Source organism: Malus domestica, chromosome 08 (genome assembly GCF_042453785.1).
Source record: "Malus domestica chromosome 08, GDT2T_hap1".
Taxonomy (NCBI): Eukaryota; Viridiplantae; Streptophyta; class Magnoliopsida; order Rosales; family Rosaceae; genus Malus; species Malus domestica.
The window spans coordinates 26,725,501-26,797,080 of NC_091668.1; the positions used below are offsets into that span (position 1 = coordinate 26,725,501).

Consider the following 71,580-nt stretch of genomic DNA (forward strand, 5'->3'; position numbering starts at 1 on the left):
ATGAATAAAACATTAACTTAATACTTAGTTTAAATAATTTGATTCTAGTGAATAAATAATTTTATGTTTCAGCTTAAGTTTAATAGTCATTTCAGTTTGTACTGTAGACATTTAAAATATTTTCTAAACCATAGATGATATATTTTAACCTAAAACGTTTTTGAGTAAAAATGATATCTACTCCATGGTCCAAAATTTCCCTTTCTTCATGCAAAAATCCTTTTGGAGTTCATGCTTGCACAGCAACGCTCATTTGGGTGGGCCAGCTTTACCACTTAAATTGTCTAACGAGTTCACCATTTCAGTCCCTATACTGTGTAAAAATAATCACAAATGGAAAAATTTGAATGGAAGTATCACGGATGACGAGGTACTACAGTACCACCTAATAATTTCTCCTATAAGTGTGTACATACACCAAATATCCGGTGAGTCCCTATACTTTAGGGACTCACTTTCCGACCCATTGGAGAGTCATTTTGTTCCTATATTTGTTTTATACTCATTTTATACGGTGATTGTCTCTATTTAGGAACTTCATTGGAGATGCTCTAAGGCTTCACGATTCTTCCTTGAGAATTTTAAACCCAAATCTTTTAGGTAAAGCGCATGTTATGTAGCACAAAAACAAGCATAACTGTTCTTCTAAAGTCCTCATTTTGAGGACCGGTGGGTTCCTTTTTCATATGAGCCATGAAATTAATCTTATAATAGATTAAGTTATCAATTTAAATAATTCACATCACACTGAAATACAATAATTCTGTAAATTGATTAAATTAAAAAGAAAATTCTCACATGAAACCTTCGTCTTCTTCCCCTACCGTTCTCTCCTTCACATTCCCTTTCTCTCTCCATCTCTTCTTCCCCTACCGTTCTCTCCTTCACATTCCCTTTCTCTCTCTCTCTCTCTCTCTCTCTCTCTCTCTCTCTCTCTCTCTCTCTCTCTCTCTCTCTCCTTTTGAGTTTTTTGTTTTTCCTTTTTGCGTATGAAAAAGGGATAGAGACTTGTTTTCAATTTTTCACCGTCATTGGAAATTTCATATAAAAGAAGGTGCATGCATTCAACAAGAAGGTGTCCCAATTTTCGAAACCATACTAATCTCATTTTTTTCGTGTTTTGTAACTAACTGGGTTTGAATATTATTGATAAAACATTGGATGAAATTGGGTGTATAAAGTTATTAGGGTTTTATGCAATTGGATTTACTAGGTTTAGATATTCGATGAGGAGATTAGGTTTTGTAGATGGAAATGATTTGATATGATGTGAAACCTTCTTCTCTCTCTCTTTTTTTTTTTTTTTGTGTGTGTGTAACAGAGATTATTTAAGTTGATAGTTTAATCTACCGTAATATTAATATGAAAGTTCATATGAAAAAAGGACCTCACAGTTCCTCAAAATAAAGACCTTAGAAGAGTAGCTCTGCAAAAACAAATACACTTGTTGACACATTTTTTTAATGTACGTGAGTATCACATATAATGATAGAGTCCATCTCTTAAAGAGTGCCAACAAGTGTGTCAATTTTTGGTATTAAAATAGAATTAATGTTAGTTAAAATGTGTGTGTACAGCCATTCAGTACTACGGTTTTGTGATATTCATCTTCACTTCGAAGTGAGAGGTCTTAGGTTCGAATTTCATGGATGACGAATTCGATACCAAATTAGGTTGCCCATTGTATGGCTTAGCCGAACTCCACCTCCCCTTAGTGTAAAAATATCTATGTACTAAAAAAAAATGTTTGTGTAAAGTGCAGAGCATATAATCAATTAGAACATTTGGAATATAAGAGTTTCTCTGGAGACTTGCATGTGTTCTTTGTTTTTCTTGACGACTCTTTCATACTTTGAAGAACATATAAAGTATTTACTAAGCCAATGAATCACATCCATATGGATCAACATCGAAGGTGATTAAAAACAATATTAATTAATATCCATCTGTTAATAAGATCATTCCAGATAGTATTGACCATAAAATCTCTCCTTAAACTGGTGGGTGTTGGCTTAACATGCTTATATATCTTTCCCTAAATATAAGTTGGTGTATGCTAATCATGCATAATAAGACTAGTTATTTCCCAAAATGAACTGCTTCTAGTTTTCTAAATTAAATTAACAATTGCACAACAAAATGTATGGCAGTGATGAAATATTGTGTGGTCCTGGTTCTGGACATGCATATTAGAATACTCATTCATACCGACCAATATCATATTATATAAATTTGACAACAATCTAATGAGAATTTTAACGAAAAGCTCCTGGTATATATAATTTTTCAAAATTAAATGGTCTTCTCTCCGTGAACAATACTCCCAAATTGAGCGGTTGTCTGCTGGGTGGTCACATGACACTGAAATCTAATTTCATTTCTTACAAAGATTGAGAATGCATTTCATGTTATTATAGCTGTAAGTGTAAACCATATTATTTCAAAGTTGTACATACATACATACATATACACATAGACTTCCGCTCTCTTGAAACATATATATATATATATATATATATATATATATATATATATATATATATATATATTTCTTAAAAGAAAATGCAGCATGTACTGTATATTATCTAAATATAATATATACAGCAACAGAAGGAAACTTTATGCATTAATTATACATAAAGGTTTATAAAGTCTTTCAATATATAGTTCTTATAATTTTCTAATTTCAGCAACCGGTAAGATCTACCAAATTTGGAATAGAGACTAAGCTACTATAATCAATAATTATAGCAGTCCATCACGTTTTGACAAATATACCAGCTGGTTGGCTTGCTGCACTTTACTTGAGGACTGCACTCATCTTCATTCCTTCGGCCGCAGGTTTGTTGTCCCCAAATTTCATATCTCTTTTGTGTCTCTTCTCTAATTGTACAACACGTGGCTCTCAACCTAACAGGGTTTAACACTGTTAACTTTTAGTATTTTGTGTTAAAAATATTAAAAAAAAAAACCCAAAAACATGAAGCCAGTGGATGGCCAAAGCTCTACAGCCACCAAATTGTCATCATCCATGACCAATCCACCTAACCGAATCGCCATCAATCTCCACCGATCAGCCTCGACAGCCACCGAATGGTCATCACCCATGACCAACCCAGTGCGATTGCAAGCAACGAATTAATTAGATTTCAATTATCGACTCCGACTTAGTTTCATTTCTAAAACGTTTGAAATCTGCATTGCAGCTCTGCACATAATTTTGTGAATTGAGGTTGTGTTTATAGCATTGGCTAGAAGATTGGATTATAATATTAATAAGAGATAAGAAGGAGGAAAGCAGAGAGAAATGGAGAGAAAGAAGAGGATTTTTTTTTTCCAACGACTACCAGATGAGGTATTGTCGGTCGTGTTGATCTGGGTTGATATAGGTGTGCCCAAAGGATTTTTGGAACTCTATTTTAATAATGCAAAATAGTATAAGTTAACAGGACACGTGTCAAGCAATTAGAAATGAGACACATACGAGACACGAAGTTAGGAGATAGCAGACTTGTAGCCCATGCCTTCTTACAACAAGCCACACAGCTAAGGTTAGGTTTATGGCTCCTTGAGGGACATGTCATGGTACTCAATATAGTTTTGTGGCTGGTTTTTTTTTATTTTTTTATATGGAGTTATCATTGAATAAAACTTCAAAAATAAACAACACGAATGATTGAACTACAAATTGAAATGAGACCCCATAATGCATCAATCTTTTGAGTTTTGTATTTTCAACAGAACAAGGTTAACTTAGCTCTATCTACATTAAGAAATAACAACTGGAGACATGAATCCAAAAGAAATATTAGAAAACAAAATATTTGGAAACATGCATTCATTCATTCATTACCAGTCATATTCTCATTGATTTTGTCTCATATATGTATTTCAAGCATCTAAGAGCTAGTATTTAGCAGACTGTCATCAGTCAAACTATAAGGTGGAGCCTGCTAGAAAATAAAACAAGAAAAATCCTTATCAAGATTATAGGTTGATTAAGGATCCACTTTGATGCTTTGATTAAGAATAGAAATATGACATAATTAATATATGTAATTCTAGAAATATGACTCCTAAGAGCAAGTCCACCCCTAAGAACTTTGTGCCAGCACCCAACCCATTTATCCACTCCAGTGAACAGTAATAGACTCCAATGAACAGTAATAGGCCAATGCATCTCCACCCCTAAAAAAATGCGCTGGTACCCAGTGAAAAAATACGCTGGCACAAACGATCTCCACCCCTACAAAATGCGCTGGCACCCAGCCCATTTAAAATATTTTTAAATTTTTTCTAAAAGAATAAAAAAATAAAATAGTTTTAATTTCGGATAGGATTTTTAACCAATCTTGTCACGCCACGTGTCATTATTCGAACGTACTATTTTATGAATAGATTTCCGCTAAGATTTTCAACCAATCCCGATGTGCCACGTGTCACTTCTGTTTTACAATAATTTAGCCAAGATTTCGATAAGATTTTCAACGAATCACGTCATGTCGCGTGTCATTATCCGAACGTACTATTTTGTGGATAGATTTCCGATAATATTTTCGACCAATCCCGACACGGCACGTGTCACTTCCGATTTACAATAATTTAGCCAAGATTTCGATAAGATTTTCAATCAATCACGTAATGCCACGTGGCATTGTCCAAAACCTCATCCTTTCTTTTTTTGTCCATATAAACCCTACATCCCTACATCCATCCTCACACCAAGCTCAATCCTTCTTTTTAGCTTAGAATCCTTGTTCATTGTTTTCAAATCTTGAGTTCTTATTACAATGTCTTCTTCAAAGAGAGTGTATAAATAGTTGCAGGAGCAACAGAAAAGGTTGTTGGCACAACAGGCATAATTGGCCAATCTCGAGGAAGGTGGAGGTGGAGATGAGTCTTTCTTCATGGAGGAGGATGATGATGATCACCATAGAAGGCAGAAGGCCTCACATTCCCACCGTGTCATGGAAGCCGTGGGTCAGATAGCCAAACCAAGACGTGCTGCAAATCTCGATAGAAAAAGGGAAAGACGAGGTAAAGATCTATTGGAAGATTATTTTATTCCCAACAGCATATTCCCTGATCATGTTTTTAGACATCGTTTTAGAATGCAATGAAATTTGTTCGACAAAATCATGAGTGCTATTTGCAACCATGATCCATACTTTGTGCAAAAAGAGGATGCTTTTCATGTTCTAGGTCTTATTCCCCAGCAAAAAATTACGGTATCCTTGCGAATGCTTGCATATGGAGCATCTGCAGATCAAGTGGATGAGATCGCGAGGATGGGAAAAACAACTGTTCTGGAGTCCCTGATGCGGTTTTGCTTTACAATTAAAGCCCTCTACACAAATGAGTACCGCCGGACACCCATGCTAAAGGACATGCAAAGGCTTCTGAGGAAGGGTGAGATGCGAGGTTTCCCTGGCATGATTGGAAGCCTCGACTGCATGCACTAGACTTGGAAAACTATCGAAGTGCATGGCAAGGAGCTTATGGCGACAGAAAAGGAGCTAAAAACATCATTTTGGAAGCGGTGGCTTCATTTGATACATGGATTTGGCATGCTTTTTTTGGTGTTCCAGGAGCTCAGAATGACCTAAATGTCCTTGTCCAATCCCCAGTGTTCGACGAATTGCTGCAAGGAAAATCATCGAGATGCACATATTGGGTTAATGGTACCCAATACGAGGGATTACACTACCTTGCAGATGGCATTTACCCAAGGTGGTCAACATTTGTCAAAACAATGCCACATCCATAGACTGAAAAGGAAAAACACTTCGTAAAATGTAAAGAAGGGTGTAGGAAGGATGTCGAGCGTTGTTTTGAAATCCTGCAAGCTCGTTGGGCAATTGTCAGGGCTGCAACTAGAATGTTTGATGTCGAGGTTGTTCGATCCATCATGATGACGTGTATTATTCTCCATAACATGATTGTTGAAGATGAGTATGATTATGATGTCGTCGATGAATATGAGCCGGATCCAATGAACAACTCAAGAACACGTATTTACTGTGCTCATGACCGGACCGAAGATCCCGTGCAACATGAGCCGTTGGAACACGACGGACGTTACAATGAATTGATTGTTCAGCGGTACACTGATGTGCAAGAGCCATACTGGCACGTAACCCGCCAGAATGACTTGATTGAGCACCAGTGGGGATTGCATAAAGGCGAAGATAATTAAAATGAGCCTTGTGGTTGAAGAATAAATTGTATTTTTTTTTTAAGTTTATGTAATTATATGTAGTGTGTTTTGTTTTTAAGTTTATTTGGTGAGTTTATGTAATCTTATTTGGTGAGTTTATGTAATCTTATTTCATGTGTTTAAATAAAGTAAAAAAATAAATAATTAATTACATTAAAATTGCATAATAAATTAAATAAAAATAAATAAAGTTTTAAAAATAAATAAGAAATTAAATAAAGTTAAAAAAAAGAAGAAAAAACATAAAAATTACATAAGAAATTAAATAAAGTTAAAAAAAAACATAAAAATTACATAAGAAATTAAATAAAATTCTAAAAAAATAAGAAATTACTTAAAAATTATACACAAAGTCTCTGGAGTTAGGATATGTGGTGCTAGGATCTTGGTTGCCATGATTTGTGTAGCTAGAACCCCTTTGACTTGTTTCTGTATCTCTTGCACGCCTCCTTCGCATGACATCTCTTTTTTCAGATGTCTAAAAATATTTTGAATTCGGAGACAGTCCTACTAAAGACTTGCTCATAGTGTCACGATCTGCTTAAGCCATCCTTTCTTCTCTAAGCATTTCATTTTCTCGATGAAGTGTTTGTCTAACCAACTCGTTCTCTCGATTAACTATTTTTCTTTATCTTTCAGCCGCCGTATCACGAGCCTCAGTAGCTGCTATTATTGCTGCCATAGCAGCAACTTTTTCCTCATCTCTAGCCTTTTCCCGTGCCATGTTTAGTTCACCTTGGCGAGCAAGTTCCTCCATATATTTAGTGTAGTCATTTTTGGAAGAACTACCTTTTTTCTTTGATGCCATTTTACCTTGAGGCATGAGGGACTGACGAGTCGGTTGGGTCTCGGGCACTTGTTCAGGCGTCCCTTCCGTGTCTTGAAATGTGTCGGCTTCTTGTTCGGCCGTGTTTGGTTCTGGCAAATTATGTAGACCTATGATGTGCATAACAACTTCTGGACCAGTTGCCACAATTTTGTATATAGGGCAATCTTTGACAATTTCCCAACATTCCCATTTGTTGAATGATTTGTTCTGGTTCTTTGAATTGTAGAATGCTTGAGCTTGTAGTGTCTATAAAAATGTGGGATAAGATAGTGTTAAAAAATGCGGGTGTAACACAAATAAATAAATTCAAATATTGATGCGGGTGGAATGCATATAAATTACATAAAAATAACAAAAGAAATTAAATAAAAATTACATAAGAAATTAAATAAATTAAAATTTTGATGCGGGTGGAATGCATATAAAAATTACATAAGAAATAACATAAAAATTACATACAAAATTAAATAAATTAAAATATTGATGTGGGTGGAATGCATATAAATAAATAAAAATATTGTCACCTGATCCGCTAAACTTGTCCCACTATGGAGGTTATCGGAAGCATGAGAGATGGCGTTTTTCCAATAAGTAAAGGATGCGTTGAATTTTTTCCAACGACATTGAAGACCTTGACTAGTTCTGGCGTCTTTTCCATGTATATCACAAAACGCTTTCGTAATTTTACTCCACATTTCTCGCTTATCCATCTCATTACCCGTAATTGGGTCATGAGTAGTGTGAACCCAACATGCACACAACGTAATATCTTCAATGAGCTTCCACGAAGACATTTTTTTCTCTTAAAGTGTAGAAAATATTGAAATGTAGATAGTATATAAAGTGTACAAAATATTGAAATGTGGTGTAAAGGTGGAAGATGAGGGTTAGGTATTTATAGAAAAGAAAAATAACATTTTTTACAAATTTTATGTATTTTTTAATAATTTTTCTGTATTTTTTAATAAATTTTAATTTTTGTATTAATCTAGACCATTGGATTTGAAAAATATTCAAATCCAAGAGCCAAGAAGCTGCCACGTGGCCAACAGTCATAATTCTGACCGTTGGGCCTTTTTTTTAAAAAAAAATTTTGGTGAAAAAAACGTGGATCGTTGATCTATGATCGGACGGTCTATTTTAAAAGTAAAATTTAATTTTGTTTTACCGTTGGAAATCTAATGGTCTAGAAAAACTAGCCGTTGAAAAACTACTCGAGGTGAGTTTTGAGTGCGCCTGCGACTCGGGTCCCGCCTCTGAAAGGTTGTCGGGGACTCGCGCCACGGCCCTGTGAAATGCACGTGCTAGGCAAACAGCCCGGCTTCTTGGTCAGTCTATTTTCGGCTGGCCTAAAGACCAGCTTGGGCTGGGTGCCATTCAAGTTGAAGGGCTGGAGTAAACTAACAGGGTGTTGGCCTTGTTTTTAGACAGGGTGCTGGGCTATTCCACCTCCGGTGGAACTACTCTAACTAATAAAACAAGAAAAATACTCATTCATACCGACCAATATCATATTATATAAATTCGACAACAATCTAATTCTACCTATATAATTTTTCAAAATTAAATGGTCTTCTCTCCATGAACAATACTCCCAAATTGAGCGGTTGTCTGCTGGGTGGTCGTATGGCATTGAAATCTAATTTCATTTCTTGCAAAGATTGAGAGTGCATTTTATGTTATTATAGCTTTAAGTGTAAACCCTATTATTTCAAAGTTGTACATACATATATATACACACACACACACACACACACCACAGACTTCCTCTCTCTTGAAACATATATTTATATATATTTCTTAAAAGAAAATGTAGCATGTGTTGTAGGCCTATTTTGACTGAACTGTATAAAGGACAAAGAGGGAGAGGGGCTGGCAGCAATAGAGAGAGAATAGAGATATGTAATTCTAAGGTGTGTGTTGTATCACCCCCTTATGCCTTTATTATAGTAGTAGGATAGGTAGAATCCTTGCCCTAATAGGATTACATCTCTAATGGGAATTAAACTACTAAAGGGAATATACTCCTAGATACACTAAGATTTACACAATCACATTCATAATCCGATAGGACTGCAACACTCCTCATTGAGTGTGTAAATACTAAAAAAAAACGTTGCATCAGATCTTCAGCAGATAAGGTAGAACAATTGATGAAGTCGGCGGCACAACGGGTGAATGCGAGTCTCAAATCTAAGAAAGTAAGTATGCATTCGTAGTAAAACTCACAAAACCTCGCTATGGTAAAACCCAAGGCATGGGGAAAACCCATAGACTAAGGAGAAAAGTGAGAAGTATGCATAATGTCTTAAACAAACGTCAAACAAGACAAAAGTAGTGAACTCAACGGAGTATGATTATCCTAGGATGGATGCCTCGCCAAAACCTCGTTAGGTAGCAAAAACCTAGTGGGAAAAATGCTCCTAATCGTAGGAAAAAGAGTACATTAAGATCAAGTATGCTTCAGGATACTCCCCCTAAATTAGACATAACTTCCAAATAAGAGAACTACAAGCTATTCAACTCAAATAATTTACACATACCGATTCCTTGGATAAGCTTATGAAAAGTAGACTTGGGCAATGACTTGGTGAAGAGATCGGCCAAGTTGTCTTGGGAACGGATTTGCTTGACTTCAATGTTCTGATGCTGTTGTTGTTGGTGAGAAAAAAGAACTTCGACGATATATGCTTGGTGTTGCCTCCCTTGATGTATTCATTCTTTAACTACTCGATACATGCTGCATTGTCTTCAAAGATCATCATAGGAAGGTCAATGACGGTATGCTTAGAATATGTTCCATAATTGCTCTCAACCAATAACACTCTCACAAGGCTTCATGTAGGGCGAGCATCTCAACATGGTTCGAAGATGTCGCAACTAGTGTTTGCTTGGTAGACCTCCAAGATATAGCGGTGTCTCCATTAGTAAAGACATAACCCGTTTGAGAACGTGCCATATGTAGGTCAGACAGATAACCAGTATCTGTGTAACCAACGAGGTAAGAATCAACCCGATGACCGAGGGGGCGGCGGCTCCTTTGGAGGATTCATGGGTGTAGAACAAGTCCAAATCAGTCGTACCCTTAAGGTAGCGAAAAATATCTTTAACACCATTCCAGTGTCTGATTGTAAGCACGTTGCTGTATCTAGCTAAAAGATTAACAACGAATGAGATGTCGGGTCTAGTGCATTGAGCCAAGTACAATAAAGCACCAATTGCACTTAGGTATGGAACTTCAGGCTCCAAAATCTCTTCATCATCCTTCTTCGGACGGAAGGGATCTCGTTTAGCATCTAAAGTCCAAACGACCATAGGAGTACTCGAAGGTTTTGCTTTATCCTTATTAAAATGCCGCAACACCTTCTGAGTATAGTTCTATTGATGTACTAGGATTTCGTTCGAACAATGCTTAATCTCTAGGCCGAGACAATATCGATTTTTCACGAGATCTTTCATCTCAAATTTCGACGACATAAACTGCAACGATCGTAAATCCAGAATGTAACTTCTTAATGAACACGCATGTGCATAGTTCGTTGTTCACATAACCCTGACTTGTCAAATATTCACTCAAACAGTTATACCATACCCGTCAGAATTGCTTCAATTTGTAAAGTGATCTCCTCAATCTAAGCAAGAGAGTGTTCCGTGGTCTATAACTATTTGAACCAGTCAATGAAAGTCATTCTGGAACTTTCATGTACATTTCCGTATCTAGATCCTTATAAAGATACGCGGTTACCACGTCCATAAGCTGCATATTCAATTTTTCAAAAACTACCAAACTGATAAGGTAGCGGAACGTTATGATGTCCATTATGGGGGAATACGTCTCCTCGTAATCAATCCCAGGACATTGAGAGAAGCCTTGCGCTACAAGGCGTGCTTTGTATCACACTATTTCTTTCTTCTCATTACGCCTCCTTACAAAAACCCACTTGTAGCCAACGGGCTTTGCATGTGGTGGAGTAGGAGTTATAGGCCCAAACACATTTCGTTTTGCGACCGAATTGAGTTTGACCTGGATTGCTTATTTCTAGTTTAACCAATCTGTTCTACGTCGACATTCATCAACTAAGCGTGGTTTAATGTCATCGCTAAGCATGATGTCGGAAGCAATAATATACGTGAATGCATCATCGATAATCATCTTATTTTGATTCTAAAGCTCATCCAATACTGCGTAATGGATCGAACTCTCACGATTCTATGGATGTCGATATGTGTCATCCAAAATATCACCGTAATCTAGAATAACCTCTTGCGTTGGAACAGATGAGTAAGCAATGGTCGGATTTAGGCTAAGGTCACTAGTTTGTGCCGTTTTTCTCTTCCAAGGTTGTGAATCCTTTGAACCAAGAGGCCTGTCTCTTAGCGTAAGAATAGGTGATTGGCTAGCCACCAATGTACCTTGTCGTGTGAGAGGTGTATAACTGCCCCACTCTTGGGACGGTCTGGCCTTCAACGGCGATGTAGCGGTAGGCCTCAGGCAGACTAACATAGATGCGTGCAATATTGCATGGTCATAGGCAGATACAGACAAATTGGTTCGCATAACCAAAGTATAAGCTATCGTTTGAATGCGCTTTATGAAACTTCTGCCAGGCCATTTTAGGTGTGAACATAAAGTACATAATGTTCAACTTCAAATTTCTATGGCGTAAACTCTCCAACATTATCCAGTCGAATCGACTTGATCAGATAATCAGGTTGGTGAGCCCTAAGCATAATAATTTGTGCTAGGAGTTTCGCAAATACAGCATTGCATGTGGATAATAAGCAGACATATGACCATCGTGTCCATGCGTCAACCAACACCATAAAGTATCTAAATGGTATGTGCATTGGTTGGATTGGTCTACAAATATCCCCTTGAATCCTCTGAAGAAATTTAAGGGGTCGTGAATAATCTTTTTAATTGAGGGTTGAATGTTCAACTTCCCCAAGGAACATGCTTTGCATAACGGATGGTCGGGATAAGATTTCAAGTGATGCCTATGAGATAGTTGGAGGATACAATGCATCATATCGCATCCGAGGTCTCCCATTTGATCATGCCAAAGCATGAGAGTGTCCTGGAAACCAGCCATAGGGCTGGCCACATGATATGTCTCGATGGCTTGAATGGTTGTTATGTACAACCCACTTGGGAGACGTTCCAGCTTTTTGTGAATATGCTTCCGGCCATATTCGTAAGAAGTGATACAAAGATATTCAGAACCATTTTCTTTAGTGGTTTCAACATGATATTGACTATCTCGAATATTTCTAAAACTCAGCAACGTTCTTCTGAAACGTGGAGAATATAATGTCTTTTTAATGGTTAATTCAGTACCATTAGACAATATTATACATGCCTTTCTGTATCCTTCTATTAGGTTGGATGGGTCTGAGAGGGTTGTTAGAGGTGCATTCTTAGGTATGAAGTTAGTGAAATAGTGTTTCTCACGCAATATGGTCTGCGTAGTTGCACTATCAGCCAGACAACTAACTTCCCCACTAGTCATACGTATAAATAAATTAATTGAATCGGTAACATGCTTAATTCGAGAAATAATGTCCATAAAATAATTATCCAAAGTTCAAAACAAATCAAACCAAACAAATAATTCCAAATACTTAGAAAAATTGTCCGAAAATTAAGCCATAAACCTAGAAATTAAGGGGAAGAGGGTTCGGCCACTAAGAGTAAAACACCATAAAACATGTCTAAAATGTATTCTTCCATAAGAGTGGATACCTCCTGAAAATCTGAAACTTCATGATGTGGTAGCATCTTCAGGATGTTTCACAAGCACAAAATTAGACTCACGACATGAATGATACTTGGCAATGGCCTTGGGGGTGGCTCGGCATACGTGTGACCAATGATCTCTTGATCCACAATGGCAGTGGAATACGATTGAACAGTAGTTTTTCCCTTGTTTTTAAAGCTTGGGGCCTTCGGGGCAATAGGTTGGTGCTGCTAGGTCAAATTTCCTCATTTGGCGCCTCAATTCTATGGACCTTGCCGCCCATTTCCACGGCCACAATGGGGTTTCCGTCAGTTGTGGCTGCTAGAATTTGTCACATGCGCTTCAGGCAATGCGTTCGAGCCAGTAGGTCGAACTTAATGATTCTTCATAAAAAACTGGTTTTGTTTTTCAATGAAAATGAAAACATATATCAAATCTGAAAATTTGGTGAACTTATGTGCCCTATATTGTTGCTGCATGACAATATTGGTGGCATTGAAGGTCGAATAGGTCTTCTCCAAGAGATCATGTTCGGTTAAGTCCTTTTTACAAAACTTAAGCAGTGATTGAATTCTACAAACTTCAGAGTTGTATTCATTCATAGACTTAAAGTCTTGGAAGCGTAAATGTTGCCAGTTGTGTCTTGCTTCAAGCAACTAAATGTCTTTCTGGTGATCAAAACGATCTGCCAGAGTGAGCCAAATGGTACAGTAGTCCTTCTCTGTGAGGTACTCGGTTTGCAGTGCATCATGGATGTGTCTTCGGATGAAGATCATGGCAGTAGCTTTCTGAGCTTTGTCGACGGGTTTGGCATCATTAGGTGCCTTGATGGTGGCTCTAATACCCTTTGCAGTAAGATAAAGCTTCACTTCTTGAACCCATTTTAGGTAGTTTCTTCTAGAAACTTCCAAAGCAATGAAATCGTGCTTGTTCAAGTTTGACATGTCCCTAAACAGAGGGTACAACAAAACGTGGTTAGTCATATGGAAAGCCATAGACAAATATCGTAGAACATTTGGGTTCTATAGACTTGTATTGGGTTAATTTATGCATGAAAGCTACAGGTTTCATGTGGTAAGTTTTGAATGAAAACTTCGGGTTTCAAAGGCACTAAATTCAAAACTATAGGTTCGATTTAGTTATGAACGTTTAGTTCATATATAGAGGTACCTGCAAGAACACAAAATACAATATACAATAAAGTGTAGTGGATTTGTGGATTGCTTCAGGAACCCAAACGTGAGTGCTTCGAAACTACGAAAGATAGTCAACAGTTCAAATAAACGAAATAATTTATTGAATCATTAATTGCTAAAAAGTGAGCTTCAAACCAATAATTTTGGATTAATTGTCAGATTAGTGGACTGCTGGTCACTTTAATTAATTCAATAGATTGAGACCATTCGGGGTCGATCGTAAAAGCAAAAATAATTTTAACATTCAGGTTAAAATTATTTTAAAATGCCAAAAATTAGCATTAGGTTCGAAAAACCATAACCCAATCACGGTGGGCATGGGTGCAGTGAGTAGGGCAAAGCCTTAAAAGCATATTGGGCTCGGGTGGCTACAAAAGCAGCCTAATGCATGGCTTCAGGCCACGGGCCGAGAGGTGGAAGGCCCAACGGCAAGGCTGTTGGTGTTTTGGGCCGAGACAGGTGCACAGGGTAAGCCCAAAGGCTTGCAGGTGGTGCGAGGAAACCCTAGCCGGAGCTGGGTTTCAATTTTGGGCCACAGAGACAAGTCCAGCCATCTGGGCTGGCTTAAGAGTCGCAGGTCGTGGCAAAAATAAAGCCCAGCAAGCTTCTGGTATTCTGGCATGGGCCTGGGCTTCAGGCCCTATTAGACACAAGCATAGCATGGCTTCAGGCATGCAGGTGTGGACTTGGGTTGGACCGGGGGCTTCAGGCCCATGTAGTAGTCACCCTAAGCTGAAGCCTGGTTGGGTTCGAGAGGGGCAGCAAGCCCAGAAGAGCTGCGTGCATGGTCCAGGGCGTTGAAACAACGTCGTCCCAAGGTCTGTCACCACGCGGTTAGGCTTCAGGCTAGTGCGGTGGTCCTGATAATGGTGCCATGGTGGTGCGGCAGAAATCCCAGATTTTGTTTTTAGTTTTTACAAATTCTAGGGTTAAAAACCCTAATTGCTTCTAAATTAATTTCGATACTTTGGCTCACAATTCCACATAGCATAAATGCGTAATGCATGAACATGTATATATATTGACAAAATATATGATAATATATAATTGAAAGGAAAATATAAATATAGGGGGTTCATGCATCATGGGAAATGATTTCATGCTTCAAGGTTTTTTTCAAATATCTTAATTTATTTTAAAAGAACCTGATTGGCAGAAAACAATTGAAAGCCTTTGAATTTGGTAGAATATAGCCTCCTCCTACGATCCTTCAGTTCCTTAGCTTTTGGCAAGAGCGTGCTAATAACATGTTGTATGTCTATTTGATTGAATTGTATAAAGGACAGGGAGGGAGAAGGGCCGGCGGCAACAGAGAGAGAAGATAGGATATGTAATTCTGAGGTGTACGTTGTATCAACCCTTTATGCCTTTATTTATAGTAGTAGGATAGGTAGAATCCTTACCCTAATAGGATTACATATCTAATAGGAATTAAACTACTAAAGGGAATATACAAGATACACCAGGATTTATACAATCACATTTCTAATCCGATAGAACTGCAACAACATGTACTATACAACAACAATAACAACAAAGCCTTTTCCCACTAAGTGGGGTCGGCTATATGAATCCTAGAACACCATTGCGCTCGGTTTTGTGTCATGTCATCCGTTAGATCCAAGTACTCTAAGTCTTTTCTTAGAATCTCTTCCAAATTTTTCCTAGGTCTTCCTCTACCCCTTCGGCCCTGAACCTCTGTCCCGTAGTCACATCTTCGAACTGGAGCGTCAGTCGGCCTTCTTTGCACATGTCCAAATCACCGGAGCCAATTTTCTCTCATCTTTCCTACAATTTCGGCTACTCCTACTTTACCTCGGATATCCTCATTCCCAATCTTATCCTTTCTCGTGTGCCCACACATCCCACGAAGCATCCTCATCTCCGCTACACCCATTTTGTGTACGTGTTGATGCTTCACCGCCCAACATTCTGTGCCATACAACATCGCTGGCCTTATTGTCGTCCTATAAAATTTTCCCTTGAGCTTCAGTGGCCTACGACGGTCACACAACACGCCGGATGCGCTCTTACACTTCATCCATCCAGCTCGTATTCTATGGTTGAGATTTCCATCTAATTCTCCGTTCTCTTGCAAGATAGATCCTAGGTAGCGAAAACGGTCGCTTTTTATGATCTTCGCTAGATTGCTCCGGTCATTAGTGTGGATAAGTATATAAATGGATAGAGATAGGAAAGCAAACACAAGATGTACGTGGTTCACCCAGATTGGCTACGTCCACGGAATAGAAGAGTTCTCATTAATTGTGAAGGGTTTACACAAGTACATAGGTTCAAGCTCTCCTTTAGTGAGTACAAGTGAATGATTTAGTACAAATGACATTAGGAAATATTGTGGGAGAATGATCTCGTAATCACGAAACTTCTAAGTATCGGAGTGTGGTGTCGTCTTGACTTGCCTTATCTGTCTCATAGGTAGATGTGGCATCTTCTCTGGAAGTACTTTTCCTCCATCCAGGGGTGATATCTTTAACTGGTGGAGATGCACAAGGTAATGTATCAATTTCACTTGAAGCTTACTTGTAGTTTCAGGCTTGGTCAAGCGCGATACAAACCATGTAGTAGGAGTCCCCCAAGTCGCCGAGCTAGGGGGTCTGCTGAAAGAGGTGACAGACAAGGTAAGCAATCAGAGCTCCGACTGGTTGTTCACCTTCTCCCCATCTTGCAACAGCATGAAGGATAAAGAGAAGAAAAATGAGAAGAGATGATATGAGATACTTTTGCTTTTGAAGAAGTAACTTTCCACAGGCTTATTCTTGAACTGAGCTGGAGGGTTTTCTAGTTTCCTCCAGAATATAAGGCCGACTGAAGAATTTGAGGGTCAAAACAAGTCCATCAAATCTAGAGTACGTTCCACCCTGCTGATATGGGATACTTTTGCTTTTGGCAGAGTACTGGATGTATCGGCACGTGTGCTGTTACGCTTGTCTCCACATGCTTCCTTGTATCCTTCGCACTTGCCCTATCTGTTCCTCAAGCAGATGCGGAATCTTCCCTGGAAACATAAGATGTTGAAGATGAGTACTCGAGAGCAATGCCAGGTAAGTAATCAGGTAAGGGGTTCCAGGCAGTCAGTTCCTGGCTGGAAGCTTGATTCCAAGTGCTGACTGATTGCTCTCTTTCTCCTTGTCTTGCAGGTAATAACAAGGCCAAAGGAAAAGACAGGGAAAAAGCATGATATGGGATACTCTTGCTTTTAACCCTGATGATATGAGATATTCTTGCTCTAGTATAGCTTGTTTGCAGAGGTATTATCGGGGGGAAAGAAAGTTGAATATTTCGAAAGGCTTCGTTGGGAATGCCCTCTCATATATGATGAAGGGTTGAGCATTTTTGCAGGTCTGCCTGTCCGTTGGGGATGGAGGTCGACATATATAGGCGTCTCCCTAACAACAAGTAGTAATGCTATTCCTTTACCCTGCTTGGTCATAGCACGGTAGTGGGAGCTGTCAGTTTCACATGTTTTAACTCTGTTAGAGCACTTTGAAAAAGTGGTCTGTGGTATCTGGCTCTCGAGATTCGGAGAACGATGCCTCTTCGATTTTTGAGAAAGCAATCATGCTGGGGGTCTGGCTCTCGAGATTCGGAGAGCAGTGTCTCTTCGATTTTTGAGGAAGTAATCATGTTGGGAGTCTGGCTCTCGAGATTCGGAGGGCGGTGCCTCTTCGATTTTGGAGCAAGCAATCTTGTTGGGAGTGTTGTCTCGAATTTGAGTAAAGGTTGGGCATGTTTGCTAGTCTACCTTGCCACGAAGCACAAAGGTTGACACACAGGGACTTTCCAATTATCCAGCAATGGTACTGTTCCTTTACCCTCTCTTCGATTTTGAGAAAGTAGTCATGTTGGGAGTCTGGCTCTCGAGATTCGGAGGACGGTGCCTCTTCGATTTTGGAGCAAGCAATCTTGTTGGGAGTGTTTTCTCGAATGTGAGTAAAGGTTGGGCATGTTTGCTAGTCTACCTTGCCACGAAGCACAGAGGTTGACACACAGGGACTTTCCAATTATCCAGCAGTGGTACTGTTCCTTTACCCTTGTGGGTAATAATATGGTAGCTAGACCTTCAAAATTTATGTGTCTAAACTTTGTTAGTGCTGTTTCTTTGCTATTCTTTTACCTTTCTTGGTCAGAGCGATGTAGTGGGAGCTGCAAGCTTCACGTGCTCAACTTTGGCAGAGAACTTTGGCAAAGTTATATGTGGTACCCATGAGCTATTGTTGCGTGTGGGAAGTGGGTAATTGAACAGTAAGATTCATGTGCTTTCTACTTCACCAGAAATCTTCGACAGAATGCCCATAATTTCTGCAAAGCTGAGTGTGCGTGTGACAGGTGCTGACAAGGCTAGAAAAGTAGGTGCCTCTTCGATTTCTGAGATCGGCCCTCGTGGTCTCTGAGCAGCCCAGCTTTTGAGAAAGCGAGCGCCTCTTCGATTGATTCGGAAAACGATGCCTCATCGATTTTTGAGAAAGCAATCATGCTGGGGGTCTGGCTCTCGAAGATTCGGGGAGCAGTGTCTCTTCGATTTTTGAGAAAGTAATCATGTTGGGAGTCTGGCTCTCGAGATTCGGAAGGCGGTGCCTCTTCGATTTTGGAGCAAGCAATCTTGTTGGGAGTGTTTTCTCGAATGTGAGTAAAGGTTGGGCATGTTTGCTAGTCTACCTTGCCACGAAGCACAGAGGTTGACACACAGGGACTTTCCAATTATCCAGCAATGGTACTGTTCCTTTACCCTCTCTTCGATTTTTAATAAAGTAGTCATGTTAGGAGTCTGGCTCTCGAGATTCGGAGGACGGTGCCTCTTCGATTTTGGAGCAAGCAATCTTATTGGGAGTGTTTTCTCGAATGTGAGTAAAGATTGGGCATGTTTGCTAGTCTACCTTGCCACGAAGCACAGAGGTTGACACACAGGGACTTTCCAATTATCCAGCAGTGGTACTGTTCCTTTACCCTTGTGGGTAATAATATGGTAGCTAGACCTTCAAAATTTATGGGTCTAAACTTTGTTAGTGCTGTTTCTTTGCTATTCTTTTACCCTTCTTGGTCAGAGCGATGTAGTGGGAGCTGCAAGCTTCACGTGCTCAACTTTGGCAGAGAACTTTGGCAAAGTTATCTGTGGTGCCCATGAGCTATTGTTGCGTGTGGGAAGTGGGTGATTGAACAGTAAGATTCATGTGTTTTCTACTTCCCCAGAAGTCTTCGACAGAATGCCCATAATTTCCGCAAAGCTGAGTGTGCGTGTGACAGGTGCTGACAAGGCTGGAAAAGTAGGTGCCTCTTCGATTTCTGAGATCGGCCCTCGTGGTCTCTGGGGAGCCCAGCTTTTGAGAAAGCGAGCGCCTCTTCGATTTCTGAGATCGGCCTTCGTGGTCTTTGAGCAGCCCAACTTTTGAGAAAGCAAAAGCCTCTTCGATTTCTGAGATCAACCCTCGTGATCTCTAAGCAGCTCAGCTTTTGAGAAAGCAAACGCCTCTTCGATTTCTGAGCAGGCGCCTCTTCGATTTCTGAAGCTCCGTCGAGTGCAGATTTTTATAGGGGTTGGCATTAAGTTCTAAAGCACACTTGAATCTCCACCAGTAGAAGCTTCATTCTTGCACTTCTAAGATCTTGATTTGTTCGACCTCTTCTCTCTTCAACACCTTTGAAAATGTCTGGCCCTTCCGACCGTCGTTTTGACTTGAACCTTGTTGAAGAGGCAGCCCCGCCTTCTCCAGACAACATATGGCGCCCATCCTTCGTCTCCCCTACTGGTCCTCTTACCGTTGGGGATTCCGTGATGAAGAATGATATGACCGCTGCGGTGGTGGCCAGGAACCTTCTCACTCCCAAAGATAACAGACTACTTTCCAAACGGTCTGATGAGTTAGCTGTTAAGGATTCGCTGGCTCTCAGTGTTCAGTGTGCAGGTTCTGTGTCTAATATGGCCCAACGCCTATTTGCTCGAACCCGCCAAGTTGAATCATTGGCGGCTGAAGTGATGAGTCTCAAACAGGAGATTAGAGGGCTCAAGCATGAGAATAAACAGTTGCACCGGCTCGCACATGACTATGCTACAAACATGAAGAGGAAGCTTGACCAGATGAAGGAAACTGATGGTCAGGTTTTACTTGATCATCAGAGATTTGTGGGTTTGTTCCAAAGGCATTTATTGCCTTCGTCTTCTGGGGCTGTACCGCGTAATGAAGCTTCAAATGATCAACCTCTGATGCCTCCTCCTTCTAGGGTTCTGTCCAGTACTGAGGCTCCAAATGATCCCCCTCCGGTGCCTTCTCTTTCTGGGGCTCTACCGACTGCTGAGACTTCTCCTAAGCAACCTTTGTGAAGGCTCCCTCTTGTGTGTTTATTTTGACTCATGTATATGTACATATTTGTAGCTTATCGGGGATATCAATAAATAAGCTTTCCTTCATTTCAACGTATTGTGTTAAATACACCAAAGCCTTCTTCGCTAAGTTCTTTGAATTTTCTTTTATTGAAGCTTGTATGTTGAAGCTTTCTGAGTGGAGCATGTAGGTTGGGGTAGTGTTCCCTTAATTTCCCGAGTGAGGAAAACTTCTCGGTTGGAGACTTGGAAAATCCAAGTCACTGAGTGGGATCGGCTATATGAATCTTAGAACGCCATTGTGCTCGATCCTGTGTCATGTCCTTCGTTAGATCCAAGTACTCTAAGTCTTTTCTTAGAGTCTCTTCCAAAGTTTTCCTAGGTCTTCCTCTACCCCTTCGGCCCTGAACCTCTGTCCCATAGTCGCATCTTCTAATCGGAGCGTCAGTAGGCCTTCTTTGCACATGTCCAAACCACCGTAACCGATTTTCTCTCATCTTTCCTTCAATTTCGACTACTCCTACTTTACCCCGGATATCCTCATTCCTAATCTTATCCTTTCTCATGTGCCCACACATCCAACGAAGCATCCTCATCTCTGCTACACCCATTTTGTGTACGTGTTGATGTTTCACCGCCCAACATTCTGTGCCATACAGCATCGCCGGCTTTATTGCCGTCCTATAAAAATTTCCCTTGAGCTTCAGTGGCATACGGCGGTCACACAACACGCCGGATGCACTCTTCCACTTCATCCATCCAGCTTGTATTCTATGGTTGAGATCTCCATCTAATTCTCCGTTCTTTTGCAAGATAGATCCTAGGTAACGAAAACGGTCGCTCTTTGGTATTTCTTGATCTCCGATCCTCACCCCTAACTCGTTTTGGCCTCCATTTGCACTGAACTTGCACTCCATATATTCTGTCTTTGATCGGCTTAGGCGAAGACCTTTAGATTCCAACACTTCTCTCTAAAGGTTAAGCTTTGCATTTACCCCTTCCTGAGTTTCATCTATCAACACTATATCGTCTGCGAAAAGTATACACCAAGGAATATCATCTTGAATATGTCCTGTTAACTCATCCATTACCAACGCAAAAAGGTAAGGACTTAAGGATGAGCCTTGATGTAATCCTACAGTTATGGGAAAGCTTTCGGTTTGTCCTTCATGAGTTCTTACGGCAGTCTTTGCTCCTTCATACATATCCTTTATAGCTTGGATATATGCTACTCGTACTCCTTTCTTCTCTAAAATCCTCCAAAGAATGTCTCTTGGGACCCTATCATACGCTTTTTCCAAATCTATAAAGACCATGTGTAAATCTTTTTTCCCATCTCTATATCTTTCCATCAATCTTCGTAAGAGATAGATTGCCTCCATGGTTGAGCGCCCTGGCATGAACTCGAATTGGTTGTCCGAAACCCGTGTCTCTTGCCTCAATCTATGCTCAATGACTCTCTCCCAGAGCTTTATTGTATGACTCATTAGCTTAATACCCCTTGGAATAGAGACTAAGCTACTATAATCAATAATTATAGCAGTCCATCACGTTTTGACGAATATACCAGCTGGTTGGCTTGCTGCACTTCACTTGAGGACTGCACTCATCTTCCTTCCTTCTTACAACAAGCCACACAGCTAAGGTTAGGTTTATGGCTCCTTGAGGGACATGTCATGTTATTGAATAAAGTTGTGTGGCTGGTTTTTTTTTTTTTTTTTTTTTCATGGAGTTATCATTGAATAAAGACTTGAAAAATAAACAGCACGAATGATTGAACTACAATTTGATATGAGACCCCACAATGCATCAATCTCTCGAGTTTTGTATTTTCAACCGAACAAGGTTAACTGAGCTCTATCTGCATTAAGAAATAACAACCGGAGACATGAATCCAAAAGAAATATTAGAAAACAAAATATTTGAAAACAGGCATTCATGCGTTCATTTCCAGTCATATTCTTATTGAACCATAATTTTGTCTCTTACATGTATTTCAAGCATCTAAGAACTAGTATTCAGCAAACTGTCATCAGTCAAACTATAAGGTGGGGCCTGCTAGAAAATAAAACAAGAAAAATCCTTAATCAAGATTATAGGTTGATTAAGGATCCACTTTGATACTTTGATTAAGAACAAAAATATGACATAATTAAATATATGTAATTCTAGAAATATGACTCCTAACTAATAATTATAGGTACAATATATCTAGGGTTTGATAGAACTCATATGTAATTCTAAAATAAGCACAATTATAAAATTACACTCCTAAAGTTACGGAGAGGATCCGGATTTAATTAATTCTATTCTAACACCCCTTTAACAAACTAGACGAGCCTGATGGGACAAGTTTGGAACAAAGAACACAATGACAGGGTTGATGAAGAGCCTTGGCAGGTAGGTTAGTAGGCTGATTAGTAGAACAAATATAACAAACACGATGACTGTCAAGTGCCCCCTTTCACGAAAAAGTGATAATCAAGTTCAATATGACACGTGTGAGCATGATGAACCGGATTGGAAGCGAGGTAAGTGACACTAAGATTATCACAGTGTAGGAGACCAGGAAATGATGAACAAACACCAAGCTCTTGTAGGAGGAAACAAAGTCAAGTACATAGTTTCAGCACAAGCATCAGCAAAAGCGCGGTATTCTGATTCGGTAGAACGAGACATAATCAGCTGTTTTTGGAGCATCAAAATATGAGATTAGAGCCAAGATTAAAAAAAGTAGCCAATGGTGGAGCGTGGTGGCGCGACGAGTATCCAAATAACCTGTCCAATCATGCAGATAAGGTAGCGGAAGCAAGCAGAGTCAATGTCAGGCAAAATCCTTAGTACCTTTGACATCAGAGAATCCGTTTGGTAGCACTCATAGTCGTATGATTAGTGGGAGGTTAGCTCATAAATTAGGCATCATTAATATTGACAACAACAAAATTATAAAGGTGAGTGAGAGTGAGATACTATAAGAGTCGAACAACAAGAGTCGAACAACTCGCGATACTGAGTAGGAGAAGCCAAAAGAGAGCCATCGGAAGCAGTGAGGGAAATTTTAACGTGCAAGCTCATTGACTTAATAATTTACCCCAATAGTTACAATATATAGGTTTGAAAGTAAAAAAACCCATATGTGGACAGTGGAAGCATCCTGAAATAAATACAATTATAAAGAGAATTGTTATTGGCATTCCAAATTTCTTATTCTACACTCCAAACTTTCTATATTTAGAAAGAAAAATATACTTATGAGGAGTTTAGAATGAGATTTTTGAAGTGTCAATAACACTTCCTTAATAAAATTACCATTCTATAATTATGAAGACGATTTCGGTTAAGTAATTCTATTCTAATTTAACTTGTGGAGACATAAATTAACCACATCTAATAAAAGGACACATGAAAAATATACTCAATATGATGGTTTAGTCTAGATGTCGTGAGTAGATCACAAAATTACCCAAAGGGAATAAGACGTAGTCTACCCTTAAGGTAATGGGCATTCATGCCACTAACGGACCATGAGCTCTCCTGACTGCCTAATGGGCTATTCTAGGCTGCCCATAATACATCCTGCCATTAGGCCATACCCAGCCCAACGGTCTGCAAGGCACCGACTCTTCAGAGTCTCCCCTTGGGTGTCTAGTGCATTCGCGCTCTCACCAACAAGGACTTCAGAACTGATATCTGGCAGGACTACAGAGATTGGCATGCATCATTAAGGACTACCTAGAATGCTATGCGGCCTCCCTTTCCAATTGCCTGCTAGGGTTTTTCCCTTTAAATAGCTAGGTCAAACAAAGAAAACTATAATCACCACTTCCTACTCAAAACTCTCTCAAGTTATCCTTTCTCTCTACTACTTTTCTAACTTAGTCATCGAAGGCCCTTTGGCAGACATCATCTCCCTTTTTGAGGGTGTACGTCAATTAGGCTAACGATGTTTATTCTTTTGGGTAGAACTTCATCAAATCAATCTTGTATAAAATCTGCATCTACGTAATGTTGTCATTTCACTAAACACGTGAAGAAAAATTGCCACGCATTGAATTATAAGACGATTAATGTGTTTAACATTGCTAGAAAATCATTCTGCCTACGATAGGAATATACGTAATTAAATTATTAGCTGTCTAAGAATAATATAGAAGTGTTAACCCAATTACTTGGGAATTTTTAATCATAGTAGACTTAGCTGAATCAATATGTTTATAAATGCTTTAACTTTGTAGAGGAATAATGCAATTGAATTATTTGATAAACACTGAACTCTTAATTTTAACAAGGGGGAGGGGGAAGGGTGTGAATCCATGATGCAGTAATCACCAAAACAATTCACTACTTGCAAGAGTCAGTTGGTTTCAAACATATAGTTTGTTGTGTTGGTAAACGAAAACACATAATCAATGGAGATCGTCAAATTAACAATTCACCTGTTGTCCACTTCGTTCCATCTTAGAATCAGAAAATATAAGGTAATAGTTATTGCACAAATTAAGTAGTAAGACATGTCACTCAAAGGCACTTTTACTCACCACCATAACTATGTTTTATGTTCATAATACACCTAATCATCTGTCATGTATCATTTTCACATAACTATACTTCACATTGAATGTTATTCTTTCATTTTAAAAAAAAATTAACCAAGTTTAATTGAAAAAACACGTGATAAATGATTAGATATATAATGAGCATATATCATAGTTTATGGTGGTGGGCAAAAATGCTTCCCTAAATAAATTAGTACAAGTGCGCCAAAATGCCTTAGATTTGAGTATGGGCTAGGCACTCTACCAAAACCGTTTCGGGCTCAAATTTTTCAGAAGTCCAGTATTCCACATGCAGAACATTGGACCTTGAATTTAAAATAAAGCCACCCTTAGCATGATAAGTTTTTGGTTTTTCCAAACATTAAAATTGTTTTCTTTGAGAAATACAAAAATCCCCTTCTCCTTCCTATATATATTCCTCCCCCAACAACTCACACTCCTAATATATGGCTTGTTTTGAAGTGCTTTAAAATTACTAAAAGTATTTTTGATAAAAATAATTTTTAAACCAACTCTTACTGAAAATCTAAGTGGATCTTAGAAAAGCACTTAGGGTGCGGTTGTTTGGCTTCCTTAACTCTTACTGGATTAGACTGGTTTTTAGTCTAGTGTTTATTACATATTGGGACTATGTTTAATAAGACTAAAGGGGACCTGTGTGGACTAACAAGCTTGCTAGAAGTTCTTAGCGAGAGCCCCCGAAATGGAGGGGACTAGCTAAGACCGTCTTACTTCTCTGCTTTCTTCCGTCTCTTCATCCTCCAACAAGACCCATATAACTGCACCACCTCCGATCGTCGTGGGCACAGATAGCCGCCAATGGTCTCCGTTCAAACCCAAATCACGAGATCTTTTTGAACCCAGTGGTGGGTGAGGACACAATCGTTGAAACCCAAATCACGGAATCCTTGTGAACCCAATGGTGGGTGAGGAAAACAACGGTGATGAAGGAATATTGGAGGCCAAGAATGTTGGCGTCCATGACAGCATGAAGACGGCAAAGGTCTTGGATTGGGACAATAGTGGCTTAGGGTCACATGACGATGAAGATGAGTTAAACAGCTTGAGACGCCAAATTGTGGAATTTAAAATTGTCAGGAGTTGATTTTGATCTGATCTGTAATTGTGGGGAGATGGTTTTGATCTGATATGCAATTGTAGGAAGTTGATTTTGATTTGATCTCAAAGTGTGGTATTGGTTTTCGAAGAAAAGGAAGAGTTTTCAGGAAAAAAAAAGGAAAAAAATATGAGAGAATTAAGAAAAAAAATATTAATAGATATGGATATTAGTCTAACTTAGTCTATTTTAAGACAGTCTAGTTTAACCTTTAAAGCTAGTCTAGTTCAAGATAATAATGTGCAACAAACGCACCTTTAATGAAGTTCTTGCAAGAAGCACATGTCTAATGCTTATTCGAAAAGCGCTTAAAGTGTCTTTAGAACCCAAAATCAATTTGACCAAAGCGCTTTGATTCAATTTGAAAGCACTTCCAAATGAGCTCATAAACATCTGTGTTGCGTTTGGTTCACAATTTTAGGAATATATATGAATTAATTGTGCATTTTGAACGACTAATGCTAGAAATACCAAATATAAATTTTATATCTAAATCTTATTATTAATTAATTCAAATAAAGTTATTACATAATATTCAACATTACGAAATTGACTTTTATGTCACAACTCTAACATTCCCGTGAAAATTTGTTTGGATTTATAGTAGATCTTTTCCTCTGGCGACTGATGTAATGCTCTTGCAATCAAAAGGAGAGGATGACGCACATTCTCTTTGGATATTTGAATGTATTCATGGCTATAGTGTAGGAGTCCCTTGTATTTTTTCACCCGTGTAAACTGCTGATACTACTGATTGCATATATGAAGAATCTCTTCTTGATGGATGACCGAATGCCACAATCGTATCTCGAATCAATAAACAACAGAGAATTGGATATATAAAATGATAAAAGATAAGCGAGAAATGCTTCCCTAAATAAATTAGTACAAGTGTGCCAAAATGCCTTAGATTTGAGTATGGGCTAGGCACTCTACCAAAACCGTATCGGGCTCAAAATTTTCAGAAGTCCAGTATTCCACATGCAGAGCATTGGACCTCGAATTTAAAATAAAGCCACCTATAGCATGATAATTTTTTGGTTTTTCCAAACATTAAAATTGTTTTCTTTGAGAAATACAAAAATCCCCTTCTCCTTCCTATATATATTCCTCCCCCAAAAGCTCACACTACTAATATAAGGCTGGTTTTGAAGTGCTTTAAAATTACTAAAAGTATTTTTGGTAAAAATAATTTTTAAACCAACTCTTACTAAAAATCTAAGTGGATCTTAGAAAAGCACTTAGGGTGCAGTTGTTTGGCTTCCTTAACTCTTACTGGATTAGACTGATTTTTAGTCTAGTGCTTGTTACATATTGGGGCTATGTTTAATAAGACTAAAGGGGACTTGTGTGGACTAACAAGCTTGCTAGAAGTTCTTAGCGAGAGCCCCCGAAATGGAGGGGACTAGCTAAGACCGTCTTCCTTCTTTGCTTTCTTCCGTCTCTTCATCCTCCAACAAGACCCATATAACTGCACCACCTCTGATCGTCGTGGGCACAGATCGCCGCCGATGGTTTCTGTACAAACCCAAATCACGGGATCTTTGTGAACCCAGTGGTGGGTGAGGACACGGTCGTTGAAACCCAAATCATGGAATCCTTGTGAACCCAATGGTGGGTGAGGAAAACAATGGTGATGAAGGAATATTGGAGGCCAAGAACGTTGGTGCCCATGACGGCAAAGGTCTTGGATTGGAACAATAGCGGCTTGGGGTCATGCGACGATGAAGATGGGTTAAGCAGCTTGAGACGCCAAAATTGTGGAATTGGTTTTTATTTAATCTCAAATTGTGGAATTTAAAATTGTCAGAAGTTGATTTTGATCTGATCTGTAATTGTGGGGAGTTGGTTTTGATTTGATATGCAATTGTAGGAAGTTGATTTTGATTTGATCTCAAAGTGTGGTATTGGTTTTCGAAGAAGAGGAAGAGTTTTTAGGAAAAAAAAAAAAGAAAAAAATATGAGAGAATTAAGAAAAAAATATTAATAGATATGGATATTAAAATTTATTAATTATTTTGTTTCTTAATCTGACACTGCACCAAACGTTTGACTAAGTTAGTCTAACTTAGTTTATTCTAAGGCAGTCCAGCTTAACCTTTAATGCTAGTCTAGTTCAAGATAGTACGGTGCAACAAACGCATCTTTAATGAATTTCCTGCAAGAAGTACATGTCTAATACTTATTCGAAAAAAGCTTAAAGTGTTTTTAGAACCCAAAATTAATTTGACCAAAGCGCTTTGATTCAATTTGAAAGCACTTCCAAATGAGCTTATAAACATCTGTGTTGCGTTTGGTTCACAATTTTAGGAATATATATGAATTAGTTGTACATTTTGAAAGAATAATGCTAGGAATACCAAATATAAATTTTATATCTAAATCTTATTATTAATTAATTCAAATAAAGTTATTAAATAATATTCAACATTAGGAAATTGACTTTTATGTCACAACTCTAACATTCCCGTGAAAATTTGTTTGGATTTATATTAGATCTTTTCCTCTGGCGACTGATGCAATGCTCTTGTAATCAAAAGGAGAGGATGACGCACATTCTCTTTGGCCATTTGAATGTATTCATGGCTATAGTGTAGGAGTCCCTTGTAGTTTTTTCACCGAGTAAATTGTACAAATGGTCCCTCAACTTTAATCAAATTGGAACAATGGTCCCTCAACTAAAAATCCATTACCTTTGGTCCCTCAACTTATCAAAACGTGCAGCTATGGTCCCTCAACTAAAAATCCATTACCATTGGTCCCGGAACTTTAATTCAAGTGGAGAAATGGTCCTTTAACTTTAACCCAATTGTAGCAATGGTCCTTCCAATATAACTCGTTTTGACAAATTTTTTGACATAGTTGACAAAAAGAACCATAATTATACACTTTGATGAGTTAATGAACCCTAATTATATAAATGGTCATTCCAACATAACTTATTTTGACAAAATTTTGACAAAATTGATGAAAAGGACTATAGCTACACATTTTGATAAGTTGAGGGACCAATGGTAATGGATTTTTAGTTGAGGGACCATTGCTCCAATTTGATTAAAGTTGAGGGACCATTTGTACAATTTACTCTTTTTTCACCCGTGTAAACTGCTGATACTACCGATTGCACATAAGAAGAATCTCTTCTCGTTGGATGACCGAATGCCACTATCGTATCTCCAATCAATAAACAACAGAGAATTGGATACATAAAATGATAAAAGATAAGCGGAAAAGATAAATTAGAAAAGATAAGTAAAAAATGTAACGAGAATTGATGATAATTCAAGATCACATGCATCATACATATCAAAGGAAAACTAAGAAAATGGCTTGAAAATTTTGAGTTTTAATGATAAGGACAAAATAAAGGGTAAAGTGAATAGTAGCAAGATTGATTTTTTAGTGTAAAAATATGATTTTTCATTAAAATAAACAGTACCGTGTGCTTTTTGTTAAAATTCTCTTTTATTAATTTGGAAGATTGTCAAGATGATAACCAACTACATTTATCCAACTTCCCAAGTTTTTGGTTAATCTCATTGATTGTGATTGATTTGAATTTGACAATATAGAGAGAGGGGGCTTGAACCGCGACATGTGCAAGTGCAACCCTTCACGTATATCGAGGTCCTTCCTTCCCTGGCTTTCATACGTGTCCCTGTAAATTAGCCAATCCCTAATTTGGCCATCAGCCATGACCGTTTCCATTTCTGCTATATATACCCCTCTCTTCTCCCAAAATCCCCTCTTTGTCCCCACTCCCATTTCTAAGCTCCCAAAAGTCATCTCACCATCGCCACAACCGCCGCCGCGCTCCTCCGTTCTCTGCCTCTCTTCGCCTCCAGGTACTGCAATTCTCTTCCTCCTTAACTCCCACCTTCTGTGTTTCAATTGAGCGTTTTGATTTGTTATATTGATCTTCCATCTCTAGCGTTAATTAGTTGGTTAATACTTTTATGTGTTTGTTGGGTGATTGGGTAGTAATGCGATTGGATATCCATCAATTTATTCCTTCCTAAGATCTAAGATCCGCTTGTCGCAGGGTTAAGTTGATTAGAACAATGCATCTGCGCACAAGTTAGAATTTTTTTCCGATAATTTAGGTTAACTTGATTAAAACATCGCTCGAATAAAAAGAAAATGACTAGTCAAAAAGGTGAAATCTTTCCTTTCCTTCTTTTTCTGTTATAAAGCAAAATAATTGTAGTTTATGCTGGTTTTCTGCCCTTTGTCTGTAGCTTTTGTGCCACGCGAATGTTAGTCCATATTCTTTTGAAACTATTGACGTCATTCATTTTCATGGTATGTTCTTTGAGATATGACCATCTCTGTTTTGTAGATTTTTTTTATTTTTTATTTTTAACTGTTTTGGGGGTTGGGGGGTTTGATTGATGCAGATATGGATGCCACTACAGGTCCAAGTCTCTACCCGTTGCACCGAACTAAAACTCTTCACCTGGTTTGTTACAGGCTTAAATCGTGTTTTCTTTTCGTTTAATCTTTCAAGTGCATTCAGGTGTTTTCTGACAAAATGATCATATATCCAGGTAAGGCATGCACAAGGGATTCACAATGTGGAAGGCGACAAGGATCATGCGGCATACATGTCTTATGATCTTTTTGATGCACATCTTACCCCTCTTGGCTGGAGTCAGGTAATTGCTAATGTAATTGGTTAGTTGAATTTATGTTGGTATAAAAGAATGCTATCATTGTAAATCTTTTCGAACTTTTTACACTGATAAGAGTTTTAGGGTTTGTTCAGTATCTGCCGGCTGTACTAGATATACTGTACTGTATTGTTAATATTTCTGTAAGTTTAATGTTGTACTGAACCGAGAGTCTGGTCATGGTGTACTGGATTTTGTTTCCGAACATAATAAGAGGCCTAACTTAACTACAGTTTTAAAACATTCAAATATTAACAGATTTTTTATTTTATTGATTAACTTATGAGGAAAGTTGTGCACATTATGTAAACATCTATGAAAGTCTCAAGTGTTCATATTTTAACGAAAGTACAAGATCAACACAAAAGTGGACATATTTTTTTTTGAGATCTTGGCAGCATCTCAAAAGAGCGAGCCAATAATGGATAGGCATCCCATCAAAAGTAATTATTACAGCTGACAAATTAGATTATTAAGAACCAAAATGCTCACAAAGGTGTACTTAACATGAAACTGGAATCCAGTAATTTAATGTAATGCCACCAAAAAACTTTACTGCATCATTCTGATTCTGCACAGATAGAACCCCAAGCAATGTTAGGTACACGTCCAGGAAATGTCCAACTGTTGATGGTGTAGTGACCATGTCAACCCGACACACATAATTAAGTTCTTAATCACTATTTTAGAATAATAATCAAAATACTGGAATACATTTTTTTCCAGTTTCAGTGTGATGTTGAGATATACCATGAATGCAGTCATTCTAACCAGAGGAAGGGTGCTGTTGTGTTTTAGTCCCAAGGTTCCACATGGGTTATTAGTTCCATGTGGAGTGAACTGATCTTAAGCAACTGAATGATTTTAATCCTGTTGCTTAAGAGCTAAGAATTGTACATGTTAGGTTTTTCCAGCCCATGATAAGTTGTCTATAAGGAATTATAGTCTTAGAGGATTAAATTGTTTTCTCAATTGGAGTTAGTTTCTCAATTGGAGTAGGATTTATACCTAGATTCCAATCAGGATTAATAATCCTTATTGAAGAAGACCTTTGTTATGTCTATATAAAGGGGGCTATTGTACTAGTTTTGGAAGGGAGCAAAACAATAAATTGTACACCACTCAAGGGATTAGAGTGAGAGAATATTGTAAAGTGTGTTCGAGAGAAAAGAAAAGAGATAGTGTATTTCTTGTTTTTGTTCTTTCAGGTTTTTCGTCAAGTTCTAGTTCTAGAGATTTGGCAAGATTATTTGTTGTATTCATTATTGATATAGTGAAAGATTGTTGTTGCTGTCCCGTGAATGTAGGCACATATTGCCCAACCACGTAAATTTTTGGTGTTATTTATCTTGATTATTTGTTTTCGATTTCCGGAGTTTGTTCCATTTTTCCCATTCTTAAACGTAATATTCTCAACAAGTGGTATCAGAGCCAGGTTTGGCTGATATCCGTTTAGAATGGAGGGTGCAACCTGCTTTAATTGGGCTACGTGGAAATCAAGAGGAGGACATGCTTTACTGAAGGTGTTAAGAGCAAGCCAGCAAGTATGTCTAATGCTGATTGGACCAAGATGAAGATAAACGATGTTTTCTGGCAAAGAAATCTATAATTGCCTTTGACGATGGTAGTTCTGATCAGGGGGAGCCTGGTCAAGTGAATTTTGGTCAAGAGATGTTCGATCACATGGAGTATGGTCATGGGTATTGCGATCAAAGGGAGCCTGGTCAAGAGAAGTCTAATCAAGAGGGTCTTGGTTAATGAGTAGTTCGATCAGGGGGAGCTTGGTTATGGGTAATTCGATCAGGGGGAGTTTGGTCATGAAAAGTTCGATCAATGGGAGTTTGGTCAAGAGGAGCAATCCTATTTTTTGGTATACCTTCCTCATGATCTAGAGGGGGAGATTGTTAGGTTTTTCCAGCCCATGATAAGTTATCCTAAGTCCATAAGGAATTATAGTCTTAGAGGATTAAATTGTTTTCCCAATTGGAGTTGTTTGCCCAATTGGAGTTAGTTTCTCAATTGTAGTAGGATTTATACCTAGATTCCAATTAGGATTAATAATCCTTATTGAAGAAGACCTTTATTATGTCTATATAAAGGGGGCTATTGTACTAGTTTTGGAAGGGAGCAAAACAATAAATTGTACACCACTCAAGGGATTAGAGTGAGAGAAAATTGTAAAGTGTGTGCGAGAGAAAAGAAAAGAGATAGTGTATTTCTTGTTCATGTTTTTTCAGGTTTTTCGTCAAGTCCTAGTTCTAGAGATTTGGCAAGATTATTTGTTGTACTCTGTATTGATATAGTGAAAGATTGTTGTTGCTGTCCCGTGGACGTAGGCACATATTGCCGAACCACGTAAATTCTTGGTGTTATTTATCTTGGTTATTTGTTTTCGATTTCCGGAGTGTGTTCTATTTTTTCCATTCTTAAACACGATATTCTCAACAGTACAAACACTGATTTTGGACTATTTAGTTCCATCGGGTGTACAGAACACGGTCTTAATGAACTTTTTTGGCATTCCACCGAAAGAACAGTTTTACAAGGAGGATTTTATTGGAGTTATTTCTCCTTTTAAGTTCCTTGTGTCTGCCACTAAGTGTTCTTTTTATTTTTCTCATAATAGATCAATAAATACCATGTAATAATTTTGTACTGTCATAACAGGTTGGTAATCTGCACAAGCATGTTCAAGCATGTGGAATTTCCAAGAAAATTGATTTGGTCATAACTTCTCCTTTGTTAAGGTATTGCGTTTTCAATTTTGTTTTTTCCTAAAATTTCTATCATCAAGTTCAGCATGGATCATTACTTCACTCTAGTGGAGCAGGCCCACCTTTTCTTCTGTTTATATTTTATTGTGAACTTGCATGACGCTTACTTTTGTGAACTTGCACATGCTAAGAAGAACCCGTTTATTTTGTGAAAAGAAATAACCAATAGCATTATATCAACGACATATTGACGAAATAGCCCTGCTTCAAAAATGTATTCAATAATAGCCCTCTTTGGCGAAATTAATTACCTTTCACTTGGGGCTTATCCATATTGACAAAATATGAGCAACATATTAACGAAATATCAATAACAGGTGGACAACATATCAATGAATATCAACAACATTTGGACAACATATGGATACTTGATAAAAGGGTGTAGAGGGCTAGTACAGATTGAATTCATGAGGAGCACTAATTTTGATTGCTGGCTTTGCAATAGGGTCATTGAACCCAATTTCCCCAGAATTTATGAGAAATAGGTGAAATTATGGACTAGTTTAATTTAGGAGGGGACATGCTGCAAGCCTTTATTCCTTTACTATTTCATCCTTAATGTCATCTTTGCTTCCATCTCTGAATGAGGAATGATACTACCTTTTCAATTAGGTTGGCCGGGCTCCTTTCATGTGTCAAAAAGAGCTTTTGACCTTGCACTGTATATTTATAACAATTCTTTCTAGTTTTTTGTAAAGAAAATAAAATGAACAGCTGCAGGTACTCTAGCTTCAGTGGAATAGATAAGAATTTACATTTGTTGAAGTGAGTTGGATTCAAATAGACATTAAGATGATGAGGTGCTGTTGAAATGATTCAGAAACTTGAGGCTGCTAAGCATATGGTCCCTTTTTTTAGATATATCTCTTTTAAAAACTTATAACGGCTATGCTAATTTGTCCCTCTCTAGAGAAATTTAACTTTTTGTGGTTTCATGTAATAGAGTGAACATTTGTTCTTGCTTTTGGAATTATTATTTCAGTTTTGCACTTGACTAATTATTGAGTGATCTGTAAAGCCCATGTCCCTTGAAACATTAAGCTGCTGTTAAGGCGCATTTGTTTTTTTTTTCGGAGAATGCAGTATATACACCAAACAAATAAGAGTGTGAATGTTTCAATAGGTGGAAGTTGAAAAAAAGAAAAAGGACTCTAATTTGACCAATTGTTGCCTTGTAGGACCATGCAGACAGCAGTGGGTGTTTTTGGTGGTGAAGCATACACAGACGGGATAGATGTACCTCCTCTAATGGTTGCAAATGCTGGAAACAGTGACCATCCTGCAATTTCAAGTCTAAACTCCCCACCATTTATAGCAGTGGAGCTTTGCCGGGAACATTTGGTATGTCATGTTAAAAATTAAAACTTGTAACAGCTATGTAAGTTTTGTATAGAAGGTACCAAAAACACAGAGAGATGGAGTCTGGTTTGGGTAATTTTGACTCCACTCATGCAAACAATAAAATAAAACCTTGGGGAAAAGGATTTGAGAATCCTGATTTCAGTAGTTATTTTTGCTTTGCAAATGGTATAACTTTACAACACACTCAGTATTATCTAAAAGAATTTTATTTTATTCTGACCTGTTACCCTGTTAGGCAGTTAGATTTGAATATAAATTTGATACCCGGATCCATACTACTATATACAGAGCCTTTGAGCAGGCCCCCTTTTGCTCGTACAGAATTACAAACTTATGAGATATTTATTTTTTTAACATATTTTATTCATTAATTTTTCACATAAATTAATTAAAGTGGGTTTATTTGATTTCCTTCTTCACCCTTCACACAATCACTGGGTTCTAATTGAACATCATGCTTAAATGTGTGTTTTCTCTTCTCCTGCAGGGTGTTCATCCATGCGACAAAAGGAGAAGCATTAGCGAGTATCGGCCTCTTTTTCCTGCAATTGATTTTTCACTGGCAAGTGACTTATTGCAATTACATTGAGAAAAGCTATGCCGTCATTTGACATGTCACTTTGGTTTTGGTTGCTTGTCTAACCATGAACTTTGATTGATTGGAATGTATTCTGGTTCACCTTTTGTTTAGATAGAGAATGAGGATGACATCTTGTGGACGCCTGACGTTAGAGAGTTAAATGAAGAAGTGGCAGCTAGGGGACTGAAGTTTTTGAACTGGTGATCTCTTAATTACTCTTAAGTTACATTGCATTTTTGGTAACGGGTTTCTTTATTATTCATCACCACGAAAAGAATCATTGAGGAAAAGTAAAAGTGACAAGAAATCTATCGTGCACAACATGAATTCTTTTATCGGTGCCTATAGGAAAATTGTGTTGTGGGTATGCTATGCCAATTCATGGTCTTAAGGAGGTTTTAGCTTTTGCTGACTTGTAATCCAAGTTTTCTCCATAGTTCAATTATAAGTGTTATGATACACCTATCCAAGTTTTCTCCATAGTTCAATTATAAGTGTTATGATACACCTATCGGCTATCGTGCTGTTTTCTCACCTCAAGCAACTCAGGAATTAATTTATTCCAGAAATCTGTTTATAGTTGCTGGATGTGTCGCATGAGTTCATTGCATAGGTGTTGACCCAACTACCATTGCAACAAATTTTGTTAGCATCCTTCTGTTTCTGTCATGCATAGCATCTTGCTTAGGCTTTTATCTTTATTCTACCGGGTAGAATCTTGCATAGCATCTGAACATTTAGCTTACATTTGTTTCATTGTCGTAGCTGACCACTTTCTGGAATAGATTGTAGTACTAATTTAATTGTTAGTTTTACGATAAATCTAATAGTTCGTACTATTTCGTGAAGTTACTTGTTAATGATTTACTTTATAGGTTTCAGCTATTTTGACAATTGTTCTTGTATTGGCAATGTGGAAAGGTGTTAAACTGTTAGTTGTTTCTTTTCCCGCTCTCAATTGGTCCAGGTTGTGGACTCGTAAAGAGAAAGACATTGCAATTGTTTCGCACAGTGGATTCTTGTTTCATACCTTGAGTGCTTTTGGAAATGATTGCCATCCGTCTATCAAGAGCGAAATATGCACTCAGTAAGTGTTATGGTGGTTGTTTTATCCCAACTTTTAATTCAAGAGCATGCACATTACATTCCACAGCACAGGATAATGTTTATAATCGTATGTGTACAAAAATCGTTCTACCAGTGTCATATATTTATTCTTTAAACTAAGGAGAACGAGTCCCTTATTTTTTTTCTCTTTTTGATTTTTGGATGGATGCTAAGCTTAAGAGTGGAATTCTGTTTATGCAGCTTTGCTAATTGTGAGCTTCGTTCAGTGGTAATTGTCGATAGGAGGTGAGCTTCTTGTTCGTTAATTTTAACAGCGCGCACACACATCTAGCTTATGCGGAACTTTTAATAAATTGTCTTCTGTGTGAAGTTTGATGGGGTCTGATTCTTCAACAACTAATTATCCTGGGAAGATACCTCGCGGGCCTGATCTTCCTAGTGACGTTGCCGATGAGAAGCATTCGGAGAAGGGTGCTTCCAAGTAATTATAGCCAGTCCATGATGCTGGATGGACAGTCTTACATAAGTAATATGATTCTTCTGAAGCCTTGATTTTTCCGGGGCTGGTGGCTCATTTTTACACCGGAGACGGAAATTTAGTCGTTTTAAAAGGTTCGGGATAGACTCGGATAGTCTCGGGCTAATCCGAATATTGTTGATTGTTTTACAAGTTACTTGTTTTTAGATCACACTTTTGTCTTCCTCGTCACATAGACACAAATAGCAGACGTTCTGTGATTGGAACATACTTATTTGTTTATGTCTTAAGTGATAGCTTGAAGGGCAAGGTTTATAGTATGCCCCAATGAAACTTGACAAGGTGACTACTTAAAGGTATAAATTTACAGCACTAGCTCATAAACTATAACCAATCACGTGTTTCGTTTTAGTAATTTTTCAATGGAAACCATTACAAGAACATTTGATAATGTATTTCTTTTTAATTTTTTGTTTTCATTGTTAAGAAAATGCAAACATGAAACTTGTTGGTAACTCATTTTCCTTTTTTGTCTTTCGATATTTTTTTATTTAAAAAAGAATTTGTTTTTCTCCCAAAATTTTAACAACTTTCTATTTAAAAAAAAAATCATGACCGTTGGAAGTGGACGGACATGATTGTACCACGCCTCATAGAGCTGTTGAAGTAGCAGTTCTGTGCGCAACTAACAATTGAGGAGGGCACCAAGCACATCTTTTTTGTCTAACCACTCGCCTGCTGTCAAGTGCGTATCTTGTAAAATAATAAATAAATAAATAAACGTAGATTACATCGGCTAAAGCTGGCTATGCTTAGGGCTAGAATTGCCTAAGATACAACCATGGCTAGAAAGAAAATGAGTAGGGGGGTGTTTTGGAGTTGGTTTGACATCTTGTCACGACTAAAAATTATGAGTGAAAGTGCACTACGGAGGATTAATAATTGAAATTGTTTAGTTTATAAATTTGCATCTAAGAATTCTCTCTAAAATAATTCAAGTTGCGTTATCTTTTGTTATTGTTTGATGACAAAATAATTTTGGATTTGATTTATGTGAAATTGTGAATTACACTGAAATAACATGAAGAGGGTAAAATTGATTTTAGGGTTTTCACGCAGAAGAAAAATAGAGTGGAGAGGGAGTTGACCAGGTTTGACTATGAAATTTGAAATTTGAAATCTATAAGCTCTTGAATCGACCGTTGAACCGCCTTATAGCGGCTATCTATCTGTCTTCCCTCCCAAAGGTTCATTCTCTCTCTCATGCTCTCTGCAAACAGCACCTGATCGATCGCTCTCTCTCCCTCCGCCTCTATGAATTCTGATCCTAAAGCCCTAAGCTCTCTCTCTCTCTCTCTCTCTCTCTCTCTCTCTCTCTCTCTCATTCATTTTGTTGACTACTGATCTGAAACCCTAAACCCACTCTTTTATTCTGTTGAATTGATTTGGTTTTGTGAATTCGAATTTGAATCTTTTGTCGGAGGTTGCGGTGGTCCTTCGGAATTGGGAGGAAGAAAAAATGTGGGTTTTTGATGCGAGAAATAGAATGATGTAGAGCTAGCATTCCCTTACCTCTCCCTTCACCAAAACAAATTGGCCACCACAAGGAGGAGTATGGTTATTTCATCTTCTTTTTTGTTCATGTTTTGGGTGGAGACTTAAAATCATCTTCTTTGGTAGTTTTGAAGAATCCTCGTCAAAATAAAGGAAGACCACATTCATGAAGATTTGAAAGTCTTTCCTCAAAGATGTTTGTAGACATCGAAATTTCGGTAAATAAATGTTGACCGATAAATCAAAGTTTCAACGCTCATGTATTACATAAATTTTACACGTAGCGTGTGTCTAAACAAAAAATCGAAATAAGTTGGAAAAGTCATCAAATAGGACACATGTCAACACCTGGCAGAAACGACTTATTTCATCTGGAATATTATATTCAAAATTAGGCCTTGGAAAATTCTATAAATAGAAGGCTAATTCATTCATTTGGGAGAGGAATTCATATTACACCTTGAAGCTCTGAAGCTTTGAAACTCCGAAGCTCTCAAGCATCCAGGTTCCCGAATAATCAAGAAAGCCTTCTTCTTTCTTCGTTCATCGTTCTTTCAAGATCAAGCCCCGACGGCCCTTGAAGAAAGTGTTCTTCATTCTTCGTTCATTGTTCTTCCAAGATCAAGCCCCAACGGCCCTTTGGATCAACAACGTCGACAAATCCACACATCCAACCGTTCTTCAAGATCAAGCCCAAAAGCCCTTGAAGATCCGTTCATCACTGTTCTTCAAGATCAAACCCAAAAGCCCTTGAAGATCCGTTCATCACCGTTATTCAAGATCAAGCCTCAACGGCCCTTGAAGAAACACTCATCCTCAAGATCAAGCCCCAACGGCTCCTTGAAGATTCGCTCAAATCCACCTTCAAAGATCAAGCCCACGGCCCTTGAAGAAACTTCCAACAGTTCATCCAAAATCAAGCATCGACGGCCCTTGGATCAACGAAACATCCACAAATCAACACCTTATGGAGATCGAATCAGAGGATCAAATTAGAGAGAGATTGTAACCCAAAATCATCAAATATAAATATTATTTTGTGCACGTTGTTCTTGTCTCTTTCGTTTTAGGAATTTTTCGTGTTCACAATGTTAACTTTGGTTCTAGGAACCAAAGAGAGTATTCAAGAGTACTCATCTCATCTCTCTAACATTTTTTTTTTTGAAAAAAAATTGGTTCATCAACCTTTACGCCTTGAAGATTTTGAGAAATTGATTTAGTTTTTTAATATATGCATATCTAGCTTCCGCCTTTAATTTGATTTTAAGCATGAGTTATTCAATAAATCCTCTAATTTCACACTATTTTTCTTTCAGTAACATATTCATTTAAACTTTTGTCAAAACCTGCAGTATGTACGAGTAAATGGTTAACCAAGTTAAGGGTTACCTGAAAATTGGTTTTACGACAAATGATCTACATAATAAAATGTCTATTAGTCGAGAAGAAGTTGTACTGGAAGGTGAATTGCAAGTGGTACTTGTGCGCATGCACGCTATAAATGCCACTAACCCGTGATTTTATTGAAGATTTTTGGTTGACACAAGAAAGAGGTTGACAAATATGCTATAGTCAGACTTAGAATCCTTAACTATTTATGGCTTATTTGACGATGTATTAATATTTGATAGAAATTGCATGATAAATATCTATGATAAGCCACTAGAGGCACCTATAACGAAGCACATGAACAACCTTGATCAAATGAGTTATCCATTCATCTAACTTGGAGCCCACTTGCTCAAGGACATGTGGCAAAACTACAATAACATTCTTAGAGTCCCACATCGATCACAGACAAGAATGTGGGACTCTCCTCATATATGAAAAGAGATGTCTCCCTCATAATTAAGCTCTTTTGGATCATAGGACTCTCACATATCACCATCACTTAGTGATCGAAGCATCCTCACAAAGGTTCTCACACTCCAGTTTACGTTGACTTAAGGTCCACAGGATTTTGTGCACCAACGTATTTGGATTCGTCGGAAAAACAACATTTTGATAAATACACTATCTTCAACTTAGCTAGGCTAAGTACCGATCTTTATCAAACCCTCACCTTCGTTTCAACATGGGGAACAAAGAAAGTTCACCTCGCTTTGCTTATGTTTGTTACGAGGGACAAGCTTCATCATCATTGCATGAACTCACCTTTGACATGCTAGTAAATTGAGCGAGCCCTTCAAAACACACACGTCCAAGGACCCTATAGCCATGCACCCACTAGCATGCCTAGAACAAGCCTGAGCATGGGTTCATTCGAAGGCCCTCCCCTCGCTACCGTCTTCCAAAGTTATATCTCCACAACAACTTTCTGATCACCTCTGATTGTGCTACCCTTGAGATGAATTGTTATGATTATCCAATAAATCTTTTGAAATGCAGCAGGAATATCACACCAGTACTACATCTTGATCCTTGATTTCAAGGTAAAAAAATGTGCCACGCTTAGCGAAGTGTAGGTAGGGACCCCATTTATCATCGTTATTAACATGGAAGATGACAATGATGGTGGGTAATGGCGGTGGTGGTGACAATAGTAGTGGTGGTGCAAATGTTAGGTGGTGGTTGAGGTGGTGTCAGTGATTATGGTGGTGATGTGGCGGCAGAGATGAAGGTGAAGGCAACGGTAATGAGAGTTGTTGTGATGACCACTCATGATTAAAAATTTTATTTTATTTTTTGTTTTAAACTCTCATTCATGAAAATTTGAAAATGATAACGATCACATGAAATTAAACTGGCAATTGAAAAACATTCTTCATTTAAAAATTTATATATTTATAATTATAACTTTATTTTCCTCGTGTAAACGGAGTGTAAAAATAATTGAAAGGGAAGTTCATAGCAATCCGTCGCGGGTACATCAAAAGCGCGCGTTGACTTATTTCGCCCGTCCCAACCTCCAAAGGACATGCTCGCCATTTTCTCCTCAATATAATGCCACTCGAGCACACTCCTGATCCCAGACCTTCCCACGCTCTCTCTCTCTCTCTCTCTCTCTCTCGATCTGTGCCGCAGGGATCGGATCTGCTCTGCCTCTGAAGTTTCTCTCTCATACAAAATTACAAAGCGATTGCGACGGAAGGGAAAAAGAAGAAAACTGTCAGTCGCTGGGTTCCCTTTGATTTTCCATTAGGGTTTTGATGACATGATCAAGTTATGAGCGCAGAATGCTTTCCCCTTCTCGATTCTCTGCAGCAATTTACTGAAATTCATCGCATCATCAATCTCGTCGCCGGCAGACGACAATGGCAGCTTCGCCCGTCAATTTCCTCTTCTGTTTCTTGGTCATTTGCATCACCTTATGGCTCCTCTTCATGTACGTCCCTCTTTTCCCCATCTCCACAACCCATTCATATAAGATATATGGATACGTGTATGTATGTATGTATGGTATGTGAATGCTTCAAACTCGGGTTTTATTTGGATTTTATTTTTATGAATTTTGTTGGGTGCAATTCAGTTTTTGATGCCAATTGCAATGCCTGTGGAATTAGAAATGGGATAAATTTGCTAGTTTTGGGAACGAAATTCGTCATACAGGCGTGCTTGAGATATCGAATTTGCAATGTTGGGACAATTTTAGCAGCCCTGGAAACCAGTGAAGACAATGTGTGTGTGAAAGTGGGTGGGTGTCTGCGTATATGTAGTGTAGGTGTATTAGTTTGAAGTTTTAAACAGTATACAGAAAGGAACCATTCTGGAACTTAGTTGAAAATTGAAATAAAGAAACAAAGGACTGACCAGGGTGATGATAATTGCATCAGTTATTAAGATGAGTTATTTTATGGGTTCAAAATAGGACTCTTTCATTATTACTTTGATAAACTTTTTCAATCTTTCTCCAGGCTTGAAGTGAGTTTTTGCACTAAGCATCTTTGGCAGATTTTATTCAAGGTTGCTGGCTTGGATTTTGAGCCGCGTAGTGGGAGCATCTATCAGATTCCAGTTTGGCGGATGGAAGTGTATAAGGGATCTCATGGTGGAGTTCAAAAAGGTTTTCACTTTTTCTTCAGTGGTTCAGTTTACTTATTTATTTATCATGACATGGTTGAGTAAAGGGGTTTCTCTTGTTCCTTATATTAAGTTGAAAGCTAATAAAAGTATTATGAGACCTATGTTAGCATGACTTCACAATAATTACTAATGAAAAATGGAATGCATCTTTTAATTAGTAATTCCATATAAATCTAGTCTCATTAATAAGTCATGCCAGAAAATTTCTGTTCATGTTTCTCATGTGATACAACTCAGTGGTTGTTCTGCAAAATGGAGTTGCTAATTGAGGCTCTCGGTCCAATGGGAAGTTCTTTATGATCTTTTTCCTTTCCTGGATGGTTTTGAGGTTTTTATATAGAACTAAGCAGCTGTTTACAAAACAAGTGTGTATGTTGTTTGTAGATGTGTTTAATTGGGGTTCTGTGATTTTATCTCTCTGGAGTGCTCCGAGTGGTAGATCTAGTTCTTAGTTATGTCTACAAATTTGATTACTACACTCATCTATAGTGGATCATAGTCTACCTAAAAGAAAATGAAGGATTACTCTAACCCTCCCTGGGCCCTCCATATGCTGTTTGGAATTTTGTTGGATGATTGTCAATGCTTTAGGGAATTTTTGTTTGGTCAGCAGATTAGTGCCCATTAGATATTGACATTCTTCTATTTACGACTATGGTAATTTTGCAGGGTGCTGTTGAATCTGTTTCTGTTGGTGAAATTAAACTCAGCTTACGTCAGTCTTTGGTCAAACTGTTTGGTTTTATTTCTATAGACCCTAAGCTGCAAGTGTTAATATGTGACTTAGAAGTTGTGATGAGGCCTTCGAGTAGAAGTACGGCAAAGGCTAAACCAAAATTTCTGCTAAGTGGCATTTGTTTCCCATGATTGTAGCAAAGAATAGAGACACAAGTGATTCTGAGGAGGACGGGACTCGTCATTTCATGGTGAATGTTATTGAGCCCCAATTTAATCTTCACTCAGAAGATGCAAATGTGAGTTGTTTAGAATTTTCGTCACTTATGTTTTGGTATTCTTATTACTTTCTATATTTATCAAATAATGTTTTAGATAGAAAGATCTTTCTTTATTAAATTTAATAAGAAAATGTTACAAGTCAGATTGTTAGTACCTTGTCATTTTCAGTATGTCATTACATTATCAGAAATTGTTGTCTGTAAAGTTCACTGGAAAAACATTAAATTTTTGGGAGGTCCAGGCCATGAGAGAAATATGTGCTCATGCATTATGCACTCTTCAATTGTTTGAACTATGCAAGAAATAAAAATAATGTTATTTCCATCCAAGGATGACTGCCTTTTTTCTAAACAGGGAAGATTTCTGCTTGCTGCTGTTAGTGGCCGGGTCTTGGCTAGGTCTTTTCATTCAGTCCTTCAGGTTGACTCTGAGATGCTCGAGCAAGCACTTGGTACTGGGAATGTAAATATTCCAGAATAATGACATGGAAACGCATGGAGTTTTCTGTTATGTTGGAACATGTTCAAGCTTATGTTGCTCCAACAGATGTTGATCCAGGTGCTGGATTGCAGTGGCTTCCAAAGATTCGTAGAAGTTCTCCAAAAGTTAAACGTACTGGTGCATTACTTGAGAGAGTTTTTATGCCCTGCGATATGTACTTCTGGTACACAAGGCACAAAGGTGGAACTCCAGAGTTAAAGGTGATTTGGCCCTTCATTATGCGCATATGTTGGTCACCTTTTATATATATATATATCTTTGGTAAAAGTATGCTTGAATGCATATTTATTTGCATAAATTGAGGTGTGTATGTATGGTATAACATACATATCCAAGTGATCATCTTTCAATATTGATGCTGTTATCCCAGCCTGGTGTGTGAATGTTCACATTTATTAAGCACTTCCCTCGCATTTGAATCTTTTTCTTGCAGGTTAAGCCCTTGAAAGAGCTGACTTTCAATTCCCGTAATATTATGGCAACTATGACTTCTCGCCAGTTTCAGGTTAAGCTGGATGTGTTAAGAAATTTTCTCTTTGCACGGCTTCCCAAGTGAGGATTTGCAGCCTTTTTATTTTTAATTTGATTTCTCTCCTTTTGAAATTGTGTCATATTATATATTTTTTGGGATAAACAATAGACATAAAAATTTAGAAAACTATGCAAACAAAGATGGACAATAATTATGGAAAATTGTATAGGATCTCTTCATTTAATTTTCATGAGTTGAAGTTAGTTAGTTCTTGTGCTTTTCCCCTCACATTTTAATTTTCACTGATTTCTTTGTGGTTTACTTCTTGTCCACTTTTTTATGATCTCATCGTTGGTTAGCAAATGAAATGTTGTTGGCTGAATTTTTAATAAGTACGATTTGTTTCAGTACTGGTACTTTGTTAGTCAGCTACAGTGGCCTTTTCCCTATAAAGATCTTGCGACTTTGAATTGATTTTCTTTCATCACTAGAATATGGTCTTTTTTGGCAAAGAATCTGTCTTAACATCTCTTTTATATTGTTTATTATTGTACTTGTATGGCTGTTTTAGTTTTTGGTTCTTCATTACATAATTAGAGATTTAAAAAACCATGGTTTTCTCTTTCCAGGTGCAAGGACTTAAAAGAGAGCTTTTGAATTCCAAAAAGTCAAGGAAAGCATCATATACATCATTAAGAATGGCTCTACATAAGGCTGCCCAGCTACGCCTGATGGAAAAAGAGAAGAACAAAAGTCCATCCTATGCTATGCGCATTTCTTTGCAAATTAACTAAGTGGTTTGGAGCATGATTGTTGATGGTAAATCTTTTGCCGAGGCTGAGATCAATGACATGGTGAGAACTGAGCATCATCGTATTCTATGGTTGTAGAAACATAGAGAGCTTATTGTTCTTGTTTAGGAACCTTTTTTTTTTTTTTTTTTTTTTAAGTAACAAACACTGTACAGTAAAGTGGACAAGTAAGCCTTCAGTAGCAGGAAGATAAATAACATTAATACAGGGAGGAACTAGGTAGGTGAGTCATGACAGAAATTATTTCGGTACTGGGGTTGCGGGGGGATAAGCTTGCCTTGTTTGTCTTGGCATTAATGAACGGTTTCACAATTTATTATTGGAACCTTGTAGTATGGTGTGTTGTTTATGAAGGATGCTAGGCTAGGACAAATATCCAGTTTGTTCTTTTCTTCTTCCTTTGTTTGGTGTACTTGCTTGAGGACTATCATGCCACTGGTTCCTATTGATCATGTTACTTATATTTGGCAACTGAAATGGCACTAAACAAAATGTTAAAACTCCAAGGTACTGTTTACAGGTGTGTGCATAATGTCTTTATGATTTGTATTATTCAAAGAGGTTTGATGGGGTTGGCGAGTTGTTCACTGAAACTTGTTGCTTTTGGGAGGGGTAAGAAGGCTGTTTTGTCTGTGTTATCGATGAAGTGGTTGAAGGGGGGGGGGTGTTTAGAAGTAGTTTGGCAGAGATGATGTTTTTGTTCTCTCTGGGCTTCAGAGTTTAGGGATCTAGTATTCTCTTCTGGTTTGCTTATTGGAAGGCTGCTATAGGATAACTTTGGTTGCTATAGTTTTTGGTTGTAGTTCTCTTGTAATTGGTTGGTCTTTGTTTTTCTTTGTATCCATTTTGACATATTGTTTCTTTAAGAAATTAAGTAAAGATGCTCCTTGCCCACATTGTTTTCATCTGATGCCATTCTTCGTCTGTCGTTGCTTGTTCACGTCAGTTAACTTTCATAAATGTATGCTATGTATGATATATTTATGAGTTTTTCTAAGCATTATATTTGCAAGAAGAAGGCTTATGCGATTTTCTTTTTCCTCCTCTTAGATTTATGACTTTGACCGGGATTACAAGGATGTTGGTGTTGCTCAGTTTACAACAAAAAATTTTGTTGTCAGAAACTGCCTGCCAAATGCCAAGTCAGATATGCTATCAGCATGGAATCCTCCTACTGAATGGGAAAAGTATGCACATTTTCCCTGCCTAAAGCATAGCTTGTTCTATTAATCTACTCTGCTTTTATCACACTTATTCTTTCCACACATTAATATCTGCTCTCTTTTCTGTGTACAGTGTGAACCACCATATAGTATTCTTGTGTTCCTCCTTTCACCTGTGTTACACAGTTGAATAAAATGTTTCAGAAGTTGTTACTCAGATTAGATCATGCAAATAAATTTTAGTGATTTTAAAATTTGGGTTTTACATTTTAGTTGGTTAGCTGCCCTAAGGCACTCTCTTTGGCTCTCGTTCTGGAAAAAATTTTCATGTCTCCATCTTTAATTTTGATTCTGTTTGGTTCAGTTGAATAAATTCGCCTGAATATTGTTTATGAGTAACAATTGATATTTCTTACTTTATACACCCAACATGGATGCTTATTCTGTTTTAGATGAATTTTTTTCCTTTGCCTTCACTCATCATAGTTTAGTGCAAGGAGAGGACTATAATGGTCCCCAAAGACTAGCTGTAATTGTCACAACCTTTGGTTTCTGTTTCCACGTAGGAAAGGGAAACTTTAAGCCACTGTTTGATTTAATCATGAAAATTTCAAGAATACTCTTTTATACAAAAATGTCCTTTATTGCTTTCTCAATATTCTACCCTGGATGTCATTCATAACATTTCAGGATGTTTGGTTTTTGAGTGTTATGACATTTAACATTCCATTGCCATTTTTCTTGGTTTTTTTTTTTGTGTGTGTGGGTATTCTCCCTGAAGACTATATTTCAACTTAAATAATAATTTCATTTGGCAGCAGTTTGATTTTGAGTTCAATGCTGCTGTTGGGATAAAGAGTAGGAGGGAGAAAGGAAGGAAATGAGAAATAAATGAGGTGAAGAAGAAATGAATGACTAAACATAAAATAAAACTGGATAAAAAAACCTGTTTAAATTTTTTACTAGCTTGTTGCCCTTGCGTTATATTTTGCACTATTATCACTTTCTTTTCACCATTTCTTCTGTTTTCTTTATCATGAGAAGTGCTCAATCTTTCTTTCTCTCTACCTTATTTTTCTGGTTCCATTGGAGGTAATCCAACTCAAGACTTATATTAATCCTAAGCCAACCCCCACCCCCCCCCCCCCCCCCCCTCTCCCTCTCTCTCTCCCCTTAGGAGATCCAACTACTGTTTGCAAATCATTATCTTAAGGATGAAAGAAAACAAAGCTTTACCTAACGATCCCGTATTTATCTTTTCTACTAGTTAGTAAAATTGTATGTTTGGAATCTGGATTCATATTTTTAAGGCATAAACCCATGTTGATGACTTCATGATTGTCCCATAAACGGTTACAAGCTTTATAGGTTAGTATGAGAAGTTTTGCTGTCAACGGGTACAATTTTGAATATACATATGTTTTTCACGTTCATGTCAATATAAAAAGTATGCGTAAATATTATCTTTCCAGGATGTGAATCTGGACCTTTCATCAGAGGGATTCCTGCTTGAATACGTGTTCCAAATCCACAATCTGGCAAACATATGTCACTCATGAGAACAATACCTTGCATATGTGTAGTTCATAGTTGTGACCTTGTTTATATGCTTATTAAACGTTTATGTTTCCTGACGAAAAATGTGTAGTTTGTACTGGTAGTTGTCATATATTAATACAGGCAGCCATTCTTATGATACAAAAGCAGTGGACTGATATGCTTAGGAAGAAACTAGGTATACATATGGTGTGATAACATGATGGTAATTAACCTTTTGGGTAAAATTTTGCTTAGTTAGGCATTGCGTAAATAAAAATTGTCCACCCTCTGAATCACATCATTTAAATATGAAGAATTTGGTAGTTCCTTAAATGTTTTCTATAATTGTTCACAAATTAAAGATATACGATTTTGGCTACAGGAAAGTTTTGCTTCGCGTGGATGCAAAGCAAGGAGCTCCCAAGGATGGAAATTCTTCTCTTGAACGTTTTCAGGTAATAGGTTCTCTTTCTCTCGCATCCACTGTCATTGTCAAATAACTATAAATACTAATCCATTTGCTTTTGATTATTTTGGGTTTGATCTGTATGGTGAGTCGGTGACTGCCACAGATGCTCTCACAGAATCCGTAGTTTTGTTTTCTTTTAAATCTCAAACCTCTCCTTTGCAAGAGGATAAAACTGTATTTTAATTTTTTTTAAGAGAGGGTGGAGTGAGCATTTTGGCGGATGTAATAACAACCACACATTGTTTTAGATAGTCAATTTATAAAAGCTCTCTTTTGACGGACGAATGTACCCACACAAACTCTTCGTTTCTGTAATCCTTCTTTCAGAGGCAGAAGTAGGGCAAGACTTTTGTATAATTGTGCTGTTGTATATGTTTCTTTTGGGTAATTTGGCTGGATAGAGAGATATGCGGAGGAGAGTTCCTTGGGAGAAGGTCGGGTTATGGGCACCCAAATTCCTTTCATAACCTAGAGTGTTTGACCAGTAATACTATCATAAAAGAACATGTATGCAGTGCATGGAATCTAGCTTGCCTTATATCAACCGTTTGTTTGGTAATAAAGAGGCTTGGGTTTGTGTATGTTGCCTTGGCAAACCAATATTTGCTTGCTCAACATTTATTTTTAATACTGTAGGTAGAGATCTATCCTCTCAAGATTCATTTAACCGAGGCAATGTACAGAATGATGTGGGGATATTTATTCCCAGAAGAAGAACAAGATTCACAAAGACGGCAGGTATATTGGAAATGTTACTGATTTGAAATTTGTGACTGCTAGAACTTTTCAGAGGTATAAATGGTTGTCCAATTGGTCACAAGCAGGAAGTTTGGAAGGTTTCAACAACTGCTGGTGCAAAACGTGTGAAGAAAGGCTCATTAGTCCCAGAGATTTCTGCATTAAGCGGTCAAACAAATAAAGAGTCTGAGGCCTCATCCAAAGGAAGTGCCTCTGCCCCTGCTACCAGTCAATCCTCCGTTCATGCAGATCCTGTGCAAGTGAGATTCCTTCTCTTCTTTCCTTTAATTTTTTGGGCTAGTTTTTTTATGAAACAATATGATTACCGCTTCCTTATTTTCGAGATTATTATTATAACAGATTAATGGATGCCTTTTATTTTATTTTTTTATTGCACGGTTACTTTAAATCAACATTTGATGCTATACTAGAATGGATATAGAGAAATTATTGTGTTCGTTTATTTTCTTCCATGTGATCTTAAAGCTACACTGCACTTTTGTTGATCTTGTTGTTTGACCTGATTCATCTGTCCAGGAATCAAAATTGCAAAACCTAAAGACAACAGTTGGTGGTAGTCCAACCAGAGAGTTAAGAAGAACGTCTTTCTTTGACAGATCATGGGAAGACACTGGCAGAATCAGTTGCTACAGAACTTGTCTTACAGAGCATTACTGGGCCACTTGGTTCTATTGAACTAGATGAGTCCTCGAAGAATAAATTGAAAGACCCCAAAGCTGTCAAATCTGGTAGGTCATCCCATGAAGAAAAGAAGGTAACAAAATCACAAGAAGAGAAAAGATTTAGGCCACGAAAGATGATGGAGTTTCACAATATTAAGATAAGCCAGGTTCAGTTTCATTATCTACAATTCCAAATTCCGCTAATTTTCCATTTTTACTCATATGCCTAATATCGTATTTTCACAGGTTGAGCTATGTGTTACTTACGAAGGATCTAGATTTGTTGTAAATGATCTTAAGTTGCTGATGGATACATTTCACCGTGTTGAGTTCACCGGCACTTGGCGGAGACTCTTTTCGCGGGTTAAGAAGCATATCATTTGGGGAGTCTTGAAGTCTGTGATGGGAATGCAGGTCTGCATTTATACCTTTTAATATTGGGAGTTTTAACAAAACACTTCTGGTACTTTTCACTTTTAACGAAAAACCACATTTTTACCTTTAACTGGCACTATTCACTATACCTTTAAAAATGGCTTTTCGTTAAAAGAGAAGTTTTTTTTGGATTTTTCGTTAGTTTTCCTTTTAATATTTACCCCTGCTTATTATACGTACAAAAATCCAATGAGCTAGGGCTCTTTCTTCCCTCTTTAACACCACAGTTTAGTTGAATTTTCCCTACTATGATAATTAACGGCAGGAAAATTGTTATGAAAACATCGATCTCTAACCTGCTTTAAATTATCACCGTCAAATTTTTCAGGGTAAGAAGTTCAAGGATAAGGCTAATAGTCAGAGGGAACCCAGTGGATCGGGTGTTCCCGATAGTGACCTTAATTTCAGTGACAATGAAGGTCAGCCAGAACAACCTGACCAGAATCCTATACCGTTTCTCAACTGTCCAAGTGACGGAGCAGGTGATGGATTTGTCACCTCCATCAGAGGCCTTTTCAATACTCAATGTCGCAAGGCCAAGGCATTCGTACTGCGAACCATGAGGGGTGAAGCAGAGAATGATTTCCAAGGAGATTGGAGTGAAAGTGATGCAGAGTTCTCTCCATTTGCTAGGCAGCTCACAATAACGAAAGCTAAGAGACTTATCCGGCGGCACACTAAAAAATTCCGTTCAAGAAAAGGTTTGTCAAATTGTTCACTTTCATAAAATGATCAATCACCTCATCGCCTTCTTTTGTCCACTTGTCCTTTTTATTCTCCCCCAAGGACGTAGAAAATAACATAGTGCATGGCCTGTTCATTCTTAGGGATGCCATTTAGTTAGACGATAAGTAGGTACTAGGTGATCCTATAGAAACTGTCTGTCCGTCCGACCTCCCTTTTTCTGGCAATTTTGGATGCCTGCTTTGATGATTTTTTATCATTGAAACTGAAATCACTTCTACTTTTTCTCGTCTTTGTAAGGTTCATCCTCACAACAGAGAGATTCACTCGCATCCTCGCCAAGGGAGACCACTGCATTCGATAGCCATTCTTTGAGTGAATCCTCGCCCTACGAAGATTTTAATGAGGGAAACATTTTGTCCTCCAGAGAGGTTCCTTGAAGGCAGCTTTAAGAAACCCCAGTCGAGAAGGGGAGTAAAATGAGACGATATTATTTGTTCTAGTCGGGTGGCCACTACAGAAAGAAGGATTTCAGGTGCCATGTTCATCATCCAAGGACGCACGAGGAAGATTGATGCATCCCTTGGTATCGCTTCGAGACCGTGCATTTGTGCAGCAGAAGACAGACTAACTTCGAGCAATGCGGGTTGAAGCCATCTCTCACGCCTTGATGGTCCTCGGCCTCGGGATGTAATTCTATTTGCCACAAGAGGCTGGTTGTATAGTTTTGTAAGTTGAGCTGAAGAAAACAAAGGGTCCTAAATTTGAAGAGCTCTCGGTTAATTTCCCTAAATCTGTACATAGATTCAAATATAAATTTTGAAATAAATGAATGTAGCATCTCTCCCTCCTAAACCATTGCCTTCCCTTGACTAAGCCAACGTTATCCGTCGGCAGTCTTTCCCTTAATTCTATGTTATCTCTAAACTAAATTTATATCCTTTTAAGTTTGGGGTGGTTTTTAAAAGGAAAACTAATGAAAATGGCTTGAAAACTTTGAGTTTTAACGATAAGAACAAAATAAAGGATAAAGTGAATATTACTAGATTTGACTTTTTAGTGTAAAAATGTGGTTTTTCGTTAAAGTGAACAGTACCACAGATTTTTCGTTAAAACTCTCATTTTTAAAATGTGTCATGCATTTTTAATTTTCTCAAATTGCAATATGAAGTTTTTAAATTGTTGTAATTTATGCATTTGTATTTGAATATTCATTAAATTGATGGCATGATGAGCATAGAACTCATAATAAGATTGATATGCAAGCTACATTGCATGCAGTCCACTTTCCTATTGGATAGGGTCTTGAGTTTCAACCTATTCCGTTCCAGAATTGAAACTCTCTCTCCTAAATTGTTATAATAGTTTCAAACTCTCTTCTATTAATAATAATTGTTTTTAAAAAAAATGCAAACTATACACCACATTAATTAAAAACTCATCAATTTAACAGATAACTACATGTTCAAATAAACAAAATGTGTAAATCGATATAATTCTAAAACCTCAAGGTGTGTAATTTGAACAAATTGAAACCTCGAGACTCATTTTTGAAAACCAACTCAAATATATAGGGTGTAAAGTGTAGTTTGGACTTTTTTTTTTTTTTTGACAAGGATGACTTCCTGCCCACATGGAAACCTTTGTGGATGCAAATTTTCTCCTCTTCGATCTTGGACGATTTTGCACCTACAAAACAACTAGCACCTTAGGTTAAGGCCAAAAGCCTCACGCGCCCACGATGAATGGGGGGGAGGCTTTGGCCGAAGAACCTCCGATGCCAAAGTTAGAAATTTAGAGAGAAATAGTGTTTAGAGTGTTTTGGAATTTTTGCAAGAGGTTTGGCCTGAGTGTTTGGTAAAAATGGGTGACTATTTATAGGACCAAATTGGTCCACATCTTCAAGAAATGGCCGGCCCTTTTCATGTGCTTTGGGATGAATTTTGTGGTTTTATTAGCCACTTTATTGGCTAATAAAATATAATAGAAATAAATGGGAAGTTACCCAATTGAATGACTAGCATTATTTGGCTAATATAGTGGAAGAAATTTGAAAAGGTGTGGAGCAAAGAGAGGGAATGTGGCCGGTCTACTAGGTGGGATTTTAGGGTTTATTTTAGGTTTAATTAGCCAATTAATTGGCTAATTAAATATGAAAGGAAATGTTTTTGTGCTTTATGGTGTTAATTGGCTAATAAAAGGGAAGAGATGATGGAAAAGGTAGAAAAAAGGTGATGTATTAGGTTTTGAATGGGGTAGCCGGCCCTATTCTATTTTTTAGGTTTGAATGGATGTTTCAAATTGATATTAAAGGATGATTTTAGGAGATATGGGAAGAATATATTATTTTAGATAAATAATATATTAGGAAAATTAAATTTTGGAAATAATTACCTAAAATAAGATAATTTGGAATTGGTTACCTCTTCTAGAGCATTTTTGATTTGGTTGAGGATGATTACCCTCTACTTGCGCGTAGGAATCCTGGTATGCCTCAAGGGTATTTTTGTCCTCTTTCGTTCAAAAGTCCACGTGTCGCTTAGTGAATATTTTTGGCTCCACAACCTTGATCTTGTACCGTTTAGAGTTGGCAAATCAACTAATTGGGTTGTTAATAGGTACTCGTTAAGACCCGTTTAATTTGATATCACCATAATATAGAGGTGAGAACGGTGGTGGTGGTGATAGTACAAGGTGAAATCAAACTCAATGGATCTCAATGGGTATCCATTGACAACCCAATGAGTCGATTTTCCTGGCACTGTTCATTTAAAAATAATTTTTTATAGGACTATAATTCTAGACGGGGCAATACTAAATCCTTTCGATTGAAGATGGCCTAACGATGTACAATGGCTATATTGTTTCCGTTTGAGTAAATTTTGATCAAGCTTGGTCGTACTTCTTCCTTCAAGAGTAATCTCACTGTGATACAACACAGAGAAGTATATATGCATTCAAAGAAAATAGCTAGGACCTACAATACGAGCAGATATTATAGATGACAAAAGTGGACAAACCATATAGAAATTACAATGAATGAACAGAAGTGAAGGATTAATATAGGGGTCCTTTAATTTCTGTCATTTGATTTTCTTCAATTCATCTGATCCGACGGTCGAAAATTAAAAAGGTGTGAGAGAAATAAAAAATGATGTGTAGATATCACATCCTTTAATATAAACTAATAAGTCTAAATTACTTTTACAAACGCTTTATAGAATAAAGATGTCCAAGTCCAGTTTCTTAGCTATTTTGATCCCAAGGTATTGCAGTATCTTTCATATGACTAATGAAAAATAAGACTCAGAAAACAGAAGGCTGGACGGGAACGAGTATTCCTTTTAATATTTTGCACATCACACAATGTGTCCGTATAAAATCACTTCTTGATATAGAAGCACCTCATTGTATTTATTGACCTCATGAAAACCACTACGTTCAGTTACAGAAATTCCCTAATGATTGCATCTTAAACTACTTCTTAACTAAGTTAGATATACAAATCTAATAAAAAAAATTAGGAAACTTCATTTTAATCCTTGACAAAGATGACTTTTAGATTAAAATCATGACTACGATCAAAATCTAATTTTAGTCCCTTGATACATTAATAACCTCATTTATGAATTATATTTTTATTTTTAATTATTTCTCTTTTTCTTCCTAATTTTTAATGTATTAATTTTATACAAAACTAGATTTTAATCCCTAAATAAGATGAAGTTTAGAAAAATGTCTTATACAAGATTAAAAATTGATTTTAGTCCCTATACTCTATTATATGCCAGCATATGTATTCAATGTCTCTCTTTTTTATTTATAATTTTATGGTGCTCATAAATTAAATTTTATGAAAATATTATAAATTTTAATTCTCATTATGGTGAGTATCTTATATAAGAAAATATTTTCGTATAGATTTTTCAGTACACTTATATTTTTGCATATTTTCTTATGTGCTACTAATTCATTACAATATATTTATGTACGAACATTTTGGTACACTGGGTTAATATAATATGTTTAGGTGTTGACATTTAGGTACACTAGTTTAGTCTAATATATTTAGGCATCGACATTTCGGTACACTAGTTTAGTATCATATAGTTAGATATGGAATTTTCAGTACACTTATATTTTTGCATATTTTCTTATGTGCTACTAATTTACTACAATATATTTAGGTACGGACATTTCGGTACACTAAATTAGTAAAATATATTATGATACAGACATTTAAGTTCACTAATTAGAGGAAGTTAAATAAAATTAATGAATTAAAATGTGTATAATAATAAATTTAAAATTTAATGCAATGACATTAAATAAGATATCTATTAAATATTAAAACAAAAATATAATATAAATTTGAATTGAGTACACATTAGGGATAAAAATCAATATCCAATCTAACACCAGATTTTTATTAAATTTTAATCTTCTTGAAGGATTAGAGTTCAAAAATCCCATAAATATATAAGAGAGGAACAAGAAGTTTACGAAGCTTGTGGGTATAAAGAATAATAATAACCACTGGTCCACAAGAAGAAGGTTTTAAATCTTAATTTGTAGAAGCACGTAACATGTAAAGATGGTGTAAAAAGAATGATTTATGCATGGTTGATTAGGGTTTAGGTGGCTCACGGGAAGAAGGAGACTTGTATGGAAATTAGGTAGCTCATGGGAAGAAAGAGACTATTATGGAAATTAGGTAGCTCACGGAAGAAAGAGACTTATGAAAACAACGACTTGGTATATAAATAGGTCGTTTACTGTTCCCATCTCACACACCCATCAAGTTCCTTTCTTTTTTTTACCATTTCAACACTGCACAATGGTGATGAAACTGGCCCTCTTTTTCGTTTGAGCATTCTTGATGCCGATACAATATTCCTCCTTCCACACTGCAGCGTAGTGTGGAAGGAGGAATATTGTATCGGCATCAAGAATGCTCAAACGAAAAAGAGGGCCAGTTTCATCACCATTGTGCAGTGTTGAAATGGTAAAAAAAAGAAAGGAACTTTTATGATCAGCAAAATATTGTTTCAATATCTTTGCACGGAGCAATGGATAATCCGTGTGAAAATGGGTCATACTCCATGCAATGATCAGTACCAAATCCTGTAATTTTAACCATCTTAGGGTCAATTGACTTGCCGAAAACCCAAAACTGACTAGACCGCTGCTGATCTTTGAAAAAGACCAAACTTTCAAAATTACTTGCAGTCAAGTACAAATTTGTCCTCCTCTCAAACATCATTCCCTCAGGTGAAAATCATCCATTGTGAGATGTCAGGTGTTGCACTGGATGATTTCACCCGAGGGAATGATGTTGTAGAGAGGACAAATGTTCTTGACTGCACCTAATTTTGTGAGTTTGGTCTTGTTCAAAGATCAGTAGCTATCTGGCCAGTTTTGGGTTTTCGGCAAGTATATCGACCCTATGATGGTTAAAATCATAGGGTTTGGTTGTGATCATTGCTTGGAGTTTGACCCGTTTTCACACAGGTTATACATGGCTTGAGAGGAAAAAATGGAATAAAAAATGGATTGTTGAATCTTACTTATTTGTTGGTTTGAGAGGAAAAAATGTTTGACAAAAAAAAAAAGAGGAAAAAATGTCTGAGGTCATGAATGATGAATAATGAATAATTTTATTGTTTTTATTGCTGCTGAAATTTTTGTTAGTATGTAAATTCTTGTTTGGTGCACGGCCACACTGGCGAAGATGCGATTTTGTTTCTCTTCTCCTTGGTTCTACAGATGGCTGGAATTCGGATCCGAAACCGGCGACGCCAAGGTTGGAGAAATATCACTCTCCTTACTCCATTCGAACGGCAACCATGAAAATGGCTGCAAATCCAGCAAGGTAAAAATCCTTCCTTTCTCTGTCATCTGATTTCATGACCTCCGAGGTCATATGAAATCAACCTTGCCTTCATGCATGTGTCCGATTATGTGTCTGATGCTTGTATGCTCTTTGCAGGTCCCTGAAGCCGATGCATGTGTGTGCTTTGCCAAGGAAATGGTCAATCCGATGGATCTGCAAACAGAAAAAAGAGGAATCCTCTCGGAAATGACAGATTCCGTTTGATGTAAAGGTAAAACTTGGTAATCCTTGTGTGGATCTGCAATGTTTCTCTTTCAAAACGACTTTTCTACTTTGAAAGCTGGCTTCAACTTTGTTGATGAATTTCGTTCTCAATTTTAATCGGTTATCTACTTGAATCCATTTTTCTAAGCCTAATTAGTTCATGCAATCAGCGATCTTTCATGTTTAAATATGCTAAATACTTTAGATTTGAAACTTTGCGTGTTGAATGTCAAGATAGAGAAACTTTTCTATAAACAACCATCTGTCCATTTATGCATTTGTTTCTAATCTTTAGCAAAAGCATCCCTTAACAAATCCACTTGTCATTTGTTCATATTAACATCAATTTTTCCAATTTCTAACAGATAAATGAAAACAGCAACATATCAGAAGAAAGGAGGAACAAAGTGAAGAAACAAACCATTAGATTCTGGAAATTCAACACTACTCCTTGGTTCTTATTGTAGATAGGGTTGTAAATAGATTTCCCCATGTATACAAGTAGTAATGCTAATCATATATATTTAAAACTTTCTACATGTTTTATACAGTTTCAAAACCTACAGCACCGCGTGAGCACGCTTGCTATTAAAACCTGGACCCAATATGCTTGACCGGAGTAAACACCGGACAAAATTATGAACAAACTGGACTTGCATAGTGGACCCTTCTGTATTGGACCTCCGAATTGTAGAATACTAGAATGTGGATCTAGGACTTTAAAAATGATGTAAATCTATGGGGTAGGAGTGAGTCGAGTGACATGAGTGAATTAGTTGGGTCCAATACAGAAGCCTCATCAAAATTGCCCGTGCGCTTTCTGAAAACCCTCCCAAAATAACTGCTGTTTGCGGTGAAGGTGATTAGAAAAATTACTTGGGACGTATCTCTGCAAGTTAAGCAACGCATTTCTAGGCCCCATAACTGCTTGTTTGCTGTGACTGTGCTTGCATGTTTGTCTAACTGCTTTAAGCTTCATTAAATTTTGCAATTTGATAGCACTAGAACTGCTGTGGTTGATGGTAAACTAGACTTGCTGCTGGATGCAGGATCCAGTTTTACTTTTTTGTGTGCGCATTTGACCACTATAGTTGGAAAATAGGTTCGTCTTGCTATTCCGGTTTGCTCCCTGCAAAAATCCAATGTTCTTCAATTAATATACTGTTTTTATCACCCCAAGCTTACACAGCACAAATTGTAACACACACACACAAGTTTTGAAACAAATGTTTTTGATGTTGAAACACGGAATGTGAAAACAGAGAATTTAAATTAAAACTAATTAGTAAATAAAACAAACACACACACACACACACACATATATATACTTATTTTTTTATTTTTAGAGTTTCTATTTTAATTTTTTTTTGAAATAAGTGGGTAACAAAGGAAATATGCACCTAGAAATAAATAAATAAAAAAAAATGAAAGACTTGAGCATTTCCAATAGAATGTCTACAACTATATGGTCACTAAATATATGGACAAATGATTTTTAATGGGCCGGATTTGGAGTTCTCAAAGTATCTTAATATATAAGGATTTATCAAATATTTTAAAGAAATTCTCAAATATGAAGACTAAAAGAGTAGAAATTGTTGTGGTCTATTTTATCTGACAGAGGGACTAGGGCCGGCGGCAGAGAGAGAGGAGAGAGATGTGTGTTTGTAGAATTGTAGGGGAATGTGTGTGTTGTTATCCCTCCTACATTGTGCCTTTATTTATAGTAGTAAAGGGAGAAAAGATATTCCTTCTTCTCCAAGTAATACAAGTTGTAATAGGAAATGATAACTAGAATCAAATCTTATCTAGGATTTACACAATCATACTTAAACTAGGAATGTTTACAACACTCCCCCTTGAGTGTGTAAATACTCAAGGTAGATTCAGCATCATGCAGAAGTTGAGGAAGTCGACTCGTTGGCACTGATTCCAAGGAACAACGCTTATTCTCAATAAGGTAGGAACTTGCATAAGTAGTAAGTCTCACTAAAAACCCTAAGGCTATGGCAAAAACCCAAGTAGGGACAAAATCCATAGTCTAAGGAAAAATGCGTGAGAAATGCAAAGTCAAAAGAAACGTCTACAGGACGTCATCAGGGATATGACCAGCCCAAGGTGGGTGCCTCGTTAAAACCTAGTTAGGTAGCAAAAACCCAGTGGGAAAAATGCTCCTAATCGTAGGGAAAAAGAGTACATTAAGATCAAGCAAGTATCTAGAAGATACTCCCCCTGAGTTTGACATAATTCCAAAGAGAAATAGCAAAGTTACAACTCAGAAAGTTTACGCATACCAATTCCATGAACAAGCTTCTGAAACGTCGCATTCGGTAGTGATTTGGTGAAGAGGTCGGCCAGATTGTCTTGTGATCGGATTTGCGTGACTTCAATCTTCTGATGCTCTTGTTGTTGATGTGTAAAGAAGAACTTCGGCTCAATATGCTTGGTGTTGTCTCCTTTGATGTAACCCTTCTTGAGCTGTTCGATGCAAGCTGCGTTGTCTTCAAAAATCGTCGTCGGGGCATTAACGGCGGGATGAAGATCACAGGAGCTTCGAATATGGCCCACTACTGCTCTCAACCAAAAGCATTCCCGAGTTGCTTCATGTAAGGCGAGAATTTCAGCATGGTTAGACGAAGTGGCAACTAAGGTCTGTTTAGTTGACCTCCAAGATATTGCGGTGCCTCCAACGGTAAAGACATAACTCGTTTGAGAACGCGCCTTGTGTGGATCAGATAAGTATCCAGCGTCGGCATAACCAACAAGGCGAGAATCAACCCGATGAGCATAGGGTGCGGCATCACTCGAGGATTCGTAGGGATAGAATAAGCCCAAATCCGTAGTACCCTTAAGGTAACGGAAGATGTCTTTCACGCCAGTCCAATGTCTGCGTGTTGGTGCATTGCTGTATCTTGCCAAAAGATTAACAGCGAAGGAGATGTCGGGTCTAGTGCATTGAGCTAAGTACAATAAAGCGCCTATCGCACTTAGATAAGGAACTTCAGGCTCCAAAATCTCTTCATCATCCTCCTTCGGACGGAAGGGATCTCGCTTTGCATCTAGCGTACGAACGACCATAGGAGTACTCGAAGACTTCGCTTTATCCTCATTAAAACGGCGCAACACCTTCTGGGTGTAGTTCGATTGATGTACTAGGATTCCATCCGAACAATGCTCTATCTCGAGACCGAGACAGTATCGAGTCTTACCTAGATCTTTCATCTCAAATTCCGACTTCAGGTGCGAAGCAGTTCTCGCGAGCTCTTCAGGAGTTCCGATGAGATTCATGTCATTGACATATATTGCAACAATCGCAAATCCGGAATATGACTTCTTAATGAACACACAAGGGCATAGTTCGTTATTCACATATCCCTGACTAGTCAAATACTCACTTAAACGGTTATACCACATTCTTCCGGATTGTTTCAAACGGTATAGTGAACGCCTCAGCCGAATTGAGAGCGTGTTCCGGGGTTTGGAAATATTTGAACCAGTCAATGTAAGTCATTCGGGAACTTTCATATAAATTTCCGTATCAAGATCCCCATAGAGATACGCGGTTACTACGTCCATCAGCTGCATATCCAGTTTTTCGGAAACTACCAAACTGATAAGGTATCGAAAAGTAATCACATCCATAACGGGTGAGTAAATTTCATCATAGTCAATCCCGGGGCGTTGTGAGAAACCTTGTGCTACAAGACGAGCTTTGTAACGCACAATTTCGTTATTCTCATTACGCTTCCTAACGAAAACCCACTTGTAGCCAACAGACTTCACATGTGGAGGAGTAGGAACTACAGGTCCAAACACCTTACGTTTCGCAAGTGAATCAAGTTCGACTTGGATTGCTTGTTTCCAGTTTGACCAATCAGCTCTACGTCGACATTCATCAACGGAACGCGGTTCAATGTCATCGCTCAACATGATCTCAGTAGCTACTGCAAATGCTAATGCATCGTCGACAATCATCTCATTTCTACGCCACACATCATCTAAGCTAGCATAATAGACCGAAATCTCACGATTCTCGGGAGGAGGATTCGTCTCTTCAAGGACGCTTCCATAATCTAGAATTTCCTCATGAGTTGGGTAAAATGAGTAAGCGATAGTCGGATTCACGGTAGGCTCTTCAGGACCTTGTGCCGTGGTTTTCCTCTTCCGGGGGTGTGAATCCTTTGAACCAAGGGGTCTGCCACGCTTTTGTGTAGGGGCAGATGATTGGCTAGCCGCTAATGTACGTGGATCACCAGAATTGGCATCCCGGGCTTCCAGGAGGGTAGTCCGTCGTACATTTGGTACATCCATCTTTGCAGGCGTATTCGCAGTTGGAATATGTGATCTTGTCACGCGCGCTAGATTGGTGAAAGCATCTGGCATGCTCTGAGCTATGCTCTGGAGATCTAATATGCACTGCACTTCAGCTTCAGACTGAGCGGTGTGGGGATCTAAATGAGACAAAGTGGGAGTCGTCCACGATAATTCGCGTCGTTCATTAGGAACGTTGACGTTCGTATCTCCCCCTAACGACGGGAAGACTGTCTCATAGAAGTGACAATCCGCGAAACGAGCGGTAAACAGATCGCCTGTCAAAGGTTCTAAGTAACGAATAATCGAAGGAGAATCATATCCGACATAGATTCCCATCCTTCGCTGAGGCCTCATTTTTGTACGTAAGGGCGGCGAGATCGGCACATAGACCGCACAACAAAAAACGCGCAGATGCGATATGTCGGGTTCACATCCGGTGAGCAACTGAAGGGCACTAAATGGTTGTGTCGCAACAGGCCTCAGGCGGACCAACTTTGCTGCGTGCAATATTGCATGGCCCCAAGCAGTGATCGGGAGCTTGGTACGTATGACCAACGATCGAGCAATCATTTGTAAACACTTAATGAAAGCCTCTGCCAGGCAGTTCTGGGTGTGAACATGGGGTACAGGATGTTCAACTTCAACCCCAACCGACATGCAATAGTCATCAAAAGTTTTAGATGTGAATTCTCCAGCATTATCCAATCGAATAGATTTGATCGGATAATCAGGGTGGTGAGCCCTGAGCTTGATAACCTGAGCCAACAGTTTGGAGAATGCAGCGTTCCTTGTGGACAACAAGCACACGTGTGACCAACGTGTAGAAGCGTCAACCAAAACCATAAAATATCTAAATGGTCCGCAGGGAGGTTGAATCGGTCCACAAATGTCCCCCTGAATCCGTTGTAGAAAAATGGGAGGATTCGAACGAATCTTGTCATAAGAAGGCTTAGTAATAAGTTTTCCCATAGAACATGTTTGACATGCAATTTCATGGATCGAACCTAAGCTTCGGGTTAGTGGATGCCCGTGTGAAGTTTTGAGGATACGGCGCATCGCTATTCGTCCAGGATGTCCCAACCGATCATGCCAAAGTGTAATTTCGTGCGCGGTCCCTGTGGTAGGGCCGGCCACATAGTGGCATTCTATGGGGCGTATGGTCGTAGTATACAAACCACTCGGGTTACACTCCATCTTCTCTAGAATACGCTTCTGGCCATATTCGTAGGAAGTTACGCATAGAAATTCAACTCCGTTTTCTACGTGGGTTTCAGCGTGGTAATTGTTATCTCTAATGTCCTTGAAACTGAGTAACGTTCTTCCGGAACGTGGAGAATAGAGTGCCTCAACAATGGTCAAGATTGTACCATTGGACAACATTATACGTGCCTTACCGTATCCTTCGATCAGGTTGGATGGGCCTGAGAGGGTTGTCAGAGGTGCATTCTTAGGTACGAAGTTAGTGAAATAGATGCGTTCACGCAAAACAGTATGCGTAGTTGCACTATCTGCCAGACAACTAACTTTCCCACTAGTCATACCTAGAATGAAAAATTAATTTGAATCGGTCACATGCATAAAAGTTTATAAAAACAAGTATCAATTCAAAATAATTTCATTTATTCAAGGATTAAAAACTTAATATCCAAAATAAATCGCCAACTAATAATCCAAAACATAAAGGAAAATTGTTCAAAATCAACCAAAAAACAAGGTGGGGTTCGGCCACTAGGTGGAATTCGGCCCCAATTGTATTATTTCAACTGAAAAATAAGTCTATGTCTAAGATTCTAATCTTCCATAGGAGTGGTATCCTCTTGAAAATCAGAAACCTCCATCTTTGTAGTCTCCGGTTCGTCCACTTGCAGGAAGTTTGATTCAAACTTTGTACGACGAGAATGATATGCATCCACAACCTTCTTGGGAGCACGGCAAATATGGGACCAATGGTCCTTGGAACCACAACGATAGCACATATCGTCATTCATTGTGGCAGGTGCTTTGCCCTTATTCTTGAAGTTCGGGGCCTTGGGAGCGAGGTTTGGGCGCTTCTGGGCTTTGTTTCCTCCCTTGGATCGGTCTTGGCTCTGTTGACCTTGGTGGGATGGCTTCTGGCCGCCCTTACCACGCCTCTTTTGGCGTTTTGGGTGCTGATTAGTGCTATAATGTGCTTCAGGCACAGCAGTAGCCCCAGCAGGTCGAGCTTGATGATTCTTCATCAACAGCTGGTTCTGCTTTTCTGCAAGAAGTAAAACAGAGATCAAATCCGAGAACTTAGTGAACTTCTGAGCTCTATATTGTTGCTGCAGGACAATATTAGAAGCAGAGAAGGTCGAGTAGGTCTTCTCCAGGAGATCCTCTTCAGTCAAAGTTTCATTGCAAAACTTGAGAAGTGATCGGATTCGACAAACTTCAGAATTATATTCATTCACAGACTTAAAGTCTTGGAAGCGCAAGTGCTGCCAGTCGTGTCTTGCTTCAGGCAATAATATGTCATTTTGGTGATCGAAACGATCAGCCAAAACGACCCATAATGCACGTGGATCCTCCTCAGCAAGGTACTCAGTTTGTAGAGCGTCATGGATATGTCTTCGGATGAAGATCATAGCAGTGGCTTTTTTAGCCTCGCCAACAGGTTTATCTGTTGCTTCTTCAATAGCAGGACGCAAGTTCTTTGCAGTGAGGTGGAGCTTCACATCTTGAACCCACTTGAGGTAGTTCCTTCCAGAAACCTCCAAAGCGGTGAAGTCGAGTTTGTTCAAGTTCGACATGTTCCTATCACAAAATAGATGGACAAGATGTGGTTAGTGTAATGGAGAAAAATCAATCCATTCACATAGGAGTAGAACATACAGGTTCTAATAGACATGTATTGGTTTAATTTTGCATGAAAAACTTCGGGTTTTCATGGGTGATATATTTAAGTGAAAACTTCGGGTTTTCTAACAAGGCATGTGTATAAGAAACTTCGGGTTTCAAAGTAATTATGAACTTCAGGTTCATATATTCCTGCAGGCAAACACAAATATATATGCAAACAAATATGCAAAGAATATATGCAGAAATATTGTATAATGATAAGTGAATTAATGTATTTTTGGTCTTCGGGGCCAAATTAAAGTGTGGGTGAAAATATAAAAACCCATATTATTTTAAAAAAATTAAATAATAAAATCTCGGGGCCTAAAAATATAGGCCGAGGACCCCCGGGTGTAGGCTGCAGGCCCACGGGGTGAGAAGGGAATGGGCTGCTGTGTGCAGCCCTAAAAAAAATTTCTCTTTCTTTTTTTTTTTTCGCGGGCGGGCCACTTCAGGTTGGCCCAAAGAAACAAAAAAAATCTTTTTTTTTTTCGGTATGGGCCGCTGCAGGCGAGCCCAGGAAATAAACAAAAAAAAAAATTGTTTTCTTTGCGGGCTGGGCCGCTGCAAGCGAGCCCAGCAAAAAAATTGTTTTTTTTTCTATTTTGTTACACGGGCCGAGAGACTGAGCCCGAGTAGGGCTCGGGAAAGAGACCCAAAAGAAATCCCAACCGTGCTGGGTGTGCAATGCCGAAGAAGAAAGCCGGAAAATTTTGACGGCGTCGGGGTTGTTGGGACTTGGGGTGAGTCATGGTTGTCGTGGACAATCACGGAGATAAGAAAATCTCAACGTTTCAACAACTATAAAATCTAAAAAAAAATTGAAATCAAAATTTTCAAAAAAAATTCCGACGAGATTCCAGTGAATCTCGGTTCAATTACCGACATGGGACGACTTCAGGTCGTTTATAGCAAGAACCAATAGGTTCGTGGTTGTGGCTGTAGGCCACTCCATGATCGGGGGACACCATGAAGGGTGTCGGGATTTTGGGTTTTTGGGGCTTGGCTCCGTGGGTTTCTGGGAACAAGGAGAGCTGAATGCTCTCTGATTTGCGTGTGATACCCCATCTGCAGGATGGTGGTCACGGGTTCGAAAGAACTCATATCCCAATCGCAAAAAAAATGTTTTTTTGTTTTTGTTTTTTTTTTTTCAATTCAATTATATTATATGCATGTATAATTTTAATGAATCACATATTTACGTTGATGCATATGCAAATAATAGTTTCAATGCATGTACATATGTAAGATTCAATTCATGACAAATATCAAATTCACATAATTGTAGCAATTTTGATGATGAAGCATATACAATTTATGTAGAATCTAAAATACGTTAAACGTAAAGTTGGGTCATGCATCATGGTGAATGTTCATGCTATCAGGGCTTGCAAAATATCGAGTTAAAAACCGTTGTTTGGAAAGAACCTGATTGCGTGATGATATGGATGAACTGGTTTGATGCAGAAAAAATTTCCAACGTCAGATTCCTAAGCGCAGCGGTAGGAGCGTGCTGATAACGTGTTGTGGTCTATTTTATCTGACAGAGGGACTAGGGCCGGCGGCAGAGAGAGAGAGGAGAGAGATGTGTGTTTGTAGAATTGTAGGGGAATGTGTGTGTTGTTATCCCTCCTACATTGTGCCTTTATTTATAGTAGTAAAGGGAGAGAAGATATTCCTTCTTCTCCAAGTAATACAAGTTGTAATAGGAAATGATAACTAGAATCAAATCTTATCTAGGATTTACACAATCATACTTAAACTAGGAATGTTTACAACAGAAATGTTATTGCTTTGTATGTTTTTCCTCCTTTTTGGACCAGCCTACATGGGGAAACTTCTTTGGTGTCTCAAGGCTTCATAAAAAAATTAATTGGACTATAAAGCCCCTCAAACAAAAAAAATCCACAACTAGCTGAAAATAATAGAAACAAAATAACAGGGATAATTTTGTCAGAATACAGAAATATAAAATATGTTTTATTAACAAAAAAAGAAACAAATAACTCCTCCTCCATTTTAGGAGAGAGATGTTAATATCTCACAAAAATATAAAAAAAATAAAAATAACAATCAAGGTGGGGAGAAAAATTATCAGAATTAGCACGTTTAGTATTCAAACTGCATAGCAGTTTCCGTTTAGTTTTCAAACTCACACAGCCTTTTATCATAACTTCTCCGTTGCATTTGTTTAGTTACAAAATTATGATATCACTCCATCACCCTTCATATCCACAGCTAAAGAAGAATTTGCGAAGGGGCAAAAGGTTGGATGCTTTGAATGTTTAATTGGTGGAGAAATGTATGGTAAGTTTTTTCTTTTTTCCTCTAATATTGATAGCCCTCCTTGAAATTTTCAGCGTTATTATATTTTCGTTGGTGTTCTATCGATTTGGCTTGGCTTTACTCCAATAGCATTCTATGTGCAGCATCGCAAAGTATCTTTAATTTTGTTTCCTTTCTCCACAAATCAAAGGCTTTCAACGTTTCGTCGACAATGCAATTAAAAGGTATGGAATTTTCCAAATTAATCGAAATCATGCAAATTCCCAATATTTATGAAGTTTTAACTTCAATTTCTCTCAAAAAATTCTTTCGTTTTGTTATTGTTTTTTAGCAGGTCGGGAGAGCTGGTTGCATAGGTTGCCGGGATACCTTCATCTGCAGAATTAATTAGAGCCATGTATGAAATTTCTGCCGCACCATGTGATTGGAATTTTAAATTCTCACAGGTTTTGCTACTTTGTTTAATTTTGATCCCAATTTTCTAATTAAATTTCTTCCTTTGGTACATCAAGTAGCCTAAAAAAAAGGTAGCTTTTAATCCTACTCAATTTATGTTGTTGGTTATTTAAATCACAGCATCCTTCTCTCCCACTACAACCCACGTCAATATCGTGCTGCTAGGGGAAGCAGTGGAGAACTCCAGGAACTCCATTTGGTCTCCAAAGAGGTAAGGGAGGTAGAATTCATCAGATCTCTCTTTTCTTTTTCATTGAACTTGATAGTATGTTATCGGAGCTAGCTTTGTGCTATTGTTGGCTCTTTTTTCAGTGTTTGCTCGAGTTCGTTTATGTGGCCCTCGAGGTTCTTTTTCCTTTCTTTAAGAGCTATTGACTTCTGTAAACATAATACATTTTGAACCTCTAATGTGATTGTTTTTCAGGAAGAGATTGAAAAGATTAAGAGGTGCCCTGAGCAAGATTCCTGTGATTGTCGAAGCCATTTCCATCTGCATAAGCTACCGTTGTCAAATAGATTTTCATTGGGTTAGTAATTCATGTTTTCAATTTTCGTTCTCTCTCAGTTTTGATCGCATATTTGCACTCTATTAATTTTATTTTTTTAATATAATTTTATGGACTGCAACAAATCAACTTTCTCTAGAATTTCTTGAACACCATGTTTGAATCGTCGGCCATGTTTCAAATGTGACCATTGCCTCCACATTTCATTTTATGGTTTTAGTTCATAATCAACTAATTCACTAATTCAATTACAAATAATGCTAATATTTGATTTTAACCAAACTCATTAAATTTTCAACATGACGGAACGATATGAGTTCATGATATGTTTTGTTGTCAAGTATATCAAGGTCAATTGAAGTTCTTGGATTGTTTTATACTTTTTATTTAGCTTTTAATTGTTACTAAATTATAAGGATCTTCTTTGTTACTTTTTGTTTTTTACATATTCTAGACAAAATACTTTAAATTCATGCATGTATTATTAGAGATGATAATCGCCTTTATTTTATATTTCTATACATTGAACCAATCCTCGCATATAAATGCATCTAAAATGTGTAAATTGCGCATAGCGTGCTATGATTAAAAAATGCCTTTTACACGAGCGTGAGCGCGTGCAGGAAGGCTAATCCGATATAGGCTCACTAGACTTCACTGAGTCTCTAATAGTACTAATTTTAGTATTTCAAACATTTCGAGACATGTTGACCAAAAGTCAACTCTCAGTCAATGGCAGGATCCACAACCTTACGTAATTCGATTCGGAAGATCAACACATCGGATTTCAGACCCGTAACTTCCTAAGGTCGTCATTATACTCATAGAACGATATATTCAAATTTCATCCCGATCCGATGTTCGGATCTCCGCCAATTACAAAATCAAATGGCTATCAACGTTTGATTTTACAATCTTAAAAATTCAATTCAGGAAGATCCATCAGATTCCAATGTTGTTGCAGATTTCATCCACTTCTGTGCTGCCAAGAAATCGAAATCTGTTCGTGATTCCTTCCCGATCATTCCGACAAAGAAACGGTCGTCTTTGAGAAGGCGGCCCAACAAGAAAACATGTTCCGGGTTTTCGTCAGTCCCCATCATCCTTCCCAAGAAGAAGAGGTCGCTGAGAAGGAGGGCAGCCCCATCTCTGGATATGACGTCGAAAAATCTGAAAAGGAAGCGGCTTTCTGGGTGTGAATCTTCTACAAACAACGATGGGGATGAAGGGTTTCTTCTTCAGAAGAAACAGAAGTTCGTTGATCCGATCCGTGGTAGTTGAGCACTGACGACCCTTAATTTACCACAACGAGACAGGTTTGCGTGTTGGTTCGGTCAATTTTATAGCTTTATTTTTGGTAGAATTCAAGTTTCAACTTCACTTATTAGAAATGAAATCCTAATTTCTCCAAGTTTTCGTAAGTGGTCAAGGATCCGGCAGTGAAGTCTATGATTCTCGACTTTTAAGTATATAGGGTGAATCTTATGTTTCGTTTAGGAATTATTGTTTCAGTTGTGTACGAGCCTATGATTCTCGAAACATTTAGCTGCTGTTTGTTAAGGCACTGTTATGTTGGAACTCTTCAAGAGACAGTATCCTACATACCAAACAAGACCTAATCGGATAAATGGTCCCCATGGTCATAATGTATTCGGATGATAGCCCCTGTGATAAAAAAATTCGAATTTAAACCCCTGTGGTCATAGTCTGTTAGGATTTAAACCTTGTGGTATAAGTCTGTTAGGATTTATGCCCTTCTGTCATTCCTTCATTAGGTTTAGGTTGGCAAAATCGAATAAATGATCCCCGTGATCATAACGTATTCGGAAGATAGTACCTGTGGTAAAAAAAATTCGGATTTAAACCCCTGTGGTCTAAGTTTGTTAGGATTTATGCCCGAAACTAGAGGTTTTGTCATTTCTCTGCTAAGCTTACAGGTGGAACTAATAAATCACATAATTCATTAAAATTCAAGATCTAATAAATCAAATAATTCAAAATGCCTTTATAAAATTAACGAGTTTTTGACTCCCGAATGTCCAACCGATTAATTAATTCTTTATATATATTCTATTTTTCTTTGAAAAATAAGATAGTAATCGTTGGCGTTTTCCTAGAATTTTACGTAAACCTCTTTGAGATAAATAGTTTTTTTGTGTAATTGTAAATGTGAAGTAAGTCTTCATATCCTATTGGTGAAACTAACTATTTGAAATTCAACAGATCCTCTGTTTTCGTCTTTTTCTTCTTGTGAAATAACTAAGATGAATAAATTTTTTTACCATAAACTGAAATCTTCTCTCCCCCCTTCGTATTGTAAGATATTTTTTTATTGATAGATACTCAGAGAAACTCTGCTCCAGCTTAACGAAGGAATGACATAACCTCTAATTTCAGACATAAATCCTAATAGACTTAGACCACAGGGGTTTAAATCCGAATTTTTTCTACCACAAGGGCTATCTTCCGAATTCCTTATGACCACGGGGACCATTTATCCGATTTGGCCAACCTAAACCTAATGGAGGAATGACAGAAGGGCATAAATCCTAACAAACTTAGACCACAAGGGTTTAAATCCTAACAGACTGTGACCACAGGGGTTTAAATCCGAATTTTTTTACCACAGGAGCTATCATCCGAATACCTTATGATCACGGAGACCATTTATCCGATTAGGCCTACCAAACAAATAAGAGTCAGAACGTTTCACTTGTCCTCTACAGATTGCAATATGGGAACAGTAACCATCATTCAGTTTTAAGTGCAATCAGCCCACGATGTACAGTGGTTGAGCTTTGCCGGGAACATTCAGCTCTTTTGGCAATGTGGAAAGGTGTTAGCTCTTAATTGTTTCAGTTATGTACTTGATTAATTGATTGAATACTTGATTGGGTGAGTCTACGTTCTTTGAAACGAATAAGAGTCATGATGTTACATTTGGTGGAAGTTGAGAAAAGAGAAAGCAACCTGTTTTGATTAGTGGTAGCATTGTAGGGAACTGTGACCCTCCAAAAATTTTAAGTCTAAACACCCACCATTTATAGGTGTTGAGCTTTGCCGGAACCATCTGGTACGTCATTTTATGTTAAAACTAACAACAGCTGTGCAAAATTTTGTGCCCAAGGTGAGGCGAGAGAAATTGAGAATCCTTATTTCAGTAGTTATTTTTCCTTTGCAAATGGTTTAACATTTCAACTGGGTGAAGATCAAATTTACTTTGAAGCTGTTCCATGCCAGTGAGATGTCACCAACATGTAAATTGTGGTACCTATATCCACACTACTGTGACAGAGGTTTATTTCAAAATTCCTCCGCACGCTTCACATAACCACTGCATTTTAATTGAACATTGCACTTAAATGTGTGTTTCCTCTGGCACTGCAGCTGCAGGGTGATCATCCATGTGAGCAGAGAAGAAACACTACCAAGTATCGGCCTCTTTTTCCTGCAAATGATCTTTTATTGACAAGTGATTTAGTGTGATTATATATCGGAGAAAGCTCTGGTTTTGATTGCTTGTCTAACTGAATATATTCTTTTTCTAACTGAATATTGCTAATTGTTTTACAAGTTGTTTTTTATGTTATTTTCCATATGCAGCCGGCACTCCATGATCACGTCGAATCCTTATGAAAATGAATCCAGAACAAAATCGCGCTAAAGCTAGGGCGTCACCCGTAAGTGGCGCGCTGTGTGGCCCGAGCACAGTGATAAATGAGCAAGGGTCGCTGTATCTCCATCGGCACCCGGATGCAGTGTTAAATGAGCAAGGGGGCCATAGATAAGGGGTAAATGCAAAGCTTAACCTTTGGAGAGAAGTGCTGGAATCTAAAGGTCTTCGCCTAAGCCGATCAAAGACAGAATATATGGAGTGCAAGTTCAGTGCAAATGGAGGCCAAAACGAGTTAGGGGTGAGGATCGGAGATCAAGAAATACCAAAGAGCGACCGTTTTCGTTACCTAGGATCTATCTTGCAAAAGAACGGAGAATTAGATGGAGATCTCAACCATAGAATACAAGCTGGATGGATGAAGTGGAAGAGTGCATCCGGCGTGTTGTGTGACCGCCGTATGCCACTGAAGCTCAAGGGAAAATTTTATAGGACGG

General features: G+C 37.9%; 3 protein-coding genes and 2 long non-coding RNA genes across 8 annotated transcripts; all 5 read left to right on the forward strand.

Annotated features, from left to right (window-relative positions):
• The first annotated feature begins 4,907 nt into the window (after nt 1–4,907).
• On the forward strand, nt 4,908–6,196 carry LOC139198142 (uncharacterized). The gene is made up of 4 exons (XM_070826406.1): nt 4,908–5,037; nt 5,266–5,409; nt 5,589–5,730; nt 5,866–6,196. Exons 1-4 carry the CDS (start codon nt 4,908–4,910, stop codon nt 6,194–6,196), a joined length of 747 nt encoding a protein of 248 aa, XP_070682507.1.
• A 23,312-nt stretch (nt 6,197–29,508) lies between these two features.
• Nucleotides 29,509–37,255, forward strand: LOC103413738 (phosphoglycerate mutase-like protein 1). 2 transcript variants are annotated; one of them, XM_029107264.2, is made up of 11 exons: nt 29,703–29,835; nt 30,229–30,292; nt 30,388–30,449; nt 30,538–30,645; nt 33,328–33,407; nt 34,613–34,775; nt 35,284–35,358; nt 35,488–35,576; nt 36,344–36,463; nt 36,685–36,729; nt 36,815–37,255. In XM_029107264.2, the coding sequence occupies exons 3-11, from the start codon at nt 30,390–30,392 to the stop codon at nt 36,927–36,929; spliced, it is 855 nt and encodes a 284-aa protein (XP_028963097.2). In that variant the 5' UTR covers nt 29,703–29,835; nt 30,229–30,292; nt 30,388–30,389; the 3' UTR covers nt 36,930–37,255. The 2 variants fall into 2 exon arrangements, with proteins under 2 accessions (XP_028963096.2, XP_028963097.2); XM_029107263.2 differs by lacking the exon at nt 30,229–30,292 and having other exon boundaries at nt 29,509–29,835.
• A 4,086-nt stretch (nt 37,256–41,341) lies between these two features.
• Nucleotides 41,342–51,807, forward strand: LOC103418519 (protein SABRE-like). Of its 3 annotated transcripts, XM_070826002.1 has the most exons (15): nt 41,342–41,801; nt 42,331–42,479; nt 43,169–43,214; nt 43,373–43,473; nt 43,811–44,157; nt 44,391–44,509; nt 45,059–45,283; nt 46,292–46,428; nt 48,326–48,398; nt 49,049–49,150; nt 49,237–49,410; nt 49,688–50,000; nt 50,080–50,247; nt 50,597–50,969; nt 51,253–51,807. In XM_070826002.1, exons 7-12 carry the CDS (start codon nt 45,236–45,238, stop codon nt 49,844–49,846), a joined length of 693 nt encoding a protein of 230 aa, XP_070682103.1. In that variant the 5' UTR covers nt 41,342–41,801; nt 42,331–42,479; nt 43,169–43,214; nt 43,373–43,473; nt 43,811–44,157; nt 44,391–44,509; nt 45,059–45,235; the 3' UTR covers nt 49,847–50,000; nt 50,080–50,247; nt 50,597–50,969; nt 51,253–51,807. The 3 variants fall into 3 exon arrangements, with proteins under 3 accessions (XP_070682103.1, XP_070682102.1, XP_070682104.1); XM_070826001.1 differs by having other exon boundaries at nt 43,169–43,473; XM_070826003.1 differs by lacking the exons at nt 41,342–41,801; nt 42,331–42,479; nt 43,169–43,214; ... (6 more) ...; nt 49,049–49,150; nt 49,237–49,410 and having other exon boundaries at nt 49,851–49,991; nt 50,078–50,247.
• Nucleotides 51,808–56,594: 4,787 nt separating this feature from the next.
• On the forward strand, nt 56,595–57,608 carry LOC108172032 (uncharacterized). Its single transcript, XR_001788584.3, has 3 exons — nt 56,595–56,824; nt 56,942–57,056; nt 57,415–57,608. It is a non-coding gene; the product is annotated as an uncharacterized lncRNA (long non-coding RNA).
• An 8,762-nt stretch (nt 57,609–66,370) lies between these two features.
• Nucleotides 66,371–67,484, forward strand: LOC139198200 (uncharacterized). The gene is made up of 4 exons (XR_011583472.1): nt 66,371–66,529; nt 66,652–66,732; nt 66,843–66,954; nt 67,085–67,484. It is a non-coding gene; the product is annotated as an uncharacterized lncRNA (long non-coding RNA).
• Nucleotides 67,485–71,580: the final 4,096 nt, after the last annotated feature.

Excerpts from the sequence above, each read along its gene's own strand:
- LOC139198142 (XM_070826406.1), top strand. The coding sequence starts at position 4,908 with ATGGAGGAGGATGATGATGATCACCATAGAAGGCAGAAGGCCTCACAT. Across the intron at positions 5,410-5,588 it reads GCAAAGGCTTCTGAGGAAGG|GAGCTCAGAATGACCTAAAT; the intron begins GTGAGATGCGAG and ends TTGGTGTTCCAG. Across the intron at positions 5,731-5,865 it reads GCAGATGGCATTTACCCAAG|GGCTGCAACTAGAATGTTTG; the intron begins GTGGTCAACATT and ends GGCAATTGTCAG.
- LOC103413738 (XM_029107263.2), top strand. The coding sequence starts at position 29,685 with ATGACCGTTTCCATTTCTGCTATATATACCCCTCTCTTCTCCCAAAAT. Across the intron at positions 36,464-36,684 it reads AAGAGCGAAATATGCACTCA|CTTTGCTAATTGTGAGCTTC; the intron begins GTAAGTGTTATG and ends CTGTTTATGCAG. Across the intron at positions 36,730-36,814 it reads GTGGTAATTGTCGATAGGAG|TTTGATGGGGTCTGATTCTT; the intron begins GTGAGCTTCTTG and ends TTCTGTGTGAAG.
- LOC103418519 (XM_070826001.1), top strand. The coding sequence starts at position 45,236 with ATGATTGTTGATGGTAAATCTTTTGCCGAGGCTGAGATCAATGACATG. Across the intron at positions 49,151-49,236 it reads AAGATTCACAAAGACGGCAG|GAAGTTTGGAAGGTTTCAAC; the intron begins GTATATTGGAAA and ends GGTCACAAGCAG. Across the intron at positions 49,411-49,687 it reads TTCATGCAGATCCTGTGCAA|GAATCAAAATTGCAAAACCT; the intron begins GTGAGATTCCTT and ends TCATCTGTCCAG.